General features: G+C 46.1%; 3 non-coding genes across 3 annotated transcripts; 1 reads left to right on the top strand and 2 right to left on the bottom strand.

Moving 5' to 3' along the window:
* Positions 1–24,295: 24,295 nt before the first annotated feature.
* Positions 24,296–24,367, bottom strand: trnae-cuc (transfer RNA glutamic acid (anticodon CUC)). The gene has a single exon. It is a non-coding gene; the product is annotated as a tRNA-Glu (tRNA).
* Positions 24,368–29,588: 5,221 nt separating this feature from the next.
* On the bottom strand, positions 29,589–29,678 carry trnap-cgg (transfer RNA proline (anticodon CGG)). The gene is given in 2 exon segments: positions 29,589–29,624; positions 29,643–29,678. It is a non-coding gene; the product is annotated as a tRNA-Pro (tRNA).
* Positions 29,679–52,655: 22,977 nt separating this feature from the next.
* trnae-cuc (transfer RNA glutamic acid (anticodon CUC)) lies at positions 52,656–52,727 on the top strand. Its single transcript has one exon. It is a non-coding gene; the product is annotated as a tRNA-Glu (tRNA).
* The last annotated feature ends 9,897 nt before the right edge of the window (positions 52,728–62,624 follow it).

The raw sequence follows: 62,624 nt of genomic DNA, 5'->3' as shown, positions 1-62,624 counted from the left end.
TCTATGACTTCCTCTGGACATTCATTCCGCACTCAGACCACTCTCTAAATAAAAACTCCTTGTCCTGTCTTTATAGAATCTTTCTCTATTCACCACAAAATAGTTGCTCCCTGATCCTGAAACCCCTAGCTGAGGGAAAGGACATCTGCTGTTCAACTCATCCGTATCCCTCATGATTTTATAATCCTCTACAAGGTCACCTCTCAATCTCCTGTGTTCCAGTGAGAAAGGTTCCAGCCTATCCACTCTAGATATAGATATATACATATCCAGTTATGAAGTGTTCAATGCTGGTGCAGGCTGGAAAGGCCATGTGGTCTACTCCTGCTCCCAATTTATCCTGCTGTTACGTTTCTCAGCCTCATTCTCTCATTTTCTCCCCGCAGTTCTCAACCCTTGATACTCTATTTCAGTGTTAAACATAGTCAGTGACCTGGCCTCCACAGCTTTCTGTGACAATGAATTCCATAGTTTCACCACTCTCTGGCTCCAGAAATTTCTCCTAATCTCCATTCTCCCTTTCTGCTGACGCTATGCCCATGGGTATTCGTCTCTCCTGCCAATGAAAACCCCTTCCCAATGTCCACTCTGTCCAGGCTCTTCAATAGTCTGTACGTTTCAGTTAGATCCCCCTTGAATGTGGGCCTGTTAATTAGCATGAACCAAACCCTTCATGATGAGGATAGCAGGGATTAGGTTCAACAAAGTGAGAATGGAGGGAGAGTGGAGGAAGCTTTTAGGGAATAAGAGAGGAAAGAAAGTTTAGAACATAGAACATGGAACAATACAGTACAGAACAGGCCCTTCGGCCCACGATGTGGTGCCGAACATTTGTTTGACATAAATTAAAATTGATCAGATGAGCCGATGGGCCAAGGAGTGGCGGATGGAGTTTAACTTAGACAAATATGAGCTTTTCATTTTGATGTGGCAAATCAGGGCAGGACCGATGTGGTTAATGGTAAATTCCTGGGGAGTGTTGCTGAACAAAGGAACCTTGGAAAGCAGGCTCATAGTTCCTTGAAAGTGGAGTTGCAAGTCGATAGGATAGCAAGGAAGGCGTTTGGTACGCTTTCCTTTATTGGTCAGAACACTGAGTATAGGAGTTTGGAGGTAATGTTGTGGCTGCACGGGACATTGGAAAGGCCACTTTTGGAATACTGCACTCAGGTCTGGTTCCCCTGCTGTCGGAAAGGTGCTGTGAAATTTGAAAGGGTTCGGAAAAGATTTAGGAGGTTGTTGCCAGAGTTAGAGGGTTTGAGCTACAGTGAGACGCTGAATAGGCTGGGGCTGTATTCCCTGGAGCGTCGGTGACCATTCGAAGTTTATAAGGGGCATGTATAGGGTGAATAACGGAGATCTTTTCCCCAGGATATGGGAGTCCTAAAGTAGAGAGTGTAAGTTTGAGGTGAGGGTGGGGGGGGGGGGGGGAAGACTTTAAAGGGATCTGAGGAGCAGCATTTTCATGCAGAGGGTGATGTGTGCATGGAACGAGCTGCCAGAGGAAATGGTGGAGGCTGGTACAATTACAATATTTAAAGGCATCTGGGTGGGTATATGAATAGGAAGGGTTCAGAGGGTTATGGGCCAAATGCTGGCAAATGGGTCGAGATTAATTTTGGATATCTGGTTGGCACGGACGAGTTGGACTAAGGGTCTGTTTCCATGCTACATGACTCTAATGAAACTTGGTGAAAGTCGAAGCGTCATGGTGAAGAGTGAACTTTCAGAAGCAGCTTTCAAAGATGTTTTGCCCTTACGAGGAGCAGAAATCTTCCATTTGTGAGATAGCAGCTGGGTGAGTGAGTACGTCCAGGATTTTGTTCGAAAGTGGGAATTCATTGCACTGTAGGGATGAAGTGTTTTATGTTTTCCCGGCAGTAAGTACAGTATGCTGAACGGGGAGCCTAGTGAAGGGTTAGGTTGGTTTTAGTTTTAAACTGTTCATTTCTTTCAGGCTCCAACATTGTATTTCCAATGCTTTCAATCAGAAGGTGCAGTGAATCAGTAACTGGTATCGTTAGAAGCCTTACAATTTTCAGTACTGCAGGTATTGCATTGTTTCATCAGCATTGTAAAGGTCACTGGCAGCAGCAGCAGGTGTGGGCTGTATTCACGAAAAATGATTAAACATTTAGATAACACACATACAAAGGGCAGGGTGGGAATTGTCTTTCGATTTGTGGAAGATGGGACATTCATGATGCTGTGATCTGGGGCAAATATAACTGCAGTAAATCATGGAATCCCTTCAGAGTGGAAGCAGGCCATTCAGGCCATCAAGTCCACACTGAGCCCTCAAAACTCATACTAACCAGACACACCTCCCAACCATACCATCAGGTCTTTTCTGCTGGTGGGAGAGACTAGGCTGCAAGTTTGGAGGGAGTATATTTCGGACAGAGATGAGGAGGAGCTGCTTTTTCCAGAGAATTCCATATATGGAATTCTGTGCTCAAGGAAGCAGTAGAGGCAGCTTCATTAAGAAACTGTTGGATGGGTTTTTGCGTGGTAGGGGAATTAAGGGTAGTTGGGATAATGCAATTAGGAGGAGCTGAGATGATGTATAGATCAGCCATGATTTTAATGAATGGTGGAGCAGGGTCAATGGGCCAAATGGCCTACTCCTTCTATTACTTTCAAACTATAACCCTGCGTTTCCCATGGCCAACCCACCTAACCTGCACATCCCTGGACACTGGGCAATTTAGCATGGCCAATCCAAATCAAGGCCAGTGAGCAATGTAGTGATGTGGAAACCAAACATCAGAGAATGATAGAAAGGGACAAGGAAAATAAATGTACTAGCAATCAAAACTGGATTCTCACCATCACAAAAAAAACTAAAAGCTCAGAATGTGAATGTGTGCTGCATTGTTACAAAAGCGAATTAATTGACTGCTCACGTTGAAAGGAATAATTGTGATCTGAGACTCCTGACAGAGAAATGGCTTCAGAATGACAAGGATTGGATCCGGAATATCGAGTGGCTACGTGGCATTCAAGTCGCGTGAGAAACTCATTAAAGGTAGAGGGTAGGCACTGCAAATGAAAGCACTGATAACATGATAGTCTGGTGTAAACTCGGATTTCAGGTCCTGATTTCTCTGTCCTCTGGTCTCCCTGTTCCCACAGAGCTAGATGTTGTCTGTTCTCAGCTCTGCTTGATTTCTGCTGAAGCTTTCACTCCCCTTTACACCCTCTGGAGCAATAAAATATTCTGAGCCTCCTGGAAATGACACCTTATCTATACCCCTTCTGATTTTAAAAATCTCTACAAAGTTATCTGTCAACTTGCTAGGCTCCGTTGGAAAAATGTTCCAGCTTCTTCTTAACTCAAACCCTCCTTTCCCAGCAACATCCTGGTAAAGTAGGGAATAGGGAATTGTATCAAATCACATAAATGCACTGTCTGAAACAATCTGGCTGTGTGCTTGCCTGAGATATTGAGAGTCCCTGGTGCAAGTAATTACGAATGCAATTATTTTGGTCACAGAATTGGACAATAATTTTGCAACAAAATGATCTACTCTGATAAGGACGTAGTGGACATTTCTGGGGTAAGTGAACAGTTTGTAGATCAGGGAGGTGAAGTTCCAGACAGTTGAGAAGTGCAAGAAATGATTGTGATAAATAAGACAAAGAACTGTGGATGCTGGAAATCTAAAACAAAAACTGAGAGCACTGGAAAAACTCAGCAGGACTGGAAGCATCTGTGAAGAGAAAGCAGAGTTAAAGTGTCGAATCCAACAACTCCTCTTCAGGATTCTGAAATAGTTTGTGAGAACCCCTTAAATTATCTGCCCAGCTTTAAGACCATAATACACAGGAGCAGGATGAGGCCATTTGGCCCATCGAGTCTGCTCCACCAGTCGATCATGACTAATATGTTTCTCCATCCCATTCTGCTGCCTTCTCCTCAAAACCCTTGACCCCTTACTAATCAAGAACCTATCTCTGTCTTAAATACTCTCAATCACTTGGCATCCTCAACCCTTCTCCTAGTGGAAACATCATCTCCACGTCCACACTGTCCAGGCATAGAGTAGCACAGCGCTGCCAGACCCACTGTGATCTGCAGCATTTGTTGTTTTCAGGTACGATTCCAGCATCGACAACAACACGCTTCTAAATTTTGTACCCAGTTGGTTAGCTCTCCCTCGATCCCGTGAGATTTAACCTGATTCAACAATCCACTATGCGGTACAATTCACAAAGTTCACGGACCCCACCTCTTTCAGCACACATAGGAAGCACGATGGGTCAGTGGTTAGCACTGCTGCCTCCCAACATCACGGGCCCGCGTTCAATCCCGGCCTTTGGGCAACTGCCTGTGTGGAGTTTGCCCATTTTCCCTGCTGTGTGTGTGTGGGTTTCCTCCGGGTGCTCTGGTTTACTGCCAAAATCTAAAGATGTGCAGGTACAGGTGAAATGGGCCCACGGTGTGCAGGTCAGGTGCATTAGTCAGGAGGAAATGTACAGTAATGGAAAAGAGGAATGTGTCTGGATGGGTTATACTTTGGATGGTCGGTGGGAACTTATTGGGCTGAATGGTGAGTGTGAAGGTTAAAGTAAACGCAGTGCCTTGCTTGAGCTGTTTTCCCAGCTATACCAGAGGCTGAGGGGTGATCATACAGACGTTTATAGAATCATGAGAGGCATGAATAGGGTAAACAGACAAGGTCATTTCCCAGGGATGGGAGAAATCCAGAACAGGAGGGTAATATGTTTGGGGTGAGGGAGGCAAGTGTGAGGCACAATCTGCCGGAGGAAGTGGTGGATACAAGTCCAATTATAAGATTTAAAAGATATCTGGATGGGTATATGAATAGGAAGAGTTCAGAGGGATATGGGACAAGTGCTGGTAAATGAGACGAGATTAATTTAGGCTATCTGGTCGACACGGATGAGTTGGACCGAAGGACCTGTTTTTGTTCTGTGTATCTCTATGACTCTGGCTAGGCCGTAATGTTTTCCATGTCTGTATGTTCAGTTTCTGTCTGGTGTCGGTGCCAATGTCTTGATTTCTAATTTCCCCCATTTCCCCACTTCCACCTCCCCAGATGTTGACCATTTCATGTCTGGTTGTCTCTCAAGAGGCTGCATTGAATGTTCATCCTTAATTGACACTTTTCTTTTGCTTCCCAAAGTCAGACTTACTCACTCCGAGATGTCGTGAAACATACTAACTTTCAGGTGGAGGGATCCAAAATTCAGAGGTGTCTATCTTGATGTGTTCACTTTTCGGTCTGTGTAAGATCCTGAATCAGTCCCGTCTGGAGAATTAGTTTGAGCGGAGTGACAATAGAGGGGTGAGAGGGGGTGGGATGGTGCTTTCAATTTTGTGGAAAAAGAAAAGAATGTTCTGCGGAAAGTAGAATTGCTTCTTTGGAATTTCTAACCTGGACTGACAGTGATGACTTTTGTCATTTCCTTTCACAGATTATTTGAAGATCTGAAGACGTAAGTTTCAAAATCAATAGATGAAGAGCTTTGTCTGAAACATTGACTCTGCTACTCCTCTGATGCTGTCTGATCTGCTGTGTTTTTCCAGCATTTCACTTTGACTCTGACTCTCCAGCATTTGCAGTCCTCAATTTCACGTCAATGTCTGGCAGTCACTGAATCCATCGGGATTATAATAATTTTCGTCTATGATTCTGTGAGAAGGAACCAAGCTTTTTGGTTCCTGTTTCAGAACGTTTTCAGCATCAGTGAGACTGGAAGAGGGACCCTACTGTTGCAGCACTCTGATTGTGGAGCCAGTAAAAGGTTATACCGACTGGGAGGCAGAACACATGGCAGGGAGGTGCTGTACACGCGTTTGTGTGCAGCTGAAGCTTCGGTCATGGAGAAACCCAAGGAATCCCGCCCCGTAGAGAAACCGTGGAAGTGTGGCGACTGTGGGAAAGGCTTCCATTTCCCATCTGACCTGGAGACTCATGGGCACAGTCACACCGGGGAGAGTCTGTTCTCCTGCCCTGAGTGCGGAAAGGGCTTCAGCAATTCTTCCCACCTGCTGAGCCATCAGCGGGTCCACATTAGGGAGAGGCACTTCAGGTGTCCCAAGTGCGGGAAGGCCTTCAGCAGTTCCTACGTTCTGCAGAGGCACCACACTGGGGAGAGGCCATTCGCCTGCCCCGAATGCAGGAAGGCCTTCATCTATTCCGCCGTCCTGCTGACCCACCGATGGGTCCACATGGTGGAGAAGCCCTTCAGCTGGTCCAAGTGCGGACAGGCCTTCAAAGATGCCTCTGCCCTGCTGATGCACCAGCGGGTCTACATTGGGTGAGGCCGTTCTCCTGCTCTGAGAGCAGAAAGGGCTTCAGAAATTCCTCCCACCTGCTGAGGCACCAGCGGGTCCACACAGGGGAGAGGTCGTTCACCTGCCCCGAGTGCAGGCGGAGGCTCTCATCATTCTGCTCCTTGCAGAAGCAACAGCGGGCACACCAGTGCTCCCAACAATCTGATTCTGCTGGTGAAGCCGCTGTGGGTCACTGCCAGGACTGTTCCCCTGCCAGGATAGTAATTATAGTGGGAAAATCGGCTGGTATTTTTTGTTTTATGCCCTCGTGCCCCCATCCCGCAACGTTGCTTCCAGTGGGCACTGCTGTTCGTTGAGCCCAGGAGCTGTTCTCTTTTTTTCTGTCCAGTTAAAGAATTGTTGGCTCTGTCTGGGAATGAGCCCCAGTCTGTAAGAAATAGCTGAATACTTCAGAGTGTCCATTCGCATTCAGCAGTGACTTTGAAATTAAATTTACGGCGATGTGCCCGAGTAAATCTGTGGTATTCATAATTGTTTGTTTTTGTTAAAATTATGATTCTCGTGTGCAAGATCTGTTCATCAAGTCTAGTTAGGAACAGTTGAGAAATTTTGAGGGATTGTGGGGAGGGGCTGTATACACGTCTGTATAAGGCTGAAGCTTCGGTCATTGAGAAACCCAAGGAATCCTGTCCTGTGGAGAAACCGTGGAAGATTGGCGAGTGTGGGAAGGGCTTCTGTTTTCCGTCTGACCTGGACATTTCTCGGTGAAGTCACACTGGGGAGAGGCTGTTCTCCTGTCCCGAGTGTGGGAAGGGCTTCAGCAATTTCTCCCACCTGCAGAAGCACCAGCGGGGAGAGGCTGTTCTCCTGCCACTCGTGCAGAAAGGGCTTCAGCAATTCCTCCGCCAAGCTGAGGCACCAGCGGGTCCACCTGTCCTAGTGCGGGTGGAGGTTCTTATCATCCTACAACTTGCGGAAGCATCAGCGGGCGCACAAGTGGTCACAACAATCTGATTCTCTTGGTGAAACTGCTGTGTGTCACTCCCAGGACTGAGCCCCTGTGCATTCTGACAGTGTGTGTGCAGTGGGAGATTCAGTGGGCTTTTTTTGTTTTATGCCCTTACCCCGCCCAGCCCCGTCGCCAACTTTGCTTCCATTGGGCGTTGCTGCTTGTTGAGCCCAGGAGCTGTTCTCTCTAAGTTCTACTGTCCAGTTAAAGAATTGTTGGCTCTTTCTGGGAATGAGTCCCAGCCTGTAAGAAATGGCTAAATACTTTGGGGTGTACATTTAGCAGTGACTTTGAAAATAGATTTACAGTTACGTGTCTGTGAAAAGCTCATAGTCCAAGGATTGCCCAAAGGCTTCGCAATCCATTGTTGAAAACTGTTTGTTTGAACTGGTAAGTTTTTTTAAAAAAATCTTTCTTAATTTGCCGCTTAAGTCTCTGTCTCTGAGATGGTGAGGGACTTGATCAAAGGGTTTAAATCATTGCTGTTAATTAGATTAGTAGATTATCTTCTTTAACTTTGTCCTAGCAAAGGTGGCGTATTTAAATTGTTGTTTTTTGTTTAAATTATATTGTGCAAGATCTGTTCTTCATCAAATGAGCAGGTGAATCGACGTTTTGGGCATCAGCCCTTCTTCAGAAGGGCTGATGCCTGAAGAAGGGCTGATGCCCGAAACGTCGATTCTCCTGCTCCTTGGATGCTGCCTGACCTGCTGCGCTTTTCCAGCAACAAATTATCAGCTCTGATCTCCAGCATCTGCAGTCCTCACTTTCTCCTGTTCTTCATCAAGTCTGGTTAGGAACAGTTGAGAAATTGAGGGACATTGCATGTTTTAATTTCATTTTTTATGTGAATCTGGTGACGGTAACACTCATTTGTATTGGGTTGCTTACCCTTAGTTGTAATGTCTTTCACCCCAAGTATTCACTATGGTAGTGAGTTCCACAGTCTCACCACACTCTGAGTGTTTTCATGAAATCGTTAGCACAGAATTGGAAGGGAAAGTGTTGACGAGGGCAGGATATAGGGTGTTAACTGCAAAAAGCCAGGAAGATATTCGATAAAGTAAAACCATGACTATGTAGGGACAAATAAGGAACTTTAACAGCAATGAAGAGGTCACACGTCAGTCATAGAGTCGTAGAGATAGACAGCATAGAAACAGACCCTTCGGTCCAAATGGTCGTTACAAAAAGAAAAAGTACTCTGTAGATATTCGATATTGTAATTGGGCAAGTTTCTAGATGCTGTAGTTGGTTGAATACGATAAGGTAAGATAGATGAAATTACTAAAACCAATAATCTAATTGGATGTCGGTAACCATAAAGCAAGTGTATACTGTTGATTGATATAGGTCAATTGCATGCAAGTAGGCCATTCAGCCCATTGAGTCAACATTGACTGACTGTCCCACCCAAACCCAGTTTGTTCCCCTATCCCTGTAACGCAGCAACTCTCATGGTTAATCTACCCGCACCTGCACATCTTTTGGATTGTGGAAGGAGGCCAGAGCACCAGAGGAAACCCACGCAGACACAAAGGGAGAATGTGAAACCTCCACACAGAAAGTCGGCTCGAGGGTGGGGTCAAACCCAGGTCACTGATGCCGTGAAGCAGCAGTGCTAACCACCGTGCCACCACCACATGCTGCTCTCGAAAGAAGTGAATTTCAAAGACTCGGGAACACTTGAGAGAAAAACAAAACTCTCCTATCTCAAATGAGAGGTGAGTCTCTGGCTAGAAATGAGTGGACATTACATTTACATTGTTAAATCTTCTCCAGATGTTATACAGCTCCATCATATCATCTGTTTCTTCTAAGCTTAAACGGATACAAACCCAGCCTGACATCCCCGTGTCCCCGATTATAAGTTGAGTAAATCAGAGACACTCGACATCACTGGCATGACACAGGATGCCCTCAATCCAAGTTGACCTGAACTCGATAACCTCTTGACCCCACGCCACAATGTGGTCAGCCGCAACTCAGACCTGAACGAGAGCAGAGGAACTGACCAGACAGCGGTGAGGTGGACATTGCATTCCCAGAGAATATTGTTCACGTGAGAATGTTTTTCAGCTCACATTCGGATCATTGCAGGGACTATGTCTCCTGTCATTCAAATGTGTTTGATCCCAATAAAAGCCTAGTCTTGCTGCACATTGTGTGTGTTTTATCTGTGTTTCACTACATGATTTTCTGTTGCTGTCATTCCCATTAGGATGTGTGCATTCAGTACCAGATAATAGTCTCTGTTCTGAATTTTCCTTGAGGATTGGTGTAGAGCGGACTAAGTGTCAGTCATAATGGAAGAAGCTCTACTGTTTATTTAACCCTCTGCTGTCATTGTCCTGGGACTGTATGAATGGGGAAGAGTAGAGGACATTTTACTCTGTATCTAACCAAATGCTGTTACTGTCTTGACAGTGTTTGTTGGGAGAGCGTTGAGGTCGATTCACTTTCAATTTAAGAGTAGAAGAAGCTTTATTCTGATTGTATTCCCATGTTGTACTTGTCCTGGAAGTTTTATATAGTTTCTGTAATTGCAATGAATGCAGAATTGGCTGTGGGAGTGAGGATACTTCGACCTGAGCACACCCATCTTTGAGATTTCTGTGCTGATCAAGACAATCTCAGACACCTTCATTCACTTTTCCAACCAACAACAGGGTGGTTAAGGATGGATAAAAATGCTGGCCTTGTCAGCGATGCCCACACCCCATGCATGAATAAATACTTTCTGTTTAAAAGTTACATTCACGTTCCAAACCCTCTAATGTATGATTACTTACATGGAAAATTCCTGTCTGCTGGAATTTCATTTTAAAACATAGGAATGTGTCAACCATGTAGAAGTATAACAAGAAAAACAAATGGAGAATTTAACAGGTAATGAGCAGGACCAGAATGCTGAGTCAGCGTGACCCCCAAGGCTAAGAGAGTTCTCCCAGATGTTGAAGTTACACCAGTGCCTTTTACTCTTGCAGCTTCCCCAAAAAATTGTCCCTGATGTAAGATCATCCAATAACCCGAAGAACTGTTTTTATCTCCATAGCTGGTGCCAGACTTGCTGAGTAATTCCAGCCCTTCTGCTGGAATTGGAGCTTCCCTAACTCAGTTATGGGATTGGAGCTTCCCTAAGTCAGTCTAATAATGAACTGTGGATGCTGGAGATCTGAAACACCAAAATACATAAATTGCTGGAGAAACTCAATAGGCCTGGCAGCACATGTGAAGAGAGAAGCAGAGTTAGCATTTCAAGTGTTGTGACCCTTCTTCACAACTGTTCTGGACTCAGGCCAGGATATTGACCCTGTTTCTTTCTCTCTCTCACACATTCTCCATCAGTGTTGCTAGACTGGCTGAGATTCTCCAGCAATTTCTGTTCTGACACTGTCACAAGGTTGATGTTTGTTATCCATCCCTAATTGCAAGGTGTCTTGCTTGTGCCAATTCAGAGGGCAGTTTAAGAGTCAACCACATTGCTGTGGGTCTGGAGTCACATGTAAACCAGACCAGTTAAGGATGGCAGTTTCCCTCCTGAAAGGACATTGGTGAACGTTGTTTTTTATGACAATTGACGTCTGTGCCATCAATACCATATTGAGACTAACTTTGTGTTCCACATTTGTGAATTGAATTATTCACATGTCACCTCACCTCTTGCTGTGGTGGGATTTGAACTCATGTTCCCTGGATTACTCATCCTGTGACATCACGTCTACACTTTTGTTTTCCATTGTTTGCCATTTTGTGTTTGCTGTTTATGTCTTTGTCTTCTGATGTCTGGGAAATTGAACCTGTTTGAAAGGTTGCCCTAAACCTGCCCCTTTGACCAAATTTTTGGTCACCTGTCTATTCTTTGCTCCGCTTTTGTGATTTTTAAAGGAATTCTCATTGTGTTCGCGTGAAGCACTCTGAGATAGTTTACTATACTGGTGTCATTTGAATGCAGCTTGTATCCCTATCTTAATATCTGGAACTAGATGGTCATATATTAAAAGTAGAAGACAGAAATGAGGATGATTCCTTTTCTCTCTGATGGTTGTGTGTTTTCCTCAGAAGGCAGTGGATTCAGAAACTTTAAGGCAGAGGTAGATAGGTTCTTGATAACCAAGTGGATGAAAGATTGTCGGAGATATGTAGGAATGTAGAGTTGAGGTTGAATTCAGATCAGCCATGATCTTATGGAATGTTGCAGCAGGCTCGAAGGGCCGACTGGCCTACTCCCACCCCTTGTGTGTCTGTATCAAGGAATCTGTGTCTCCCCTCTTAGAGCTATGAACTGCTTCATTCCTTTCCAATATTACCCCTTATAGACAGTTAATTGAACACCAGATGGCCCCCAATTGGGAGCAGGCACATTGTAGCAATAGCAGTATTTCTTGTGTTAATTTTGTTGCTCTTTCTCAGTATTGCTGAGAACCTTCGAGAACCAAAACACTTCTATTATTATCGCACCAATGGAAGTGTTGGTTTGGATGTATCATTGTTGAATTAGCCTTCCCATCTTTTCCAGAATTCTGTGTTTAAAGCCCTCGATTCTGGTTTCCGCCCCTGAAGCAGTTCTGACCAAGGTCATATTTGACATCCTTTGTAACGGTGACATGGATGAACATTCCCTCGTCGACCTGCGGACAGCCTTGATCAGGGTTAATGACAGTACTGACCTTCTCCAGCATCACTCTATCCTCTGGGAGGTTCTGCTTTTAGCGTCTTCCGTTCTGATTTGTTTAACCGTTGCTGCTGGTGTTGGCATCTATACTGATGATATCCAACTGTGCCTGAACACCACTTCTCTCCCGACTCCTCTGTCATTCATAATTTACCAATAATTTCATCTGAATGCCTGCCCGATTTCCAGTATTGGATAACCGTAAACATTCCCTTCGTTAAATATTGTGAAGTGTGAAGCCATTGTTTTAGTCCCCAAGGTCGACCTGAGCTTCCCCCGCCACCCGTCACCCCACTCCCCCATCCCAGTAACTCTGTTGACAGCCTTCATGTCACATTTAAAACTAGGATCAATAGATTCGTGATCAGTTGGGGGACGAACAGTTTCAGGAAAAGGGCAGGAAAGTGCATGTGGAGAATGTCAGATCAGCCACAATCCTATTGAATGGAGGAGCAGGCTCAACGGGTTGAATGGCATTTTCCTGTTCCTATTTCTTATGGTTCCCGAGCCCTTACCTTTGATACAGATTTCTGGTTTCAGTATGTGCCAACACTGAGAGTGCTGATGTTCTCTTGTGTAATATCAACAACTTAGCAACTGCTGAAACCTCTTGCTCCTTTGTTACCTCTAAACACAATGAGCCAATGTGTTTAGGGGAGGCGATGGCTGACTTTAGTGTCACCAGACTATTCACCCAGATAATGTTCTGGGGACCTGGGTTCAAAACCTGCCACGGCAGATGGTGGAATCTGAATTCAATATAAATCTGGAATTAAGAGTCTCATGATGAAATCGTTGTGGTTTGTTGTAAAAACTCAGCTGGTTTCCTGGTGTCCGAACCTGATCTGATCTGCATGTGATTCAGATCACTGTCAGCTGGTTGAATCTTCACTGCCCTCTCAGTCAATTCTTAAAGCTCACATTTTTAACTATGATTTTGCCAGAATGATTTATAGACGGCATAGGCTGGAGTGTAGAAGGGTGAGGGTGGAGGTTATGGAGGTTTATGAAGTCATGAGGGACAAAGATAAGTTGAATAAAGTAGGACTTTAAACTCCTGAGTTGAGGGCAAGGGAAAGTGAAAGTGGCTAGGAGTCTTGAGTTAAATGGAAAGATAAGCAGCAGAATAGAATGTGTGCAGGCGGATTTAAACTTGAGACATACTGGGAATGCAGCAAAAAGGAAGGATAAGTTAGGACATCTTATGACTTCCAATATCTCTAATGATAAGAAAGTTAGCATTAAGGCACTTTACCTGAATGCTCGTCGCATTCGTAACAAAGCAGATGAGCTAATGGCACAGATCATCGTGAATGATTCTGATGTGATAGGCATCACAGAGACGTGGTTCCAAGGGGGTCAGGACTGGCAGTTAATCATCCAAGGATTTTCAACTTATCAAAAACACAGGGAGGTGGACAGAGGGCGCGGGGTTGCCTTGTTAGTTAAGAACAAAATTAAATCTATGGCACTAAATGACGTAGCGTCGGATGATGTGGAGTCTGTGTGGGTGGAAATGAGGAACTACAAAGCAAAATAAACATAATGGGAGTTATGTACAGCCTCCTAACAGAGGTCAGGACGAGGGGCGCTACATGTACCGGGAAATAGAGAAGGCATGTCAGAAAGGCAAGGTCACGGTGATCATGGGAGGCTTCAATATGCAGGTGGACTGGGTAAATAATGTTGCCAATGGATCCAAAGAAAGGGAATTCATGGAATGCTTACAGAATGGGTTTTTGGAACAGCTTGTCATGGAGCCCAAAAGGGAGCAGGCTATTCTGGTCCTAGTGCTACGTAATGAAACAGACTTTATAAAAAATCTTAAAGTACGGGAACACTTAGGAAGCAGCAATCATAATATGGTAGAGTTCAGTCTGCAGTTTGAAAGAGAGAAGGCAAAATCGGATGTAATGGTGTAACAGTTAAATAAAGGGAATTATGAGGGCCTGAGAGAGGAACTGATGAAAATAGACTGGAAGCAGAGCCTAGCGGGGAAGATAGTAGAGCAAAAATGGCAGGAGATTGTGGGTATAATTGAGGACGCTGTACAGAGGTTCATCCCCATGAAAAGAAAGATTATCCAGGGAGGGATTAGATAAAGGAAGTCAGGAAATGTATTAAAGAAAAAAAGAGAGATCCTATAAAGTGGCCAAGAGCACTGGGAAATCAGAAGATTGGGAAGGCTACAAAAACAAACAGAGGATAACAAAGAAAGAAATAAGAAAGGAGAGGATCAAACATGAAGGTAGGCTAGCCAGTAATATTAGAAATGATAGCAAAAGTTTCTTTGAATACACAAGAAACAAACGACAGGCAAAAGTAGACATTGGGCATCTTCAAACCGATGCTGAAAGCCTAGTGATGGGAGATAAGGAAATAGCAGGAGATCTTAATAAGTACTTTGCGTCAGTCTTCAAAGTGGAAGACATGAGAAATATCCCAACAATTAAAGGGAGTCGGGGGGCTGAGTTGAGTATGGTTGCCATTACAAAATAGAAAGTGCTAGAAAAGCTAAAAGGTCTTAAAATTGATAAATCTCCTGGCCCCGATGGGCTACATCCTAGAGTTCTGAGGGACGTGGCTGAGGAAATAGTGGAGGCGTTGGTTGAGTTCTTTCAAAAGTCACTGGAATCAGGGAAAGTCCCGGATGATTGGAAGATCGCTGTTGTAACCCCTTTGTTCAAGAAAGGATCAAGACAAAAGATGGAAAATTATAGGCCAATTAGCCTAACCTCGTTTGTTGGTAAAATTCTAGAATCCATCATTAAGGATGAGGTTTCTAAATTCTTGGAAGAGCGAATCTGTTGGTATTCTTTGAAGAGGTGACAAGTAGGTTAGACCAGGGAAACCCAGTGGATGTGGTCTATCGAGACTTCTAAAAGGCCTTTGATAAGATGCCACACGGGAGGCTGCTGAGCAAGGTAAGGGCCCACGGTGTTCGAGCTGAGCTACTGGTATGGATTGAGGATTGGCTGTGTGACAGAAGGCAGACAGTTGGGATAAAAGGTTCTTTTTCGGAATGGCAGCCAGTGACAAGCGGTGACCTGCATGGTTCAGTGTTGGGGCCGCAGCTGTTCACATTATATATTAATGATCTGGATGAAGGGACTGGGGGAATTCTAACGACGTTTGCCGATGATACGAAGTTAGGTGGACAGGCAGGTAGTACTGAGGAAGTGGGGAGGCTGCAGAAGGATCTAGACAGTTTGGGAGAGTGATCCAGGAATTTGCTGATGAAATTCAATGTGAACAATGCGAGGTCTTGCACTTTGGAAAAAAGAATACAAGGATTGACTACATTCTAAACGGTGAGAAAATTCATAAAGCCAAAGTACAACCGGATCTGGGAGTGCTAGTCGAGGATTATATAAAGGTAAACATGCAGGTTGAGTTGGTGATTAAGAAAGCGAATGCAATGTTGTCATTTATCTCAAGAGGGTTGGAATATAAAACACCGTTGTGCTCTGAGACTTTATAAAGGTCTGGTTAGGCCCCATTTGGAGTACTGTGTCCAGTTTTGGTCCCCACACCTCAGGAAGGACATACTGGCACTGGAGTGTGTCCAGCGGAGATTCACTCGGATGATCCCTGGAATGGTAGGTCTAACATACGAGGAATGGTTGAGGATCCTGGGATTGTATTCATTGGACTTTAGAAGATTAAGGGGAGATCTAATAGTGACTTATAAGATAATACATGGCTTGGAAAGGGAGGATGATAGGAAATTGTTTCCGTTAGGCGAGGAGATTAGGACCCGTGGACATAGCCTTAGAATTAGAGGGGGTAAATTCAGAACAGAAATACGGAGACATTTCTTCAGCCAGAGAGTGGTGGGCCTGTGGGATGCATTGCCACAGAGTGCAGTGGAGGCCGGGACGCGAAATGTCTTCAAGGCAGAGATTGATAAATTCTTGATGTCACAAAGAATTAAGGGTTACGAGGAGAATGCGGGTAAGTGGAGTACAAATGCCCATCAGCCATGATTGAATAGCGGTGTGGACTCAATGGGCCGAATGGACTTACTTCCACTCCTATGACTTATGGTCTCAACGACTGTCTTTTCCCGATGGGTAGGGGAGTTCAATATTTGGGAGTATATTTTTAAGATGTGAGGGTGAAGATTTAAAAAGCACGGGGGTGGGCAACATTTTTTACATCGAAGGTAGTTCGTGTGTGGAATGAACTGTCAGAGGAAGTGGGGGATGCAGGTAATGTTACAATGTTTAAAATTACTTGGAGAAGTACATATGAGCCAAACACAGGCAGGTGGGTCTAATCTTTCCTCAGATGTTCAAATGGACAGCCAGTCAGAGGGGGGCAGCTCCACGCCTATCGTTGTTGTGTGGCATGTGTGACAGCTGCAACAAGACGTCCCAACTCCTGTGCTCAATGCTCTCACCAATGAAAGCAAGCATGCCAGAAGCCTTTTTCACCAGCCTGACTAGCCACGACTCCATTTTCTAGGACCTAATAACCCGCAACCCGAGATCTCTTGGTTCAAGATACTGCATATGAAACAGATTTGGTGCTTGTTGGCAGACGTTAATATTTGGTGCATATCTCTCCTCTAATTAGGTATCTTATATTGAATACCATCACCGATGAAGTCCAGTGTGCCAAAACCTGAACTTCAAAATCCCTCTGTTCAACTACACTCAAGGTCCTACCTTTCACCATGTAAATCCTACCTTGATTTGACTATACAAAATGTAAGATCATCATATTTCGCTGTATTAAACTACATTTGGAATCACTTTCAACTTGTGCAATCTAGTTCTGGACGCTCCCTCCCCAGGTAAAAGGCCTTTCCTATTTACCCTATCCATGCCCTCATGATTTTATAAATATCTATAAAGTCACTCCTCACCCTTCAAAACTTCAGGGAAAATGACCCTAGTCGATTCAGCATCTTCCTGTAGCTCAAACTCTCCAATCCTGGCAGCATCCTTGTAAATGTTTTCTGAACCGTTTCAAGTTTCACAACCTCCTTCCTGTAGCAGAGAGCCCAGAATTGCATGCAGTATTCCAACAGTGGTGTAATAAATGTCTTCTCTGAAGAGGATTTTTAAAAATATAACTACAAGCAAATCACGTTAGTTGGGCAAGACTTTCCCATAGCAGTTTGTTTTGGCTGTCCTTCATTAATCTATGTTTTTTTTTCAGTTATGAGAATATATTTTGTGGGATGTGATGATTGCGAGCACATCCAACATTTGCTCATTGTCCCTCGTGGCCCTTGGACAGAGTAATTGTGGCTACATGCCAGAAGGCAGTTGAGAGTCAACCACATTATAATAGGTCTGGAGTCACAAGGTGTGTGTGTTTGGCGCGCGCGCGCACATGCATACATGCATGCAGAGTTCATGAATGACAGATTTCGTGTCTTAAAAAGGACAGTTTCTGGAGAAACACAACAGTTCTGGTAGCATCTATGAAGAGACAACAGTGTTACTGCTTTGAGTCCAATGGTCCTTCAAAACTTGGCTGCATTCAAAACATTAACTGGTTTCTCCCCACAGATGCTGCCAGACCTGCTGCGTTTCCCCAGCAATTTTGCCTTTTGTTGCTGATCTCCAATATCTGCAATTCATTATTTTAGTGAATAACTGTTTCCTGGTTGCCAGGAACGAAATAAACTTTCACTTCCAGATCTTTTTATTAGTTGAACATAAATTCCACCAACAGCCATGATGGGATTTGAATTTGTGTTCTCAGAAGACCTAGATCTCTAGGTTGCTCAACCATTATCACTAGATCCCAATCTTCCCTTCATGACAATTTTCTCCTGACAATTTTTATTTATTCATTCATGGGATGTTGCACTTTGCCTCCCACTATTGTTCTGGTAAACATCAACTTCACTTTCCTGCTGTTTCCCCATAATCCTCAATTCCCTTTCTGATTTAAAAAAAAATATCTTAATTTTGAATGCACTTAACAATCCAGGTTCAACATCTGTCCCAAACATGCAATCCCTTATTTGCAGGTTATTCCCTCTGGTTCTAAACTCACCCACAAGGGTAAACGTTCCCACATCTCGCCGGTCACGTCTCCTCAGAATCTTGTTTGTGACAATAATGTTACCTCGAAATCTTCTAACTTTTATTAAACACAGGCCCAACCTATTCATTTCTCCTCATAAGACATTATTTCTATCCCTGATATCATCCTGGTCAACCTTCTCTGGACTGCCTCCAATGCCAGTATATCTTTCCTTAGCTGAAAGGCCCAAAACTTCTCCCAGTGTTCAGTTGTGGCCTAATTGGTGTCTGATTTAGGTTCACTATAACCTCCCCACTCTTATACTCCATTTTAAAAGCAACATCCCATTTGCCTTCCATATTACTCACTGAACTTGAATGAAGTGTTCCTGTATGCGAGCTTGCAAATCCTTCTATTCAGCAGATTTCTCCATTTAACATTCAGCCCATTTCCTCTTGGCAAAGTGCACAACCTCATTTTCCCACATTCTATTCCAACGGCCAAGGTTTTGCTCATTTCCTTAACCTGTCGATATCCCTCTCCATGTCATCCTCACCACCTGCATCCCAATCAACTGTCTCGACTGCAGTCTCGGCAATAGTACATTCACTTCACTTATCCAAGTAATTCATATCCATATTGTAAATAGTTTTGGCCGCAGCAATGTACCCTGTGGGAAGTTGCGATCCTGAACATACCCCTTATCCCTACAGTATCATTGGTTAGCCAATCATCTATCCATACGATTAGAGTGTCTCCAATATCATGTGAATATCATTGGCTCTGCCAGCAAGTCTTCCCAAACCGTCCTTGAAAAAGTGGTGGTGAGCTGCATCTTAAATTGCTTCACAAATATGATGTGGTCTATAATAAAGGCTCAGGAGCGAGTTCCAGGATTTTGATCAATTACATCGAAGCAATGCGTATCTGTCACAGTTGGAATGTTGTGTTCACACTTATCTCCTCTTGCTGGTTGAAGTGATGGAGTGAAAGTTGCTCTTGAAGAGCCGCCACTCATATAATTAAGCCAGACAGATCGATTGTAGCCAGAGACTCTGCCATTTTGACTTCTCATCAATCTACATTCTTTCCATCTAAGTTTTATTCCCATCAAACTGCCACGCAATGCTGTTAAGGCCTCAGTAAACTATAATAACGTGAAGATCGCTGGGATGATTTTCTACATCCGACTGCAATATAAACACAGATCATTGTTTCCAGTTTTGGTGGAACAAAAGACATCGTATTGGTGGATAATTACAGTTAGTGCAAACACAGCTAGCCGTCGATAAATATTAATCCTGTTCACTTCAATGACCAAATTTCAATTCAGAAACCAAGTGCACTCGGCTGCTTGTAACATAGACAACATGACAAAATGGCTCATAGGAGGAGAAATGGGACATTGAGGAGGAGTGAAATGTTTGCTTTTGGTCACTTCTACAATTGTTAGGAAAACAGGTTGAAAGGATTCTTAAAAGGTGTCTGAAGGAGTGGTGAGGGATAACACTTCAGACAGCGCAAAGGGGAAGACCACTTTCTAGTGGAAGAAAAAGACATTCCTTATTTCTGAAAGAACTGGGAAACAGAAGAGGGAATGAAATCTGACTTGGGAGCTATTTCCTATTTGTTGAGGATGTTGCTTCATCACAGTCTTGGTTTAGAGCATAAGTTCTTTATCAGGAAGAAAGGGTGGCCCAAGGGGGCTGAGACATAAATGGGAAGGAAGTGGGGCTGGAGGGAAGGCAGCTGGGAGTGCAATAGGTAGATGGAGGTAGGAATTGATGGTGATAGGTCAGAGATGAGGGTGGAGCAAATAGGTGAGAAGCAAGGTGGACAGGTATGACAGGTCAAGAGGTTGGTGTCGAATTGGAAGGTTGGATTTGGGGCAAGGTGGGGGAGAGGAAATGAGGAAACTGATGAAACCTGCATTGATCCCATGTGGTTGGAGAGTCCCAAGGCAGAAGATGATGTGTTTTTTCGACAAGCGTCGGGTAGCAAGAGTTTGGCAGTGGAGGAGGCCCAGGACTTGCATGTCCTTGGTGGAATGGGAGGGGGAGGTAAAGTGTTCAGCCACAGGGCCGTCGGGCGTTTAGTTTCAGTGTCCCAGAGCTGTTCCCTGAAACGTTCCGCTAGTTGGCGTCCAGTTTCCCCAATGTAGATGAGACCATATTGTGAGCAATGGACATAATCTTATAAATAGATTGCATAAATCTTAGCCTGCCAGAAAAGAAAATTTTAATTAAATTGGATGACTGCATGAAACGGTTTGTTGGTCAGATTTGAATCATCACTCCCGAATGAGACAAAGCCATGAATATCAGTGAACTGCTCTTATTGTTGTAAACCACAAGTTCTTGATGTATTTTCACAACTTACTGGTATTCACACCTGCACATTGAATGTCAAACTCTGACATCAAAAATGAAATTACAGCATTAATTTTGACTGAAATTAATCGAACAAACAAATTAATAGCACATAGTGAATACCAAGTCTGATTAATATGAAATTAAATTTGACCAAAAAAATATAAAATCAATATCGCAGTTAAGAAATGGGCGTAGGGCATTCGGCAAGAAATGCAGCATCATAGAAGGTGCTCCTCCAGGGAGTGTATTTTACCAACTACCATTGCTAAATATAAACACTCTCATATGATCCTTCGGTTTTAAAGTAAACCATAGCCCCATACAGTAGGTACCATTTAAATGGGTTAAAAATACAAGCCTTGAGCAAATCCAGCTTCCAGACTTACCCCCCGTTTCTTGGAGCTTGGACCTTCCTCCAGCTCCGGGTGGTCGTTGAATTCCTGGGCTCCAGCTGCCACAGCCACTCCTCCACTGAAGAAGCTTTGGGAAGCAGATGCAAAGGCAAGATACAGAACAGAGGGCCTTTGTATATGAAAGCAGCTTACAGAGACATTGACCAAGAGGATAACATGGTTTTGACCCATCGACCTCTGGGTTATTTGCCCAGCACACTCACGCAGCATTACTCTGCTTTTGGGCTCCCAGCAGCTGGATTGTGGATCAGTTTAATGGAGGTCTTATATCTCTGACAACATCGGTACACAAGGCAGTGAAGAAAGCCTTCAGCACACTGGCCTTCATCAGTTAGGGAATTGAGTATCGATGTTGGCAAGTTATGTTGTAGTTTTGCAGGACGTTGATGAGGCAAGCCAGGCAGCACCAGAATGTGGAGTGGTCAGCGTTTTGGGTATTAACCCTTCTTCAGGACTGAAACGTTTGCTTCTCCATGAGAAATGATTTATGGTAATGTTGCTGTGGGTTGTCGGGCTTGCACTCCAGGGAGACTCTGAAGACGCTGGAGCTGTTTTCACTGCAGCATCAGAGGCAGAGGAGTGACATAATAGAGGTTACAAAATCATTAGGGGCATGGACAGGTTAATAGACAAGGTCTTTTCCCTGGGATGGGGGAGTCCAGAACTCGAGGGCATAGGTTTAGGGTGAGAGGCGAAATATATTAAAGGGACAACTTCTTCATGCAGAGGGTGGTACTTATATGAAATGAGCTGCCAGAGTATATGGGTCAGGTGCTGTCAAATGGGACTAGATTAATTTAGGATATCAGGTCAGCATGGACAATTTGGACCGAAGGGTCTGTTTCCATGCTGTACGTGTCTCTGACTACTGGTCCTGATGTAAGTTTAAAATAGAGTCCAAGTAACTTGGAATAGTTCATTCTTATTGACCTCACCTCCTGAAAAGTTTCAAATGAATCCCTCTGAGAGATTCTGTTTAAATATGCTGAGTTGGACAAAGTATCCCATCAAGTTTAACACAAACCCAGAGTTGAAGAAGTCAGAAGTCAGAACACCAAGGGGACCAAAACTGATCACAATATTCCAGGTGCAGCCTCATCAACTGTATTCTGAATTGCTGTGTTCTCCCAAACTTCTGCTTGCAGCTTCGGGTTGCAATATGTAGTGGCTTAGTGGTTACCACTGCAACCTCACAGCGCCAGGAACCCAGGTTTGATTCCAGCCTTGGATGGCTGTCTGTGAGGAGTTTGCACATTCTTCCAGTGTCTGCGTGGGTTTTCTCTGGGTGATCCTGTTTTCTGCCATAAACCAAAGATGTGCAGGTCATGTGAATTGGCCATGCTTAATTGCCCATAGCGTTAGATGCATTAGTCAGAGGGAAATGGGTCTGGATGGGTTACTCTTCGGAGGGTTGGTGTGGACTTGTTGGGACGAATGGCCTGTTTCCACACTGTAGCAAATCGCATCAGCACGACTTTTGTCTCTAACGAATGGCAGAGTAGACTCGATGGGCCCAATGGCCTACCTTCTGCTCCGATGGTCTTGCAGTCTTAGGATTCTCGGGATCATTTCAGTGGCAATGTGCAGTCCCTGACTCAATGAGCAGCAGCGCCCCCGCTGGTGCTTCCGCAAGTTGCAAGAAAACATGAACCTCTTCCCACACTCGGGCCAGCTGAAGAACCTCCCCCTGCTGAAGGACACACTATTGTTTCAGCAGGGCGGAGGAATTGCTAAAGGCCTTCCCGCACTCAGGGCAGCAGAATGGCCTCCCCCCGCCCCCGTGTGGACCAGCTGGTGTTTCCGCAGTGTGGAGGAGCGGGTAAACCTCTTCCCACCCTCGGGGCAGGAGAAAGGCTTCTCCCTGGTGTGAATGGACTCGTGCCTCAGCAGGGCTGAGGAATTGCTGAAGGCCTTCCTGCACATAAGGCAACTGAACGACCTCTCCCCCATGCGGACCACACCAATGGGCCAGCAGGTCAGAGGAAAGAGCAAAGCCCTTCCTGCACTCGGGGCAGAAGAACGGCCTCTCCTCAGTGTGGACCCCACTGGTGTCACAGCAGGTGGGAAGAACTGCTGAAGGCCATCTCGCAGTTGGGGCCAGAGAACAGCCTTCCCCGGTGTGGACCAACTGGTGCGTCAGCAGGGCAGAGGAATCACTGAAGTCCTTCCCACACTCAGGGCAGCAGAAGGGCGTCTTCCCCTCTGTGGGCCCACTGGTGCTTCAGAAGCCTTTCAAATTTCACAATATCTTTCTGATAGGAGGGAGACCAGAATTAAACACACTATTCCAAAAGTGGTCGAACCAATGTCCTGTACAGCCACAACATAACTTCCCAACTCCAATACTCACTCAGAGGATTGGGAAAGCTTTCAAAACCCACAAAAAACAAACAGGAAAGAATGGAGGGACAACCCGCATTTTTGAGAGTCAGCTTGGAAGCATCAATGAGAAATCGGCGGACTGGGTTTATTGGGTACCCGTTCTCCTCAAAATACACTATATGCCTATTTCTCTTCTGTTCTTCGTAGTTTCTCTGTGCTGCAGTATGTAGTGGCTTGTTGAAATAATGTCCTGATGCAGCCTCGTTTGTGAGTGTTGGGATGATTGCTTCTGTAGTTAAGTATTTGGTTTGTGTGTGTTGTTTTTCTGTAGATGCTAGTTTGAAGTACCCCATTGACTGTTCGCTCTACTGTGACATCTAAGAATGGCACTTTGTTGTTGTTCTCCTCCTCTTAAAACCAGAATCCCCCCTCAGGCCATAGTCTCACCACTTGGTACAGCAATATACAGAGTAGTCAAAGACCTTCAATGAAGACGTAAACACCAAGTCGAAGATTCACACCACTCCATTTCCTCCATCCAAGAATTCCTGCATACCAAAGACACTAAGATAGAAGAGGATGGAATAATGTTATACCTTGACATAACAGCTCTTTTCACATCCATTAACATCAACGTGGCCAAAGAAAACTGAAGACACTACTCGAAGAACCAAAGACACAAACACAGCACCAACGTCATCAGCAAAGATAACACTGTCAAGCTCGTGGAACTGTACCTTACCACCCACTTCATATTCAATAACAAGCCTTACAAACAAATCAACGAAATACCCATGATACCACCAGTATCAGGATTCCTTGCAGAAGCAATAATGCAGAGACTCGCACAAACAGCCCTTCCAACGACCCAACCCAAACTTTGTGTCCGCCACAGTGATGACACTTTTGTCATCACAAAATGAAACAAATTAGAGGAAACCTACAACACCATCAACAATCTCTTTACTGGCATCAAATTCACAAAAGAGGAGAACAACAACAAAGTGCCATTTCTAGATGTCACAGCAGAGCCGACATCAATGGTAAATTCAAAACAGCGTCGACTGGAAAACAACGCACGCGAAACAAGATTTTTCCTAAAGAAGCAATGATCACGACACATACAAAGCAATCTGAATCAGGACACAGATTCAATGAGCCACGACACACCGCAGCACCCAGGGACTACGAAGATAGATAAACAATTGCACAGCACATTTTAGAAGAATGGCAGACTTTACCCCTGAAAATTGCTTCCCTGGCCGGGAATCGAACCCGGGCCACGGCGGTGAGAGGACCGGACCCTAACCACTAGACCACCAGGGAGACGTAGATGCAGCCTGTCAGCTCTATGGAAAATGTCTTCCCTGCCCGGAAATCGAATCCGGGCCACGGTCGTGAGAAGGTGTTCACCTGTGTATCCAACAATGTCATTTCTTGTATCCATTGCTCCCGATGGGATCTCCTCTACATTGGGGAGACTGGAGACCCCTCGCAGAGTCAAGTCACAGCGCTTGAGGGAACATCTCCAGGACACCTGCACCAATCAACCCCGTCACTTTGTGGCCCAACATTTCAAACCCCCTCCCTCTCTGCTGAGGACATGCAGGTCCTGGGCCTCCTCCATCGCAGCTCTCTCCCCACCCGATGCCTGGAGGAAGAATGTCTCATCTTCCGCCTCGGATAAATTCAACCCCAGGACATCCATGTGGACTACACCAGTTTCCTCATTTCCCCCACCTAACCTCAGTTCCAAACGTCCAGCTTAGCGCTGTCCTCATGACCTGTCCTACCTGCCAATCTATCTGTTCCCCTCTGTGGGCCCATTGGTGCTTCAGAACCCTTTCAAATTTCACAATATCTTTCTGATAGGAGGGAGACCAGAATTAAACTCACTATTCCAAAAGTGGTCTTACCAATGTCCTGTACAGCCATAACATAACTTTCCAACTCCAATACTCACTCAGAGGATTGGGAAAGCTTTCAAAACCCACAAAAAACAGACAGGAAAGAATGGATCAATCAAGAACTCTATCAATCTATCTATCTATCTACCACCTATCTGTTCCACCCTCCTCTCTGACCTGTCACCTCCATCCTCACCCCCATTCACCAATGCTACTTTCGGCCCAGCACACCCCCACCCCCAATTTATCTCTCCACCCTGGAGGGGACCTGCCTCAATTCCTGATGAAGGGTTTTTGCCCGAAAAGTCGATTTTCATGCTCCTCGGAAGCTGTCTGACCTGCTGTGCTTTTCCAGCACCATTCTGATCTAAACTCTGGTTTCCAGCACCTGCAATCCGCACTTTTGCCGACCCAATAATCCCAGGGTGTCGGTTTCATATCGACAAACTGACACAAGCAGACACAACGTCTGCAGAAACCCTAGCCACATTACTTTACATTAACGACATCTGTGAAATGATGTCCAGACAACTCAACCCTCTCAACATCATGGTAGCCCATAAACCTACCAACACACTTAAACAGCGTCTAATGAACCTGAAATACCCTATACAAAAAACCACCAAACGAATGTTATTTACAAAATACCATACAAGGCAATATATACATGAACTCTGCCACACAGTTCTGTTTTTCACTGGAGCATCGGAGGTTGAGAGGTGACCTCAGAGAGGATTATAAAATCATGAGGGGTGTAGATGAGGTGAACAGCAGGTATTCTTTCCCTAGTGTGGGTGTTCAAGATTAGGGAGCAAATTTGGAAGATGAAGAAAGAAATATTTTAAAAAGACATAAGGGGCACCTTTTTTTAGAAGATAAAGAGTAGTTCATGTGAGGAATCAATGTCCAGAGAAGTTGCTGGATGCAGGTACAGTTACAATGTTTAAAAGACATTTGGATAAGTACATGAATAGGAAAGGTTCGGAGGGATATGGGCCAAACACTGGCAGGTGGGACCAGTTTAGTTTCAGAACACAGTCAGCATGGACTAGTTCGACTGAATGGTCTGTTTCTGTGCTGTATGACTCTGTAACTGTTCTGTACTGGTCTCAAAACCATTTTCTTACCTTTTCCCATAACTTCTTTGTTCTTCAAAGTCACGTAAGCTCAGCCTTGAATACATTCAATAGCGGACCTGACTGCAGAAAGACATCCCCACTTCTGAACTCAATTTCTCTTGCTGATATACCACTTGCTTTGCTCATTGCTTGCTGCACCTTTCTGACAACTGGCATTGGCTGGTGTTGAAGGACGCTGACGACCCTTTGTCTGTCCACACATCACTCCTGGTGAAGGGCTCGTGCCCGTTACGTCGACTCTCCTCATCCTCCTCCTCAGTTGCTCCCTGGCCTACTGTGGTTTTCCAGCACAACAATATTCAACTCTGATCTCCAGCATCTAACGTTCGCCACATCTCAACATAGCACCATTTCAACCATGCATCTCCTTTCTGCTTTCTTTTTACACTGCAAAGGCTATAACTTCACACTGTGGTACTGCATTTGCCATGTGTTTCCAAGTTGACACACAGACCGGTATCAACTTTTCCAGAGTCTGGCCCCTCCCTCGGTTCACTCTTTCCTTTCAATTGCTGCAAGTCAACAATTGAACCCCAGAATGAAAAAGTGGAAAGAAAAACACTGTTGTCCTCACAAATGTTAGACAGACGAAGAAAGTTACAGTCTGGGATGACGTTTAATCTTATGCAGAGAGAAAAGAGCAGCTGCAGCTTCAGAGCTCACGGTCCAATCTCCACATTTCGACAATGGCCGGCTCTGATTGGCAGGAGGACCAGACTCCTTCTGGTCCTCCAAGGTTCCACACTGCTCCATGGAAAGGAGCTCGCACACTCCCAAGAGTATACGCAGTGCTTGCTGACACTGGCGGTCATGCGCAGTGCTTGCTAACACTGGCGGTCATGCACAGTGCTTTGCTGACACCGCGGAGCATGCTCAGTGTGCAGGAATTTGTTACTAACTTTTCAGTTAAAAAATCACAAAGCACCTGGTGATAGTCCAACAGACTTATTTGCAAGCACTAGCTTTCGGAGCCCTGCTCCTTCATCAGGTGATTGCGGAGTATAACATCGTAAGACTAAGAACTTACGATGTTATATTCCAAAACCACCTGATGAAGTAGCAGCGCTCCGAATGCTAGTGCTTCCAAACAAGCCTATTGGACTGTAACCTGCTGTTGTGTGATTTTTAACTTCATACACCTTAGTCCAACACGGGTACCTCCCGATCATGACAAATATAAGATTACGAGAGAAAAATGCCGAAGCCATTTTTTTTTTGCTGATTTTTCCCCCTGTGCCTCCACATTTTGTCTGGTTTCTGAACGTTCTGTCTTTTCCCCTGGATAGAAGTATTCCAAAACTAGAGGGTAAAGGTGAAGGGGAAAGATTTTAATAGATCTAAAAGACTAGGAATAGACATTCACCCCTTACTGGACGAAAGTGAGGACTGCAGACGCTGGAGATTAGGGTCGAGAGTGTGGAGCTGGAAAAGCACAGCAGGTCAGGCAGCATCCGAGGAGCAGGAGAATTGACGTTTCGTGCATAAGCACTTGGCACTCGGCCATCGCTCCTTCAATCCCCCTGCGATAGCACCTGAACTCGCTGGTGCCCCCGCCGGTGGGAGGAACAGGTGAATCCCTTCCGGCACTTACAGCAGGTGAATGGCCTCTGTCCAGTGTGGACCCGCTGGTGGGTCAGCAGTGCAGCTGACTGAGTGAAACCCCTCCCGCTCATGGGGCACGTGAATGGCTTCTCTCACTTGTGGACCCACTCGTGCGTCTGCAGATGGCAGATCCGACTGAAGCCCTTCCTACACACTGAACAGGTGAATGGCCTCTCCAGGTGTGAATGCATCTGTGGCTTTCCAGCACGGATGGGGAAGGGAATCCTCTCCCACCGTCCCCACATTTGCACGGTTTCCCCTTTGGAGGGAACTTTCCTTGTGTTGGTCTGGGATTGAAATTACAAACAGAACGGGGACAATAGCCTTTCCCACCGTGAGGGGTGAGACTTTGATTCCCCCAATCTGAGTAATTGGTTTGCAGCACTTTTCACAGTCAGCGCACTGAATCTCCCTCACTCCGGTGTCTCAGTATTCTTCCTGCCGCACCAGTGTCCAGAATCTCTCAAGCAAACAAAAGCAAACGTCTTCTTGATTGGAATGGCTGCTGATATTCAAGTCTCAATGAATCAAGTGGCTCTGTCAGAAGTTGATGTATCATTTGCTTTCAGATTTCTTTCTACACGCCTTCCTGCGAAGAAAAATCACAAACTAAGTGATCACTGTCAGTACAGTTAATGAACATAACATAGGTGGCAATTCCTGTAGATTGTGAGATGCCTGCTGATCACATATTATCCAGACCACAGAAACCTGAAAACCCTCCTGCAGCCAGGTCGGCTTAGCTGTGCATGGAGGAAAACTTAATTTCAGTGACAATAACATGGAACAAACTGTTGTGGTTCTGTTCACCGAACTGGGAATTTGTGTTGAAGACGTTTCTTCCCCTATCTCGGTGACATCCTCGGTGCTTGGGAGCCTCCTGTGAAGCGCTTCTGTGATGTTTCCTCCGGCATTTAGAATGATTTGTACCTGCCGCTTCCGGTTGTCAGTTCCAGCTGTCCACTGCAGTGGCCGGTATATTGGGTCCAGGTCGATGTGTGTGTTGACTGAATCAGTGGATGAGTGCCATGCCTCTCGGAATTCCCTGGTTGTTCTCTGTTTGGCTTGTCCTATAATAGTAGTGTTGTCCCAGTCGAACTCACGTTGCTCGTCATGAGTTCGACTGGGACAACACTGCTATTACTACAACAATGAGCACAGGAGCAACAAATCTTCTCCCAAACATGGAACAAACTGCCTACAAAGATGCTGGAAATGGAGCTGAATCAAGGGTATGAAAATGAAATGTTAAGGCTGCTTGAGAAAAGAAAGCCAGTAAAGATGCTGAATGGCTTCCTGCTGACCTATTAAAGTAAAAAAAAGACAAAAAATGACGTAACTCCATTACTACATTAGAAGGTGAATAATAATTGCAAAGAAACTTTTACAACAGCCAACAATATCAGATATACACCATATAGAACAAAGAACAAAGAAAATTTACAGCACAGGAACAGGTTCTTCAGCTCTCCAAGCCTGAGCCGATACAAATGTCCTGTCTAAACCTGTCGGTCAATTCTTAAGCATCTGTATCCCTCTACTCCCGCCACCCCCACCGCCCCCACCGCCCCCACCGACCCCCACCGCCCCCCACCGCCCCCACCGACCCCCACCGCCCCCACCGACCCCCACCGACCCCCACCGCCCCCACCGACCCCTGACCCCCGACTCATGCATTTATCCAGACGCATTTGAAATGAATCTACCGTGCCTCCTATGCTGGCAACGCGTTCCAAACGCCCACAAGCAAAGCTTGTGTTCAGTTTGAGTTAGTGTTGCCCTTGCCACGTTCATTGTAATGGCAGCTCTGCCCCACCCAAGCAGTCGGATCTCGTTTAACGAAGCTGCTTTTTGAGAAAATTGATTGGCCGTTTTTGCACAAGGAAATGTAAGAAACGAGGGCTCGTCCGGGATTTGAACCCGGGATCTCTCGCATGTTCCCACAGCTGAAAGCCCGAAGCGAGAATCATACCCCTAGACCAACGAGCCACAAGCTCCCATGCACCTCCAAGTCAATGCAGTTTGAGTTCAAGCAAAGCAAGGGGTTTAAATTTATTTTAGAAAACCTCCTTTGTGCCGTGGGAAAACTCCTGCCGCGGAAAACGCAGTGTTACAGATTCATAGTAACAGAAGCAGGAGTAGACCATTTGGTCAATCCTACTCCGTCATTCATTAAGATCACAGCTCCACCAACCTGCACTATCCCGACCGCCCTTAATTCCCCTTCCATGCAAAAACCCATCCAACTGTGCCTTCAATATACTTCATGAAGCTGTCTCAACTGCTGTCTTGGGCAAAGAATCCCATGGAATCTCACAGAGTAACACAGATGTACAATACGGAAACAGACCCTTCGGTCCAACTCGTCCATACAGCCCAGATGCCCTAACCTCATAGAGTCCCACTTGCCAGCACTTGGCCCAAATCCTCATAAAACCTTCCTATTCATATACACATCCAGATGCATTTTAAATGCTGTAATTATACAGCCTCCATCACTTACTCCAGCAGCTCATGCCGTACATGCATCACCCTCTGCGTGGAAAGGTTGCCCGTTATGTCTCTTCTATATCTTTCCCCTCCCCTACCTAAAACTATACCTTCTCGTTCTGGACTCCCCATCACAGGGAAAAGAACTTGTGTATTTGCTCTATCCATATCCCTCATGATTTTATAAACCTCTATAAGGTCACCCCTTAGCCTCCGATGCTCCAGCGAAAACTGGCTACTCAGCCTCTCCCTACAGCTCAACCCGCCAACCATGGCAACGTCCTGGTAAATCTTTTCTGCACCTTTTCTACTTTCACAACATCTTTCCGATAGGAAGCAGACCAAAATTACATGCAATATTCCAAAAGTGGCCTGACCAATGTTCTATACAGTAGCAACATCAGCTCGCAGCATCGATACTCGATGCCCTGACCAACAAAGGAAAGCATACCAAACACCTTCTTTACCATCCAATCTGCCTGCGTCTTTACTTTTAAGGAACTATCAACCTGAACTTCAAGGTCTCTTTGTTCAGCAACACTTCCAAGGAACTTACCATTAAGTGTAAAAGTCCTGCTCTGATTTGTTTGTCCAAAATGCAGCACCTCACATTTATCGACATTAACCTCCATCTGCCACTCCTCAGCCCATTGGCCCATCTGATCAAGATCCCGTTGAAATCTGAGGTAACCTTCTTTGCTGTCCACTACACCTCCAATTTTGGTGTCATCTACAAACGTACTAACTATACCTCCTCCGTTTACATGCAAATCATTTATATAAATGACAAAACGTAGTGGATCCAGCATCGATCCTTGCGACACACCATTGGTCACAGGACTTCAGTCTGAAAAGCAACCCTCCATCACCACCCTCTGTCTTCTGTCTTCGAGGCAGTTCTGTATCCAAATGGCTAGTTGTCCCTGCATTCCATGAGATTAAACGTTGCTCACCAGTCTCCCATGTGGAACCTTGATGAATGCCTTCCTGAAGTCCACATAAATCACGTCCATCACTCTGCCGTCATCAATCCACTTTGTTACTTCTTCAAAAAACTCAATCATGTTCGTGAGATATGACTTCCCAAGCACAAAGCCATGCTGACTATCCCTAATCAATTCTTGCCTTTCCAAATACATGTAAATCCTGTCTCTCAGGATTCTCTCCAACAACTTGCCCATCATGGATGTCAGGCTCACTGGTCTATACTTCCCTGGCTTTTCCTTACCACCTTTCTTAAATAGTGGTACCACGTTAGCCACCCTCTAGCCTTCCGGCACCTCACCTGTGACGATTGATGATACAAATATCTCACTAAGAGGCCCAGCAATCACTTCCCCAGTTTCCCACAGAGTTCTAGGGTACTCCTGATCAGGTCCTTGGAATTTATCCAACTTTATGCATTTCAAGATATCCAGCAATTTCGCATCTGCAATATGGACATTGTTTCAACATGTAACCATCTATTTTCTCACATTCTGTATCTTCCATGCCCTTCTCCGCAGTGAACACTGATGCACAATATCTGTTCAGTATCTCCCCCATCTACTGCAGCTCCACACAAAGGCCGTCTTGCTGATCTTTGAGGGGCCCTATTCTCTCCCTTGTTACCCTTTTGTCCTTAATGTATTTATAAAAAACACTTTGGATTCTCCTTAACTCTATTTGCCAAAGCTATCTCATGTCCCCTTTTTGCCCTCATGATTTCTCTCTTAAGTATGCTCGTACTGCATTTATACTCGAAGGATTCACTCGATCTCTCTGTCTATACCTGACATATGCTTCCTTCTTTGTCTTAACCAAAATGTCAATTTCTCTGGTCATCCAGCGTTCCCCAACATACCAGTCTTTCCTTTCACCCTAACAGGAGTATACTGTCAGGACTCTTGTTATCTCATATCTGAAGGCTTCCCATTTTCCAGCAGTCCTTTAACCTGCGAACATCTGCCCCCAATCAGCTTTTGAAGGATCTTGCCGAATACCTGAGTTTTCCTCCAATTTAGAACTTGAACTTTTAGATCTGATACATTATTTTCAATCGCTATTCTAATGTTAATTGAATTATGGTTGCTGGCCCTTAGGCTTTGCACTCTCCCCAGTATGTACATCTAGATTATTATTGAGAAAATTTCCTTGTACACACTTAATACATTTCTCTATTTGACGGATAAGTAAATGGGCAGGAGTTATACCTTGGGTCCACTCTTCCTTCATTCCCATCAACCCTACTCCCATTCCCACCCCAATCGTCCCAAGGCACTTTCCCCTGAAACTGTCGTATGTGTAACACCAGCCCATCTACCTGCACCCTCCTCACTATGCGAAGGCCCAAACATACCTTCCAGGTGAAGCAGCACTTTACCTGCACTTCCCACAACCCAGTCTACTGCATTTGTTGCTCACAATGTGGTCTCATCTTCATTGGGGAAATGAAGCGTAAACTGGGTGACTGCTGCACAGAACATCTACGTCCTGCCCGCAAAAAGACCCCGAGCTTCCAGTTTCCTGCCAATTCCACACCCTCCCCTGTTCCCTGGCCAACCTCTCTGTCTCAGGTTTGCTGTAGTGTTCCAGCGAAGCTCAGCACCAGCAGAACGAAGAGCACCAAATATTGCACTTGGGGACCATACATCCTTTCGGTCCCAATATCGAATTCAATAAATCTAGGGCCTGAACTCCATAGTATCCTCGTCCCTTCCACACACACCAAGCCTTGTTATCACATAGTCTGTCATTACACACTACGTATTCTTAGCTACGGACAGTCTCCATTTACTGTTGTTCACCCTCCCACGCAGATTGTTATCAACTCCCTTTCCTGTCCAAAAATTCTTCCCTCGCTTTGGGCTCTGTCCTGATCTATTATTTACTGCGTCCGCCTTCCTCCCACAATATCTTTCCCATATAAACCGACATTTTCCCGATCACCATCAGTTCTATGGAAGGGTCACCGGCAATTCCTGTTTTTTTTTGTTTCTGATATACAGCATCCGCAATTCTTTCAGTTATTTATTGAGAGAGAGTTGGAAATTGTTTCGATAGACAGAGGGAGAGGGGGGAGAGATAGAACAGACATGAACTGTTGATCTCCGTTGTTCCTCTTAACGTAAAATCATTGCAGTGCGATCAGTTCCCTTAACCACGAATAGAAACGCACAGCTCTCTGTAGGCTTGTGGCGCAACGGTAGCGCATCTGGTTCGAGCTCCAAAAATTACGTGTTCGAATCACGTCCGGCTCACTGCAGTTAATGATACCTCAAGAAAGGAGCATGCTCGCGGGTGTGTGTTGAGCCAAGTCTGCTACCCAGACACTTTCGATCACACATGAAGCTTTGCTGTCAGTTTGACTTGTGAATACTGTGTCAGGGAGGTGCTGTGCCCATTGTTTGGGTAAATGCTCAGCTTTCCCCAGTGTGAGAAGTAAAATATGAACTGTTCTATCAGGGGTTTAAAACACACTGCCGCCTCCCTGTGGGCAGCCACTTCGTTCAGTTGGTGACAGCACGGATATGGATAACATTATTCCGATATTTTTACAACATAATCTAGAGACTCCCAGCTTTCTGTTTCAATCTATCAGGAGAGTGACAGCGAGTTCAGATAGAAATGTTTCCCACCAACAGCAAATTCTTTCCTCTCACTGGACACAGTTAAAATTATTTTTATCCAACAGAAGGAGCGGAAACTACAGTCTGACGGCCCCTCTCCACATTAACGGTGAGCCTGAATTTTATAAACGGTGTCAGTAAAATCCAGTCGCGGACACTGATTTGGTTCAATCGTTTTTTGCCAAGCGAAATTCACCGAGAGGATTTTGCTGTGTGAAACAGCGTGGGGAATTACTGCAGGGCCTCCTGCGCATGGAACACACCGCAACTGATGTGTTTCACCTTCACCAGTTTATTCCTATCTCGGAGAAGAGAGATTTGATGATTCGTATCATAGCAGCCCGACAGAGAACAGGAGAAGAGCGCTCAGCACAAGCTTGTCACCACAGCTGGGTCACCGTGGTCTGTATATCAGAATGGAACATTTATTTGCATCTACTGACTGGAAGCGCAGCAAGTTGGAGTGCTGGTGGGACTATCACACAGGATAAAACGGCTTTGACCTATCAGCTGGAGTGGCTCCCAATGCGCAACTCCGCTCACCTCAACTGAATAACTGTAAACAAATGACTCAGTGATTCAAAGGAATACTCGGTTTTGAATCTGCATTGTGGCATGTACCTTCGAGAATGATGTCAAAACACCTTCATTGCTGTGATGGAGTATCCTGTTGGGCAGAATATATCCGTTGTCAAATTTCCCACATGCTGTTGGTCCAACTCCGATTTCACTGAGAATCACAAAATGCGTGACAGCGCAGACTGAGGCCGTGCAGCCCACCTTAGCTCTGCTGGCTCGAGACAATATATAAATAAGTGTCTCTGTGTGTATCATTCTGTCGCACTCTCCCTGTAAATCTGCACATTGTTACATTGAACATGACCATTGAATTCCCTTTTGTGTCCATTGAATCTGCCTCTTTGTCACTGTCAAACAGGGATTTACTGACCCTAATCCCTGTGCGAAAACATTCTTCCTAATGTCACTTTTACTTTTCCTAATGACTTTAAATCTCTGCCAAAAGGTTCTCGATCCTTTCATTCATGGGAGCATTTTTACTTCATTACTTCCTCTGTCTAGACCCCTGATGACTTGGAAAACATCAATAAGGCCAACGTTCAGCCTTCCGTTCAACAAAAGCTCCCAACTTTCCAATCTACCTTCACTGCTGTCATTCCTCATGCACGGCACCATTCACTTCAACCTGTTCAGCACTGTCTCCAATCACTTCACTTCCCGCTTCCTGAAATTTCGCACTCAGAACTGAACAGTCATGCAGCTGGATGATTCGGATTGCGCGGGCGAACAATCTACAATTCTTGACTCCACTTTTCACAAACGATCCCTTCGCATAGCTCACTGCAATTGGAGCTCTGCCCCATCCTTCCTTCAGACAGTCTGATCTCGTTTCATTGAGAAATTTTGCACAAGGCAATTTAAGAAATGAGGGCTCGTTCGGGATTCCAACCCAGCATCTCTCGCCCGAGCGTGTAGCTGAAGACCCAAAGCGAAATTCGCACTGCTAGACCAGCGAGCCAATGGCGTTGAATTCCGTCTCTGCCCTGACCCCTGACACCCCAAGCGCCCTCCCCTGAAGCAGTTGAGACTTGCTCAGTGTGAAATACATTTGACATTGCTCCAAGAAATGCAAACAGCAAAGAGATTCCACAACATTTGCTTCTCATTCTGTCTCCCTGCGCCCAGGACGCTGCTGTTTGTCCCGTTCCCAGGAACCGGACTCTCTCCACTGGTGGATAATTAAACCATTTTGTTTCTACTTGCAAACTGTTCTGGGGAGGGCAGAGCCCATCCAATCTTCTGCTCTCTCTCTATCACTTTGGATGGGAGACGTCAGTTCCACTAATGCGTAGGAAATTGGCAAGTTTTAACTACATTACAAAGGTCTGTAATCAAAGAAACAGAAAGATGCTGTGATGGCGGGACAGAGAGAAATGGACACCAGAAACTGTTCCCTCAGGTAAATTCATATGAGTGTATTTGTGTGCAGCTTGCTTGGCGTTCAGAATTCGTCTTCACACAGCAATCCTGCAGAAAGACCTTTCTAACACGGGCGTCTGTTTCTTTGCTGCGAACGGGCAGCAGTGAATATCTGAGCCCCAACTGTCCCAGATGAAGTTGAAAATGAGCCATTGTTTCTCCCTCAGCCGCTCTGTCCCAGAGACAGGGAGAGGGACGGCATCAGCGCGTGACGTCATTCCGCCGCAGCCTGAAGCCGTTCAGTCCATCATTTCCATGTGACTCTCTGTCACTTGTATCTCTCCGAGATGATTCCCAATCGGTGATATGTGTCCTCATCATGGGAACTGGGTCTGTGTGGTGATGCTGCTTTCGAAATGCTGATCGTCCTGTCATTCACGTCTGAACCAGAGTGGGGAATTATTGCAGGGAATGAATACGACCGCAAATAATGTGACCCTGCGGCTCAGTGGTTAACCCTGCTGTCTCATAACGGGACCTGAATTCGATCCTACCCGTGTGCAGTTTGTTCGAGTGTAGTTTGTTCAATCTCTGCGTGGGTTTCCTGCTCCTGTTTCCTTCCACAGTCGAAAGATATGCAGGTTAGATGGATTGACCATGCCCAGAGATCCGGTTAGGCGCATCAGTCAGAAGGAAATGTCGGGTATGGGCGGGTTACTCTTCGGAGGGTTGATACGGACTTCTTGAAGAGGAGGGCCTGTTTCCACACGGTAGGGATTTGAATTCGAATTGTTTCAACTTCACCAGCTCATTCCGATTTCAGAGAAGAGGTGTTAGGATACAGTTCAGAGCAGACTGTCGGGAAACAACTCAACTCTCCACAAGCACTTCCCCTCAGTTGTGCAAATTGGGCCAGTGTTTAGTGACAAATTCAGTTCAGGTACTCGAAGAGTTGGGAAGCAGAGGCAAAGGCAAGATACAGAACAGAGTACCGTTACAAAGCGAAGCAATAGCAGACGATAGTTTCGATCGAGTGACATGAACCCACTCTACTTTCCCGCACGGAGTGTTTTGCACAGATCCCTTCAACCTTTCGTCTGGCGTGTGGCAGGCACGTTTGAGACTGATGTCAAAGACCTCCACTGCTGTCGTGTAATATGCTGTTGTGCAGACACATAGAGGCTGTCTAAATATAAACGGTGTTCTAAATTCCCACAATCTGTTGGTCGAACTGTGATTTCACTCTGAACCACAACGTGTCACAGCGCAGAGGGAGGCCATGCGGCCCACCTTCGCTCTGCTGGTTATTCGCCGTAAGTAAACGTGTGTCTCAATTCGTATCATTCTATTGCCTTCCCTGTGTAAATCTGCACACCTGAACATGACCACCGAATTCCCTTCTGTGTCCAATGAATCTTCCTCTTTGTCACTGTCAGGCAGGGATTTACTGACATTAACGATTCCCTGTATGGAAACGTTCTTCCTAATGTCACTTTTACTTCTTTTCTTCGTGACTTTAAAACTCTGCAGAATCATTGTGGATCCTTTCAGGCGTGGGAGCATTTTCACAACATTATTCTCTGTTTCTAGGTCCCTCATGACTTGCAAAGCGTCCATTCTCCGTGTAGAGCTGTCCCAATTTTCCAATCTAGCTTCATTGCTGACATTCCTCAAACACCGCATCTCTGGCAAGTCTGCGCAGTAGAAGACCCAAAGCGAGATTTATACCCCTAGACCAACGAGCCAGAAAGCGGGCATGCACCCACCCGCCACACCTCTTGAACTAACTGAGACTTGTTCAGTGTGAAATACATTTGACACTGCTCTAAGAATTGCAAGCGGCAGAGAGTTTCCAGAACAGCTGCTTCTCATTCTGTCTCCCTGCTGCTGTTTATCCCGTCCCCAGACACCGGGCTCTCTCCTCTGGCAGTTAATTAAACTATTTTGTTTCTAAACATTTTTCTGACACCAAGGTTGCCAGTGACAAGCATTGCCCTCCTCAACATAGGGTACAGAGAACAGGAGAAGACCACTCAGACCTCCACGAGGGTGTCACCGCAACTATGCACGTCGGGCCAGAATATCAATGTGAAATATTATGTCAAAGATTTTTGGGAAGCAGGTGAGAAGGCAAGGTGCAGAACAGAGCGCCCTTATGCGGGAAAGCTGCTCAAGACGACATTGAGTGAATAGGAGAGAATAGGACATGGCAGATTTCAGGCCCTAAAGTCATGGAATTCAATATTGAAGACCGGAGGGCTATAGGGTCTTCAAGGGGAAAATGAGGCGTTGTTCTTCCACCTGGAGCTGAGCTTTGCTGGAACACTGCTGCATGCCTGAGACAGAGATGTTGGCCAGGGAACAGGGTGGCGTGTTAAAGTGACAGGCAACCAGAAGCTCAGGGACAGTTTATCAAAGAAACCTCCCTGTGGTTCAGGGCAACCCCGCATCGGGAAGCACTGAGATGGCCAACCACTACCAGTTAACATGGGGAATACATCTCCACGTTGCACAGCCTCGAAACAAACTTCCCGTTCTTCCACTTAAAGTTCAAGAGCCCTCAAACCGAAATTCCCCAGGTTCGTTTGGAAGAATGTTTCCAGGTGTTTGCAAAGTATATCTATGAGCACTTTGTTAAAGTGTGAACGTTGCGAGTGTTAAAATTGTGAGATTCTGAGCGAAATCACGGTTCGAAAAAACAATGTGGGAATTTAGACAGAGTTTATATTTGCACGATATGTCTGTGGGTGCGTGATGGGAGCATAACCCAGATGGGAAACCATCTCTCCTATTCGCTCAATGTCGTCTTTAGCAGCATTCCCATCTAACGGTGGTCTGTCCTGCACCTTGCCTTCTCATCTGCTTCCCAAAAGACTTTGACATAAATATGACACATTGATGTAGTGGACCAATGTGCGCAGTTGAAATGACACACCCGTGGAGGTCTGCGAGGTCTTCTCCTGTTTCGTGTACCCTATGTTGAGGAGGGCAATGCTTGTCACTGGTCACTCCAGTGTCAGAGAAAGGTTTAGAAACAAAACGGTTGAATTATCTGCCAGTGGAGAGAGCCTGGTTCCTGGGGACGGGACAAACAGCAGCCGGGAGACAGAATAAGAAACAACTGTTCTGGAAACTCTTTGTCGCTTGCAATTCTGAGAGCAATGTCAAATAAATTTCACACAGAGCAAGACTCAGTGGGTTCAAGAGGTTGGGCGCGGTGTACATACGTGCCCGGTGATTGGTTCGTTGGTCTAGGCGTATAATTCGTGTTTTGGGCCTTCTTCTACGCAGAATTGTGCGAGATCCCGGGTTCAAATCCCAGACAAGCCCGCATATCATGATTTGCGAAAAAGCGCCTGATTAGTTTTCTCAAAAAGCACCTTCGCAAAACGAGGTTGGGCTCCCTGGAGTACGAATAGGCCAGAATGTTGGTAGGGAAGTGAAATGATTGGAGATAGCGTTGAACAGGTTGTCGTGAGTAGTGGCGCTGTTTGAGGATTGTCAGTGATGCGGGTTGATTGGAAAATTCGAACAGCTCTCCTCGGAGAACTGAAATTTGAAATCTGGCCTGATTGAAGTTTTCCAAGTCATGCGGGGTCCAGACAGAGAAAGCAATGTAGTCAAAATGTTCCCACGCCTGAAAGGATCGGCCACGATTCGACAATGTTTTAAAGTCATGATGAAAAGAACTAAAAGTGGTATTAGGAAGAATGCTTTCGTACAGGGAGTCATTAGGGTCAGCAAATCCCTGTCTGACATTGACAAAGAGGCAGATTTAAGAGACGCAATAGGGAATTCGGGGGTCATGTTTAAAATAACAATGTGGAGAATTACACGGAGAAAGCAAGAAAATGATACGAATAGAGACAAACGTTTACTTACGGTGCAGAATCAGCAGAGCGAAGGTGGGCCGCATAGCCTCCGTCTGCGCTGTGACAAATGTTGTGATTCAGAGTGAAATCTCAGTTCGACCAACAGAATGTGGGAAGTTAGAAAAAAGTTTATATTTACACAGCCTCCATACGTCTGCGCAACACCAAAAAGACGACAGCAGTGGAGATCTTTGACATCAATCTCGAACGTGCATGCCACGCGCCAGATGAAAGACTGAAGGGACCTGTGGAAAAGGCGGCACTTAACAGAGCAGAGTGGCGTAGCGGGAGCTTGCTGGGCCCATAGCCCAGCGGTCAAAAGTTCAAAATCCACCTCTGCTGTTGTGTAATGTCTCCTTGGGCAGCTTTCCTTTACAATGGTTCTGTTCTGTATGTTGCACGTACCCATGCACGGGGGAAACTCACACGGTTCAAATAACATGCTTTTGGAGGTGTGAGTGGTCTTCTCCTGTTCTTCGTCGGTTTCCTATGAACTGAGTCGCGATGTCAATGAGCTGATAAAGTTCAAACGCATGCTTTGCGATTTCGTCCGTTCCCTGCAGTAATTTGCCACGCCTGTTCGGACGTGAATGACAAGCAGATGTTCTGGAAACTCTTTGCTGCTTGCAATTCTTGGAGCAAAGTGGAATGTATTTCACACTGAGCAAGTTTCAGCTGGCTCAGAGTCTCCAGTGTACATTGCTCTCGTTCCCGCCAGCTCAGAGTGAGAACAATAGGAGGGACAAAGGAGTGAATAACGATCTGTGTGGGAGGGTAAATGGAGACCGTTAGTGGATAACAATAAGTAGTGTGTCATAGTAGACTATGTGAACACAAAGACTTCAGGTGCTTGGTTCTTTGCATCTCTGGTAAATTCAGCACACTTGCCTTCATGGTTCACACCGTTTAGTTTCGGAGTTGGAACATCATGTGGAGGTTGGACAGGATGTTGTCGAGGCCATTTTGAGTACTGAGTACAGTACAGGATGTTGTTGAGGCCGTTTTGAGTACTGAGTACAGTTCTGGTGGTCCGGTAATAGGAAGTATAGGGGTAACAGGGTTTGGTAAAGATTACCAGGAGGTTGACAAGACTGGAGGGTTTGAGTTTCAGGAGAGACTGGGACCTCTTCTCCACTTTATTGAGAGTTATAAAATGATGAGGGGCGGAGGTAAGGTGAATAGCAACGGGCTCTTCCTTAGCGTAGGGGAGTTCAAAACAAGGGGGCTTTTTTATAAGGTTAGAGGAGAGAGATTTACAATGAACCTGAGGGCAACCTTTGACAGAGGGTGGTATTTGTGTGGAATGAACTCGCTGAGGAAGTGGTTGATGCAGGTGCAGTTCCAACGTTTAAACAACATTTGGATGGGTGCACGGAGAGAAAGGTTTTAGAGGGGTATGGGCCAAATGCACGAAAGTCGGACGAGTTTAGTTTGGAATCCTGGTCAGCATGGGTGAGTTGGATCGAAGGGTCTGTTTCTCTGTTGTACACCTCCATGAACCAGAAGTGATCTTATTGAAACCAGTAGAATTCTGAAAGTAGCTTGACAGGATAAATGCAGATAAAATACTCCTTTGTGGGTCGGAATGTCATAGAATCCCAAGAATGTGGAAGCAGGCCATTCAGCCCATCTATTCACACTGGCCCTCTGAAGAGCATCCCACTCATACCCACCCCCTTACTCCGTATTTCCCATGGCCAATCCACACTAACCTGCAAATTCCCGGGCACTATGGGTAATATAGTACAGCCAATCCTCCCTAACCTACACCCTAATCTATAAATTATTTTAGTCCGCAAAGGTAAAAAGCACAAGGATTTAAAAAGTGACCCTAAAAAGCACAAGCGCCAGTCAAAGCAGATGGAAAGTGAGTGTATAATGTCACTATGACAGAACAGGCCCCACATTCCTTCCCCTCCGTCCCCCCCAACCTGCCTCACCTTTCACCTCCCGGGCCCAGTACCTTCCAGGTGGCCCCAGAGTTGACACAGGGGCCGCCCCACGACCAGTAGAACTCCACCACCCAGGCGGCCGACGGGTTCCCAAACAGGCCCTTAACCCCATCCGCCTCCAGAATGGTCACCGGCTCCTGCCTGCTGTACAGCCGGGCGGTGTGGCTGTGACACAGCAGCTGCGCCAGGAAGGCGGCAGTGCCCAGTGACGTGTGTCTGCCCTGGGCCGCACGGCGCCATTTTCCTAACGGCCGCCCCTTCCCCGCTCGAGCGACTTCTCCTCCCAACCGCCTTCACCCCCGCGTGACGTCAGCTCAGGGGGGATGGGCGGGGCCGGGAAGCCTCACCGTCACCAAGTAACAGCCACCTCGCGCTACAACTGCTCATTCACAAAAACAAACTCTCCTGTCTCGCTCTGCAGCTGCAGGGGGGACACTGCCACGTTTCGAGGAGCCCTGTCTACATTGGGAAAGCTCACGGCTCAATTTAAAGAGATATTCCGACATATAACGATACATCATCATATCAAATTGGGGAAATCTGCATTTTAAAGGGACATGGACATTTTAACGGGCTATTTCTGCAAATAAAGAGATTTAAACAGACATGAGTATATTTCATAGGGATGTGGTTCGAAGAGGTACTGCCCTATTTTTAATCCGAAATATCCCTTTAAGAGACATAGTCATATCTAAAGGAGTAAATATACATTATCGAGGGGGAAGATTGCACTTCGTGGAACATAACACCTTTAAAGGGCTTAACTACATGTTTATGTACATTTATGGATATTTTTACGTTTGAAAAGATATATTGAAATCTAAAGAGACATGGTCATAATTAAAATTACATGGTAATATTTAGAAAGCATGACCAGATTGGAAATAGTGCAGCCGCTTTTTAAAAAGGGGTTGGGCTAGGGGTGAGATGGTTCCATTTTTAAGAAAACAAGCAAGTTAATACGATTTGGAATGATCTTGAAGAGGTGATGGAGCCAGTAAAAGGCAACGATAATTGCAAAATTCTTGAAAAGGAAATGATTCCAGATATATAATTCAATACAGGTAAATAATTCAATAAAAGAGCCATTACAAATTTGATCGACGAAACAATCTCCTTTTGAGAGATATAAATGGGATCATCAGCATTTAAGAAGAAATTCCAATTTTTGTTCTCCTCCCAAAGTTTCTGTCTTGTCAAGGTACAATTTAAGCCAGTACAATATGTTTTACCACAGTAGGCCTTGCTACTCAATCTCATCTTGTCCTCACCCAATATTCATATCTGCATTGTTAACAGTCAAGTTTCCAGGGGAAATAAGGCATGATGATGTGATGCTCACATTCCAGGAACAAATTGTGTTAGGGGATTCTGTAGTCAGAGGTACAGACAGACGTTTCTGTGGCCAGCAGAGAAAAAGCAGAATCGTGTGTTGTTTCCCTGGTGCCAGGATCAAGGAAGTCTCAGAGAGGGTGCAGAATGTTCTCACGGGGAAGAGGGGCCAGCAGGAGGTCATTGTCCACATTGGAACCAACGGCATTGGAAGGGAAAAGGTTGAGACTCTGAAGGGAGATTCCAGGGAGTTAGGCAGAAATTTAAAAAGGAGGTCCTTAAGGGTAGTAATATCTGGATTTCTACGAGCTAGTGATGGCAGGAATAGGAGGATAGAGCAGATGAATGCATGGCTGAGAAGCTGGTGTGTGGGAGAAGGATTGACATTTTTGGATCTTTGGGATCTCTTTTGGGGTAGAAGTGACCTGTAGAAGAAGGACGGATTGCACCTAAATTGGAAGGCGGCTAAAATACTGGCAGGGAAATTTGCTAGAACTGCTTGGGAGGAGTTAAATTAATAAGGTGGGGAGGGTGGGACCAAGGGAAAAAAGTGAGGGAAGAGATCGCTCTGAGACGGGTACACCTGAGATGGAAAAGGATAGACCAGATCTAAAAGTTGAAGTTCTAAATTGGAGAAAGGACAATTTTTACGATATTAGGCAAGAACTTTCGAAAGCTGATTGGAGGCAGATGTTCGCAGGTAAAGGGAATGCTGGAAAATGGGAAGCCTTGAGAATTGAGATAACAAGAATCGAGAGAAAGTATATTCCTGTCAGGGTGAAAGGGAAGGCTGGTAGGAAAAAGGCAATGCTGGATGACTAAAGAAATTGAGGGTGTGGTTAAGAAAAAGAAGGAAGCATATGTCAGGTATAGACAGGATAGATCGAGTGAATCCTTAGAAGAGTGTAAAGGAAATAGGTGTATACTTAAGAGGGAAGTCAAGAGGGCAAAACGGGGGCATGAGGTAGCTTTGGCAAATAGAATTAAGGAGAATCCAAAGGGTTTTTAAAAATATATTCAGGACAAAAGGGTAACTAGGCAGAGAATAGGGCACCTCAAAAATCAGAAAGGCTGCCTTTGTGTGCAGCGACAGGAAGTGGGGGAGATACTAAATGAATATTTTGCATCAGTATTTACTGTGGAAAAGGATATGGAAGATATAGAGTGTAGGGAAATAGATGGTGACATCTTGCAAAATGTTCAGATTACAGAGGAAGAAGTGCTGAATGTCTTGAAACGGTTAAAGGTGGATAAATCCCCAGAACCTGATCAGGTGTACCCGAGAACTCTGTGGGACGCTAGAGAAGTGATTGCTAGGCCTCTTGCTGAGTTATTTGTATCATCAATAGTCACAGGTGAAGTGCTGGAAGACTGGGTGTTGGCAAACGAGGTGCCACTGTTTAAGAAGGACAATAAAGACAATCCAGGTAACTACAGACTGGTGAGCTTGACCACGGTGGTGGGCAAGTTGTTGGAGGGAATCCTGAGGGGCAGGATGTACATGTATTTGGAAAGGTAAGGGCTGATTAGAGATAGTCAACATGGCTTTGTGCGTAGGAATTCATGTCTCAGAAACTTGATTGAGTTTTTTGAAGAAGTAACAAAGAAGATTGATGAGGGCAGAGCAGTAGATGTGATCGATATGCCCTTCAGAAGGCGTTCAACAAGGTTCCCCATGGGAGACTGATTAGCAAGGTTAGATCTCAGGGAAAACTAGCCATTTGGATACAGAACTGGCTCAAAGGTAGAAGACAGAGGGTGGTGGTGGAGGGTTGTTTTTCAGACTGTAGGCCTGTGACCAGTGGAGTGCCACAAGGATCAGTGTTGGGCCCTCTACTTTTTGTCATTTACATGAATGATTTGGATGCGAGCATAAAAGGTACAGTTAGTAAGTTTGCAGATGACACCAAAATTGGAGGTGTAGTGGACAGCGAAGAGGGTTCCCTCAGATTACAACAGGATCTGGACCAGATGGGCCAAGGGGCTGAGAAGTGGCAGATGGAGTTTAATTCAGATAAATGTGAGGGGCTGCATTTTGGGAAAGCAAATCTTAGCAGGACTTATATAATTAATGGGAAGGTCCGAGGGAGTGTTGCTGAACAAAGAGACCTTGGACTGCAGGTTCATAGCTCCTTGAAAGTGGAGTCGCAGGTAGATAGGATAGTGGAGAATGCATTTGGTATGCTTTCCTTTATTGGTCAGAGTATTAAGTACAGGAGTTGGGAAATCATGTTGCGGCTGTACAGGACATTGGTTAGGCCACTGTTGGACTATTGCGTGTAATTCTGGTCTCCTTTCTATCGGAAAGATGTTGTGAAACTTGAAAGAGTTCAGAAAAGATTTGCAAAGATTTTGCCAGAGTTGGAGGATCTGAGCTAGAGGGAGAGGCTGAACAGTCTGGGGCTGTTTTCCCTGGAGCGTCAGAGGCTGAGGGGTGAACATATAGAGGTTTACAGAATTATGAGGGGCATGGATATGATAAATAGGCAAAGGCTTTTCTCTCGGATCTGGGAGTCCAGAACTAGAGGGCATAGGTTTAGGGTGAGAGGGGAAAGATAGAAATGAGACCTAAGGAGCAACTGTTTCACGCAGAGGGTGGTACGTGTATGGAATGAGCTGCCAGAGGAAATGGTGGAGGCTGGTATAATTGCCACATTTAAGAGGCATTTGGATGGGTATATGAATAGGAAGGGTTTGGAGGGATATGGGCTGAGTGCTGGCAGGTGGGACTAGATTGGGTTGTGATATCTGGTCGGCATGGATGGGTTGGACCGAAGGGTCTGTTTCCATGCTGGACATCTCTGTGACTCTATGATTTTGTCTGGCAGCTCAACTTTTATCTCTCTATTCCCCAGGCTGGGGGAAGTCCAAAACTAGAGTTGTTTAGGCTGAGAGGGAAAAGGTTTAAAAGGACCGAACAGGGTAACTTTTTCACGCAGAGAGTGGCATCTGTTTGGAATGAGCTGCTAGCGGCAGTTGCCGAGGCTGGTAGAATTACAATCTTTAAAAGGCATCTGGATGGAGGTATGAATAGGAAGGGCTGAGAGAGATATGGGTCACATGCTGACAAATGGATCACTAGGTTAATTTAGGAAATTTTGTCGGCGTGGACCAAAAGGTTTGTTCCTGTTCTCTGCAAATCTATGACTGTATTTCTACATATTCTGAACCAATTTCACAAGACTAGGAATAGACCATTCCAAGATTACAGACTGTCCTCAACTGTGGCCTAACTGCGCAGATTTCAATGCAAGTTTCAGAAAGATGTCTGCAGCTTTTTTTAAACAGTTGAATATGCTTTAATTCATTACTGATGTTTCTGAGTGCATGATCTTAGCTATTCTCAATGTTAAAGGTCAGCCATTTCTCACGTTTCCCTTCCCCACCCCCACCCCAGGTCGCCATCAACATCCATTCTCTCTCTATCATTAGAAGGGTTTGATACAGGGATCAAAGAGGGCTCGAGGCACGAGAAAGGACGGGGGCAGGGTACTCAGAGTGAGATTGGACGGGGGTCGCAGAGACTGGGGGAAGACAAAGAGAGAAAATGGGAAGGAGAGCAGAGCATTGTTGGTAGAGAATACATGGGGGGACACAGGGTGGGAGCAGAGAGAGAGAATGTGGTGAAGAGGATTGGGGAGGAGAGAGAGAATGCGGAGTTGTAGAGTGTGAAGTGAAAGAAATTGGTTGCAGAGTGTGGGGAGAGAGAATGGACGGGGCAGTGGGTGGAGAGAGGATGGACGGAGGCCTGTGGTGGGGAGAGAATGGACGGAGCAGTGGGTGGGGAGAGAATGGACGGGGGCAGTGGGTGGGAGAGAATTCATGGGGGCAGTGGGTGGGGAGAGAATTCGTGGGGGCATTGGGTGAGGAGAGAATGGACGGGGCAGTGGGTGGGGAGAGAATGGATGGGGCAGTAGGTGGGGAGAGAATGGATGGGGCCTTGGGTGCGGAGAGAATGGACGGGGGCAGTGGGTGGGGAGAGAATTCATGGGGGCAGTGGGTGGAGAGAGATTGGATGGTGAGCAGTGGATCAGGACAGAATGGACAGGGGCAGTGGGTGGGGAGAGAATGGACAGGGTCAATGGGTGGGGAGAGAATGGAAGGGGCAGTGGGTGGGGAGAGATTGGACGGGGAGCAGTGGGTGGGGAGAGAATGGACGGGGATCAATGAGTGGGAAGAGAATGGACGGGGACAGTGGCGGGGAGAGAAAGGTCGGGGATCAGTGAGTGGGGGAGAATGGACGGGGCAGTGGGTGGGGAGAGAATGGACGGGCGGCAGTGGGTGGGGACAGAATGGACGGGGCAAAGGTTGGGGTGAGAATGGACGGGGCAGAGGGAGGGGAGAGAATGGACGGGGAGCAGTGGGTGGGAGAGAATGGACGGGGGGTAGTGGGTCGGAAGAGAATGGACGGGGCACAGTGGGTGGGAGAGAATGGACGGGGAGCAGTGGGTGGGAGAGAATGGACGGGGAGCAGTAGATCGGGACAGAGTGGACAGTGGGCAGTGGGTGGGGAGAGAATGGACGGGGCAGTGGGTGGAGAGAGAATAGACGGGGAGCAGTGGATGGGGAGATAATGGACGGGGCAGTGGATGGGGAGATAATGGACGGGGCAGTGGATGGGGAGATAATGGTCGGGGCAGTGGGAGGGGAGAGAATGGACGGGCGGCATTGGGTGGGGACAGAATGGACAGGGCAAAGGTTGGGTGAGAATGGACGGGGAAGAGGGTGGAGAAAGAGAGCAACAATTAATGGCGGGAGAAGATGGGGGAGAGAAGGAATGGATGGGGCAGCGTGTGGGAGGTGAGAGAAAATGAGTGTAAGGGAAGGGACTGGATTGGGGAAGGCAGAGGGTGGAGCGAAAAAGGGAATGGATGGGGACAGAGGGTGGATGAGGGACAGGACAGAGGGCAGAGGGTGCAGAGATAGAATGGACGGAGTGGGGAGAGTGGCATGTGTGGGAGAGAGAGAAGGGACTGGTAGGTAAGGGTAGAGAGAGAGAATGGACAGGGGATGCTATGGGTGGCGGTGAGGGAATGGACATGGGACGCTATGGGAATGATTGGATGGGGAGGTGAGAATGCATCCCACCCACTCCCAGCATCCCCTTCTCTGCACATGTGCAGTGCAGACTTTTCTGAATGACACGAGAGACGAGTCTGGAACACTGTGTGAGTGCAGTCACCCTCACATCCTGGCATCAGCAAACCACTGCCTTTCTGTTTTAAAAACTAAATAACGATGTGGGCTATATACTGAGGATGGCGAGATATGGCTGAGAAACTGAACAGAGGGTCAGCACTTTCAGGAGAGGGGAGCTGGGCAAAGGCAGGAGGATGGAAGGATGAATTTGGGTTGGAATACATTGAAAGATTTAGGAATTGAGAGACAGAGATTTCGGGTAGAAGAAAGAGAAGGCTGTTCTGTGCAAACCAAAATTCTCTCATCCTATTTTCTGCCTTGCACTGACAGCAGTGATCTGTTTTCTCAAGTTATTAGCAGAGGAGGATTTGCTTTTCAGGCATGGACAAGAAATTTAGTCAGGGCCTGAATATCAGCAGTGTTTGAATCCAGGAGGGGTAATGTTTGTCTGCAGGAAATGATTTCAAATATCAACATGCATTGAGAATCCCCGTGAATACACGCAGCCTGCGTGGGAGTACTCAAGGGTTCTAATTGCGGAGAGAACTTTAATCTTTCAGCGAAATGTGGACCAGTGTTCTCGCTATAGACGAGCCCTTCATTGGATCGTTGAATCTGCCGAGTAACAACGACCCCTGCCCCGTCGAAACTCGATGGAAGCCAATTAAATTCCTCAAACTGATTGGAGTGTCACCAGGATTGGGGAGAAGCCAATTGATTGCCGAGAGCTGGAGAGGGGATTCCTCGCAGCGCCAGGGACCTGGGTTCAATCCCACCCTCACAGTGACTGTGTAGAATTTGCACTTTCCTACCCTTCCCCACCCCCTGTCCGCGTCGGTTTCCTCTGGGTGCTCGGGTTTTCTCCCATGTTCCAAAGTTGTGCAGGCTAGAGTGGATTGGGCGTTCTAAATTCAGGGATTAGCTGTGGGGTTATCGGGTGGGTCGGGGGGGTGGGGGTATGTTCTTCGGAGGGTCAGTGTGGACTTGGTGGGCCAAACGGCCTGTTTCCACAGTGAATCCCCCAACGTGTCTGCAGACTGGCTTCCAGCTCCATCTCTCTGTGCCGAAGGTCCTCCAGTATGTGTATTCCTTCGTTTCCAGCACCCAGAACGTCCCACCTTCTGTAAATCGAAAGACAAGTCCCACCCTGCCCTCTCCAATGTGTGTTGTATAACTGCTTAATCATTTTTAGTGGCCCAGCAAAGGCTGATAGCCAAGTTCGGAAACCAGGAGGATGGCCTCAATCGCGACCATGGGTTCATGTCACATGACAGGTAACCCCACTTCACTGTTACGCGCTCTCTGTCTCACTCTCACACACGCACATATTCACACGCTCGTGCAGAGCCTTTCCGACAGACATGCTCTCTCTCAGACACACACTAATACGCCCCCCACACTCACACCCACGCATACATCTTCGCACATGATTACACTCCATCACCACACACTTTACCCAGCCTGCACGCGCACATACACACTGTCTCTCTCATTCATGCACTCACACATTTGGGGTGAATTTGCATTTGCAGGATTATATATTTGGAAATAGAACCAGTCTGACTCAAGATTGGGATACAGACAGACTCTCACCTCACAGCTTTCATGCGTTGTTTGATGTGAGGTGTTACCTCCTTTTATAAAACATCAAGTTTCCTGGAGAACGTGACTTAAAAGAAGTTCTGGAATGTACAAATTAGTGAACCAAAATCTGCAGCCCATTTTAAAAGATGAAAGATTTAACAGTAATCTCGGTTTCTTCAATATGTCACTTATGTTGCATGACAGTCTAATGTTTTTGCGATATATTCTGTGTCTTGTGATTCTACACCACAGCTACCTGAAGAAGGAGCAGCACTTCGAAACCTAGTGTTTCCAAATAAACCTGTTAGAATATACCCTGGTGTTTGTGAGATTTTAAAACTTTGTTTCCAGTGAATACAGCCCACACCTCCCACTGTTGCCAGTAAACTTTGCAATTTCAATGAAACAATGAACCAGAAGTCCTGAAAAAATATACAGTTTGGAACAATATTAGCTACTCATGCACTGGTCCTTCTGAGACATGACATTCGTGCTGGAGGCTGAAAGAAATGAGCAGCTTTAAAACAAAAACCTGTTGGACCTCATAGTGTCTAAGCCGGGCGGTAAGTTCAGGTAACCTTTACTCCGACCCTATTTTGTTACAGCTTCAGATTTCCCCAGGAAATAGGCATACAAAAAGTAGTTTTTAAAGAAAACACCTCCAGGTCAAAGTGCACCCAGTCCCCCCACCCCACTTTCTTTGTTAGTCAGCTGAGTTGTCCGTTTGTAACTGGATCCCTGGTACAGCCGGGTAAAACATGCAGCTGGGATGACTGAGTGAACCCTTTCCCGCAACGGCAGTTTCCTTCACTAAAAAGGACATGAGTGAATCAGATGGTGTTTTTCCCCCGAAACGTGGTTTCATCCTGAGATTCTGAAGTCCAGATTACTGACCGAACTCCAATTCTGCAATCTATCGCAGTGGGATTCGAACCTGGGACGCCCCAGTGCTGGGTTGATCGGAGCACTTGGCCATCGCTCCTTTCATCTCCTTGCGCTGGCACGTGAACTCGATGGCGCCGCCGCAGGTGGGAGGAGCAGATGAAGCCATTTTGGAACTTACAGCAGGTGAAAAGCCTCTCTCCAGTGTGGACCCACTGGTGGGAGGGCAGTGCAGCTGACTGAGTGAACTCTCCCCAGCACATGGGGCACGTGAATGGCTTCTCTCTGACTGAACCCCTTCCTGCACACTGAGCAGGTGAACGTCCTCACCCCATTCTGAATCCGTCTGTGGGTTTCCAGCACTGATGGGAAAGGGAATCCTTTCCCACAGTCCCCACATTTCCACGGTTTCCCCATTGGGTGGAGCTTTCCTTGTGTTGCTCTGGGTTTGAAATTACAAACAGAGCGGGGACATTGTCTTTCCCACTGCGAGGGGTGTGATTTTAATTCCCCAATCTGAGTAAACGGTTTGAAGCACTTTTCACAGTCAGCGCACTGAATCTCCCTCACTCGGTATCTCAGTATTCTCCCTGCCACACCAGTGTCCAAAGTCTCTCAAGCAGACAAAAGCAAACATTTCTTCAGAACCATGGGGGCAATGGATGACGTATCTGACTCCACCTACTTGTTTCAACTGCAGCTCACAGCTTCTTCACACATCCCAATTAAGCTTTCTCATTGTCATGAAACCGGCGTATGGGTACAATTCCTAATCTGCAGGAATGAGAATATTTTCACTGTCTCGCGTCAGTAAATGTCCCTGAGAACATCAGAGTCCCGTCACAGCGCTGTCAGAGGAGGGGAAGCTGAAAGAGACCCACATGCTGCTCATGGGCACATTTCACTTTCCCCAACTCACCGCCCCAACCACTGCGGCTCTTGGGAGTGGAAAGGGAACAAACACCAAAACCCAGTCTCAGCTTTGTAAATCTTCAGGAAATAAGAAAACTGTACATCCTTTCGGATCTTCCATCGTGGGCTGACAGCGTTGATTTTAAATGGCTGTCCAGTCAGTGTCGATTCGTTTTGGCTGAAAAAATCTTCCTTATCTCATCCCAGCATTTCTTGCCACAGAGAACTGTGCGGCAGATTTCATGTATATATTTCCTTGTATGGTATTTTGTAAATTACATTCGTTTTCTGGTTGTTTGTATCGGGTATTTCAGGTTCATGAGCCGCTGTTTAAGTTGTGTTGGTAGTTTTGTGGGCTACCATGATGCTGAGAGGATTGAGTTTTCCGGACATAATTTCCCAGATGTCTTTATTGTAAAGTAATGTGGCTAGGGTTTCTGCAGACGTTGTGTCTACTTGTGTCAGTTTGTTGATGTGAAATTGGCACACTTATTGGGTCGGCAAAAATGAGGACTGCAGATGCTGGAAACCAGAGCTTAGATCAGAGTGGTGCTAGAAAAGCACAGCAGGTCAGAAAGCATCCGAAGAGCAGGAAAATCGACGTTCCGGGCAAAAGCCCTTCATCAGGAATAGAGGCAGGATCCCTCCAGGGTGGAGAGATAAATTGGGGCTGGGGTGTGCTGAGCCAAAGGTAGCAAAAAGTACAATAGGTGAATGGGGGTGGGGATGGAGGTGACAGATCAGAGAGGAGGGTGGCGCGGATAGGTGGGGAGGGAGATTGGCAGGTAGGACAGATCATGTGGACAGCGCTGAGCTGGAAGGCTACAATTGAGGTAAGGTGGGGGAGGGGAAATGAGGAAACTGATGAAGTCCACATTGATGGCCTGGGGTTGAATTTACCCCAAGCGGGAGATTAGACGTTCATCCTCCAGGCATCGAATGGGGAGGGAGCGGCGATGGAGGAGGCCCAGGACCTGCATGTCCTCGGCAGAGTGGGAGGGGGTTTGAAATGTTGGGCCAGAGGGCGATGGGGTTGATTGGTGCCGGTGTCCTGGAGATCCTCCCTCAAGCGCTGTGACTTGACTCTGCGAGGAGTCTCAAGTCTCCCCAATGTCGAGGAGACTGCATCAGGTGCAATGGATACAAGAAATGACATTGTTGGATACACAGGTGAAAGCCTTCGAACGACCACGGCCCGGATTCGATTTCCGGGCAGGGAAGTAATTTTCAGTAGAGCTATCAGGCTGTGTTTGCAACTCCCTGGTGGTCTAGTGGTTAGGATTCGGCGCTCTCACCGCCGCGGCCCGGCTTCGATTACCGGTCAGGGAAACTGTTTTCAGGGGGTTTCTCGGCTCCCCGTTCTTCGTAATTGCTCTATACAGTTATTTATTGATCTTCGTAGTTCCTGGGTGCTGCAGTGTGTCGTGGCTCGTTGAAATAGTGTCCTGATTCAGATATGTTTGTATGTGTCGGGGTGATTGCTTCTGTGGTTAAGTTCTTGGTTCGCGTGCATTGTTTTCCGATAGACGCTGTTTTGAATTTACCATTGACTGTTCGCTCTCCTGTGACTTCTAGAAATGGCACTTTGTTGTTGTTCTCCTCTTTTGTGAATTTTATGCCAGTAAGGATATTGTTGATGGTGTTGTAGGTTTCCTCTAATTTGTTTCAGTTTTTGATGACAAAAGTGTCATCGCTGTAGCGGACCCAAAGTTTGGGTTGGATCGTTGGAAGGGCTGTCTGTTCGAGTCTCTGCATTATTGCTTCTGCGAGGAATCCTGATGCTGGAGGTTTCGTGCGTATTTCGTTGATTTGTTTGTCGGGCTTGTTATTGAATATGAAGTGGATGGAAAGGCACAGTTCCACGAGCTTGACAGTGCTATCTTTGCTGATGAAGTTGATGCTGTGTTTGTGTCTTTGGTTCTTCGAGTAGTGTCTTCAGTTTTCTTTGGCCACGTTGATGTTAATGGATGTGAACAGGGCTGTTATGTCAAAGGACAACATTAATCCATCCTTTTCTATCTCAGTGTCTTTGGTGTTCAGGAATTCTTGGATGGAGTAAATGGAGTGGAGTGAATCTTCGACTAGGTGTTTTAGCCTTCAGTAGAAGCCTTTGACTAGTCTGTATATTGCTGTTCCAAGTCGTGAGACTATGGTCTAAGGGGGGCTCCTCGTTTGACGGGGAGGAGAACAACAACAAAGTGCCATTACTTGATGTCACAGTAGAGCGAACAGTCAATGGGGAACTTCAAACTGGCATCTACAGAAAAACAACAGACCCAAACCAAGTACTTAACTGCAGAAGCAATCATCCCAACACCCACAAACGAAGCTGCATCAGGACATTATTTCAACGAGCCACTACACACTGCAGCACAGAGAAACTACGAAGAGCACAAGAGAAATACGTATATAGTGTATTTAAGGAGAACGGGTCCCCAATAAACCCTCTCTGCCGATTTCTCATTGATGCTTCCAAGGTGACTCTCAAAAATTCGGTTTATCCCTCCATTCTTTCCTGTTTGTTTTTTGTGGGTTTTGAAAGCTTTCGCAATCCTCTGACTGAGTATTGGAGTTGGAAGGTTGTGTTGTGGTTGTACAGGACATTGGTTAGACCACTTTTGAAATATTGTGCACAATTCTAGTCTCCCTCCGATCAGACAGATATTGTGAAATTTGAAAGGGTTCTTAAGCACCAAAGGGTCCACAGAGATGAAGAGGCCCTTCTGCTGCCGTGAGTGTGGGAAGGCCTTCAGTGATTCCTCTGCCCTGCTGACGCACCAGTTGGTCCATACCGGGGAAGGATGTTCTCCGGCCCCAAGTGCGAAATGGCCTTCAGCAGTTCTTCCCATCTGCAGAGACACCAGTGGGTCCACACTGAGGAGAAGCCGTTCTTCTGCCCCGACTGCAGAAAGGGCTTTGCACTTTCCTCCGACCTGCTATCCCATTGGTGGGTCCACATGGGGGAGAGGTCGTTCAGTTGCCTAAGTGCAGGAAGTCCTTCATCAATTCCTCAGCCCTGCTGATGCACCAGTCCGTCCACACCGGGGAGATGCCATTCTCCTGCCCGAGTGTGCTAAGGGCTTTACCCGCTCCTCCACACTGCTGAAGCACCAGCTGGTCCACACGGGGGGATGGGGGGTGGAGAGGGGAGGCCTTTCTGCTGCCCTGAGTGCGGGAAATCCTTCAGCAATTCCTCCGCCCTGCTGAAGCACCAGTGTGTCCACACCGGGGAGAGGCTCTTCAGCTGGCCCGAGTGTGGGAAGAGGTTCATGTTTTCCTGCAACTAGCGGAAGCATCAGCGGGGGCACCAGCGCTCCCAGCAATCTGATCCCACCGGTAACGCTGCCTTTAGTCACCCCCCAGGACTGAACCTCCTGCCAGTTCTGACAGTGGGTGCACTGGGAGAGTAGGTAGGCTGTTTTAGTCTTCTGCTGGACTGCAATTGCCTGCCCAACCCCCCACAACTACAACCCCATGGTGGCTCAGGGTTAGCACTGCTGCCTCATGGCACCAGGAACTCGGAATACTTCCACCCTTGGGGTCTGTGTGCAATTTATGGAGGATAGCAAAATGGATCTGAGTGGGTTACTCTTCGGAGAATCTGTGCAGATGTGTTGGGCTGAAGGACCTGTTTCCACACTGTCGGAGTTCAACCAACATATGAGCTTTGTTTTCATTGGAAACTGCTGCTCATTGAGCCAGGGACTGCACATTGCCAAATGAAATGATCCAGAGAAACGTAAGACCGCAAGACCATCGGAGCAGAAGTTAGGCAATTCGGCCCATCGAGTCTACTCAGCAATCCGTTAGTGACAAAAGTAGCGCAGATGAGATCAGCTACAGTGTGGAAACAGGCCATTTGTCCCAACAAGTCCACATCGACCCTCCGAAGAGTAACCCATCCAGACCCATTTCCCTCTGACGAATTTACCTAACTCTATGGGCAGTTAAGCATGACAAATCCACATGACCTGAACATCTTTGGACGATGGAAGAAAACAGGACCACCCAGAGAAAACCCACGCAGACACTGGGAGAATATGAAAACTCCTCACAGACAGCCACCCAAGGCTGGAATCAAACCTGGGTCCCCGGCACTGTGAGCCTGCAGTGGTAAACACTGAGCCACTACATATTGCAACCCGAAGTAGGCAAGCAGGAGGTTGGGAGAATGCAGCAAGCCAGGCAGCACCAGGATGTGGAGTAGTCAGCGGTTTGGGTATTAACCCTTCTTCATGATTGAAACGTTGACTTCTCTGTGAGAAACGATTTACGGGAATGTTGCTGGGGGTTGGAGGGTTTGAGCTACAGGGAGAGGCTGGACCATCAGAGGCAGAGGAGTGACCTAATAGAGGTTACAAAATCATGAGGGGCATGGACAGGTTAATAGACAAGCTATTTTCCCTGGGATGGGGGAGTCCAGAACTTGAGGGCATGGGTGTAGGGTGAGATGCGAAATATATTAAAGGGACAACTTCACAGGATTTGGGTCAGGTGTTGTCAAATGGGACTAGATTACTTTAGGATATCAGGTCAGCATGGACAAGTTGGACCAAAGGGTCTGTTTCCATGCTGTATGTGTCTCTGACTACGAGTCCTGATCTAAGTTTAAAATAGAGTCCAAGTAACTTTGAATACTTCAATCTTGTTGAGCTCACCTCCTGAAAAGTTTCAGATGAATCCCTCTGAGAGATACTGTTTAAACATGCTGAGTTGGACAAAGTATCCCATCAAGTTCAACACAAACCCAGAGTTGAAGAAGTCAGAAGTCAGAACACAAAGGGGACCAAAACTGATCCTAATATTCCAGGTACAGCCTCATCAACGTCCTGTATAACTACAACATAACTATATCTATACTCAATTCCCGAACTGATGAAGGTTAGTGTACCTAAACCTTTCTTCATTGCATTGTGTATCGATGTAATCAGAGATATAGGACCTACTTTAAACTGAACCACAATCCTGCTTCTGGGAGCACAGTGACTAATAGGGAAGGCAAAAGGGAGATTGACCTTTAAATGGAGTATAAAAGTAGGGAGGTGAAAGTGGAGGTTTTGATTGAAAGTGCAGTGAAGATTCAACCAGCTGACAGTGGATCTGAATCACATGTAGATCAGACCAGGTTCGGACAGCAGGAAACCAGATAAGTTTTTAGAACAAACCACAACGAGGTCATCATTAGACTCTTAATTCCGGATTTATATTGAATTCAGATTCCACCATCTGCCGTGGCAGGTTTTGAACACAAATACCTAGAACATTACCTGGGTGAATAGTCTGGTGACAATAAAGTCGGCCATCGCCTCCCCTGAACTCATTGGCCTATTGTGTTCAGAGGTAACAAAGGAACAAGAGGTTTTAGCAACTGTTAAGTTGTTGATGTTACACAAGGGAACATCAGCACTCTCAGTAATGGCACATACTGAAGTCAGTGTCCTGGATCAGAGGTAAGGGCTCGGGAACCATCAGAAAAAGGAACAGGAATATGCCATTCAGCCCGTTGAGCCTGCTTCTCCATTCAGTAGGATTCTGGGTGATCTGGCATTCCCCACAGTCACTTTCCTGCCCTTTTCCTGCAACTGTTCATCCCCTGACTCTTCACGAATCTATCCATCCTAGTTTTAAAGTGACATAAAGGCTGTCAACAGAGTTACTGGGGTGGGGGTGGTGGGGGGTGGGGGGGGGTACGGGGGCTCAGGTCGAACTTGGGGACTAAAACAATGGCTTCACACTTCACAACATTTAACTAAGGGAATGTTTATGGTTATCCAATGCTGGAAATTGGGCAGGCATTCAGGCAAAATTATTGGTAAATTATGAATGACAGAGGAGTCGGGAGAGAAGTGGTGTTCAGGTACAGTTGGATATCATTAGTATAGATGCCAACACCAGCAGCTACGGTAAAACAAATCAGAACGGATGACGCTAAAATCATACCCTCCCAGAGGATAGAGTGATGCTAGAGAGGGTCAGTACTGTCATTAACTCTGATCAAGGCTGTCCGCAGGTTGACGAGGGAATGTTCATCCCTGTCACCGTGACAAAGGATGTCAAATATCACCTTGATAAGAACTGTTTCAGGGGTGGAAACCAGACTCGAGGGCTTTAAACACAGAATTCTGGAAAAGATGGGAATGGCTAATTCAACAATGTTACATCCAAACTAACACTTCTTTTCGTGCGATAATAATAGAAGTGTTTTGGTTTTATGTTTGAAGATTCTCAGCAACACTGAGTAAGAAGCAACAAAATTAACACAAGAAATACTGCAATTGCTACAATGTGCCTGCTCCCAAGAGGGGGCCATCAGTGTGAAATTAACTGTCTACAAGGGGCAATATTGGAAAGGAATTACCCAGTTCATAGCTATAAGAGGGGAGACACAGACTGCTTGATACAAACATATAATGGGCGGGAGTTGGCCACTCGGCACTTCGAGCCTGCTGCAGCATTCAATAAGATCATGGCTGATCTGAATTCAACCGCAACTCTACATTCCAACACATCCCCGACAATCTTTCATCCACTTGGTTATCAAGAACCTATCTACCTCTGCCTTAAAGATTTTGAATCCACTGCCTTTTGAAGAAGACACACAACCCTCAGAAAGAAAAGAAATCATCCTCATTTTTGTCTTCTACATTTAAAATATGATCCTGTACACTCAGATATTAAGACAGGGACACAAGTTGCATTCAAATAATACCTGTGGTACAGTTAACTATCTCAAAGTGCTTCACATGAACATTATGATAATTCCTTTAAAAATCACAAGACCGGAGCACAGATGAGACAGGTGACAAAATACTTGGTCAAAGGGACAAGTTTAGAGCAATCTTTTAAACAGGTTCAATTTCCCAAACATCAGAAGACAAAGACGTGAACAACAAACACAAAATAGCAACGAATGGAAAACAACAGTGTAGTCATAACGTCACAGGATGAGTAATCCAGGGAACATGAGTTCAAATCCCACCACAGCAAGAGGTGAGATGAGACTAATTCAAATCATCAATGGGGAACACAAAGTAAGTCTCAGTATGGTATCGATGGCACTGACGTCAATTGTCCTAAAAACCCATGTTCACCAATGTCCTTTCAAGAGGGAAACTGCCATCCCTGCATGGTCTGACTTACATGTGACTCCAGACCGACAGCAATGTGGTTGACTCTTAAACTGCCCTCTGAATTGGCACAAGCAAGACACCTTGCACTTAGGGATGGATAACAAATATCAACCTTGTGAAAGTGTCATAACAGAAATTGCTGGAGAAACTCAGCCAGTCTGGCAACACTGGTGGAGAGAGAGAGAAAGAAACAAAGACAATATCCTGGCTTGAGTCCAGAACAGTTGTGAAGAAGGGTCACAGCACTTGAAATGCTAACTCTGCTTCTCTCTCCACATGTGCTGCCAGTCCTATTGAGTTTCTCCTGCATTTAACGCATTTTTGTGTTTCAGATCTCCATCATCTGCAGTTCTTCATTACACTGACTTAGGGAAGCTCAAATCCCATAAAAGGGTCGAGCAGAAGGGCTGGAATTACTCAGCAAGTCTGGCACCAGTTATGGAGATAAAAACAGTTCGTACTTCGGGTCATTGAATGATCTTACATCAGGGACAAACTTTTGGGGAAGCTGCAAGAGTAAAAGGCACTGGTGTAACTTCAACATCTCGGAGAACTCTCTCAGCCTTGGAGGTCAGGCTGACTCAGCATTCTGGTCCTGCTCATTACCTGTTAAATTCTCCATTTGTTTTTCTTGTTATATTTCTACATGGTTGACACATTCCTATGTTTTAAAATGAAATTACAAACAGACAAGAATTTTCCATGTAACTAATCATACATTAGAGAGTTTGGAACGTGAATGTAAACTTTCAAACAGAAAGTATTTATTCATGCATGGGGTGTGGGCATCGCTGGCAATGCCAGCAGTTATACCCATCCTTAACCACCCTGTGGTTGGTTGGAAAAGTGCATGAAGGTGTCTGAGATTGTCTTGATCAGCACAGCAATCTCAAAGATGGGTGTGCTCAGGTACAAGTACCCTCCACTCCCACAGCCAAGTCTGCATTCACTTCAATTATAGATGCCATCTAACCCTCCCAGGACAAGGACAGCATGGGATGACAATCAGAATAAAGCTTCCTCTACTCTTCAGTAGCAAGTGAAGCTACCTCAACACTGTCCCCAACAAACACTGCCAAGACAGAGACTGCATTGGGTTAGATACAGAGTAAAACTTCCTCTACACTTCCCCATTCATACAGTCCCAGGACAATGACAGCAGAGGGTTAAATAAACAGTAGAGCTTCTTCCATTCTGACTGACACTTAGTACGTCCTACACCAACCCTCAAGGAAAATTAAGAACTGAAGTATTATCTGGTACTGAATTCACACATCCTAATGGGAATGACAGCAACAGAAAATCATGTAGTGAAACACAGATAAAACACACACAATGTACAACAAAACTGGACTGTTATTTGGATCAAAGACATAGTCCCTGCAGTGATCCGAATGTGAGCTGAACAAATTTCACACTTGAACAATATTCTATGAGAATGCAATGTCCACCTCACTGCTGTCTATTCAGTTCTTCTGCTCTCGTTCTGGGCTGAGTTGCGGCTGACCACATTGTGGCGTGGAGGTCAAGAGGTTGGACAGTTAAGGTCAACGTGGATTGAGGGCATCCTTTGTCATGCCAGTGAGGTCGAGGGTCGCTCATTTACTCAACTTATAATCGGGGACAAGGGGATGTCAGGCTGGGCTTGTATCAGTTTGAGTTTAGAAGAAACAGATGATCCGATGGAGCTGTATAACATCTGGAGAGGACTTAATGCAAATGTAATGTCAACTCAATTCTAGCCAGAGACTAGTCTCTCACTTAAGATAGGAGAGTTTTGTTTTTCCCTCAAGTGTTCCCGAGTCTTTGAAATTCACCTCTTTAGAGAGCAGCATGTGGTGGTGGCACGGCGGTTAGCACTGCTGTCTCACGGCATCAGTGACCTGGATTTGATCCCACCCTCGGGCAGACTGTCTGTGTGGAGTTTGCACATTCTCCACTTGTGTCTGCGTTGGCTTCCTGTGGTGCTCTGGCCTCCTCCCACGGTCCAAAGGACATGCAGTTGATGGTAGACTGACCATGGGAGATGCAGGGTTACAGGGATAGGGTAACGAACTGGGTCTGGGTGGGACGGTCAGTCAATGTTGACTCGATGGCCTGAATGGCCTACTTGCACGCAATTGGCCTATAATAATCAATACTATGCACTTGCTTTATGGTTATCGACATCAAATTACATGAGTGGTTTTGGTTATTTCATCTCTTATTATCGTATTCAACCAACGACAGCATCTAGAAACTTGCTTACTTACAATATCCAATATCTGCCGAGTACTGTTTCTTTTTGTCACGACCATTGTCTTGAACTCTGACGTGTGACCTCCTCATTGCTGTCAAAGTTCTTTATTTGTCTATACATTGTCATGTTTTTACTTTGTCGAATGTCTTCCTGGCATTTGTAGTTAAGACCCTATATTCTGCCCTCGTCAACATTTTCCCTTACAGGATTTCACGAAAAAACTCAGAGTGTGGTGAGACTGCAGAACTCATTACCATAGTGAATACTTGGTTTGGAAGACACGACAACTAAGGGTAAGCAACCCAATACAAATGACTGTCACTGACACCAGATTCACAACACAGTGAAATTTAAACATGCAATATCCCTCAATTTCTCAACTGTCCCAAACCAGACTTGGTGAAGAACAGATCTTGCACATCAACATTATAATTTAAACAAAAACGAACAAATATAAATACGGCAAATTTTCCAGGGCAAAGTTAAAGAAGATAATCTAATTAATAGCAATGATTTAAACCCTTTGATCAAGTCCCCCACCATCTCAGAGACAGAGACTTAAGCGCCAAATTAAGAAAAAACAAATTTTTTAAACATACCAATTCAAGCAAACAGTTTCCAACATAGGATTGCCAAGCCTTTGTGCAATCTTTGGACTATCACTGTTTAACAGACACGTAACTGTAAATCTAATTTAAAAGTCACTGCTGAATGTGAATAGACACCCCAGTATTCAGCTGTTTCTTACAGGCTGGGACTCATTCCCAGAAAGAGACAACAATTCTTTAACAGGACAGTAGAATCTGGAGAGAACAGCTCCTGGTCTCAACGAGCAGCAGTGCCCAATGGAAGCAAAGTTGCAGGGGTGGGGGAGCACGACGGCATAAAACAAAAAAAAACCGACCGACTCTCCCACTATAAGCACTGTCAGAATGTGCAGGGGTTCAGTCCTCTCAGTGACCCACAGCAGCTTCACCAGCAGAATCAGATTGTTGGGAGCACTGGTGTGCCCGCTGGTGCTTCTGCAAGGTGCAGAATGATGAGAACCTCCGCTTCCACTCGGGGCAGGTGAACGGCCTTTCCCCGGTATGGGCCTCACCTGTGCCTCAGCAGGTGCGAGGAATTGCTGAAGGCCTTCCCGCACTCTGGACAGGGGAAAGGCCTCTCCCCCGTATGGACCCGAAGGTGGGATGTGAATAGACACCCCAGTATTCAGCTGTTTCTTACAGGCTGGGACTCATTCCCAGAAAGAGACAACAATTCTTAAACAGGACAGTAGAATCTGGAGAGAACAGCTCCTGGTCTCAACGAGCAGCAGTGCACAATGGAAGCAAAGTTGCAGGGGTGGGGGAGCACGACGGCATAAAACAAAAAAAAACCGACCGACTCTCCCACTATAAGCACTGTCAGAATGTGCAGGGGTTCAGTCCTCTCAGTGACCCACAGCAGCTTCACCAGCAGAATCAGATTGTTGGGAGCACTGGTGTGCCCGCTGGTGCTTCTGCAAGGTGCAGAATGATGAGAACCTCCGCTTCCACTCGGGGCAGGTGAACGGCCTCTCCCCGGTATGGGCCCACCTGTGCCTCAGCAGGTGCGAGGAATTGCTGAAGGCCTTCCCGCACTCTGGACAGGGGAAAGGCCTCTCCCCCGGATGGACCCGAACGTGGGATGCCTGGGTAAAGCCCTTCCCACACTTCAGGCAGGAGAACGGGCTCTCCCCGGTGTGGACCCGCTGTTGCCTCAGCAGGGCAGAGGTATCCTTGAAGGCCTTCCCGCACTTGGAGCAGCTGAAGGGCTTCTCTAATATGTGGACCCGGCGGTGGGTCAGTCGGACGGAGGAATAGCTGAAGGCCTTCC

The sequence above is a fragment of the Chiloscyllium punctatum genome, chromosome 36 (genome assembly GCF_047496795.1).
Source record: "Chiloscyllium punctatum isolate Juve2018m chromosome 36, sChiPun1.3, whole genome shotgun sequence".
NCBI classification, from domain to species: domain Eukaryota; kingdom Metazoa; phylum Chordata; class Chondrichthyes; order Orectolobiformes; family Hemiscylliidae; genus Chiloscyllium; species Chiloscyllium punctatum.
The sequence above is the reverse complement of the archived record's forward strand: the minus strand, read 5'-3'. Positions and strand labels throughout refer to the sequence as shown.